This window comes from Passer montanus, unplaced genomic scaffold, assembly GCF_014805655.1.
Source record: "Passer montanus isolate IOZ18808 unplaced genomic scaffold, ASM1480565v1 scaffold51, whole genome shotgun sequence".
NCBI lineage: Eukaryota > Metazoa > Chordata > Aves > Passeriformes > Passeridae > Passer > Passer montanus.
The window spans coordinates 946894-1018982 of NW_024370041.1; the positions used below are offsets into that span (position 1 = coordinate 946894).

At 37.2% G+C, this 72089-nt stretch overlaps 2 long non-coding RNA genes across 4 annotated transcripts; both read left to right on the forward strand.

The window, feature by feature from the left end:
* Positions 1-21136: 21136 nt before the first annotated feature.
* Positions 21137-30760, forward strand: LOC120509364. Of its 3 annotated transcripts, none has more exons than XR_005629238.1 (4): positions 21137-21232; positions 21836-21987; positions 26746-26898; positions 30546-30760. It is a non-coding gene; the product is annotated as an uncharacterized LOC120509364 (long non-coding RNA). The 3 variants fall into 3 exon arrangements; XR_005629239.1 differs by lacking the exon at positions 21137-21232 and adding an exon at positions 24543-24691 and having other exon boundaries at positions 21575-21987; XR_005629237.1 differs by lacking the exon at positions 21137-21232 and having other exon boundaries at positions 21575-21987.
* Positions 30761-42503: 11743 nt separating this feature from the next.
* Positions 42504-47980, forward strand: LOC120509365. Its single transcript, XR_005629240.1, has 4 exons — positions 42504-42672; positions 45010-45087; positions 45221-45314; positions 47392-47980. It is a non-coding gene; the product is annotated as an uncharacterized LOC120509365 (long non-coding RNA).
* Positions 47981-72089: the final 24109 nt, after the last annotated feature.

Genomic DNA, 72089 nt, shown 5'->3' on the forward strand with positions numbered 1-72089 from the left:
TGGGGACAGGTCCCTTCTCCAGTGTCACCTCCTTACCAATATCACTGAGGTATGCATGGCTTTCCTTCTGAAACTGCCCACAAAAGCATCAGTAATACCCAATTCAAGTGAAATCAAGACATATCAGATATTGCTGAATCTCTGAAAATACATTTATTTGAGGAAAGGAAAGGAGGAGCGCTCTGAGGATGTTTCAAAACCCAACCATACTATGTTGGGGTATTACCAAAAAAAGCTATGTTTTTATTTTCATTAAATGGTTGGATTTGAGGGTTTTTTTTTTTAAGAATGTGAAGTCATTATTGATTTTTTAAGTGGTGTCAATATGCTTTCTCTGTGCTTTTGCTTTTAGAATCAGGACAAGGCCTCTGTGTTTTCATGGCTACTCTCATGTTACTCTTGTTAAAAACATGTTTACTTGGAAATTTATCCACCATCACCAGCTGAAAGTAAACATAATCTCTATTTTTAGGATTTTTACAGTAATGAAATAAAAAGGCATAAATTTTGTGGTATTATTTTATTCCATGTGTTCTTTTTCAGACTTTTTAAAAAATTTATTCCTTTTTCTAAGCTTTTAGTTAATTCTCCATTCAAATTATGAAGTTAATTCTATACTTATGACATTTTTATTGCCTGTGCTGTGGATGGAGGCCTTCAACTTGCTGACATCTGGAGCATGAGGTATGACTGAAAAATGCACTTTCAGGATTGATAGGCATTTCCACCTACATTATTTTTCATAAATGAAAATTTCTTCAGCAGACATTGAACAAAATTGTTCTTCCAAAGATAATTTCATACATGATTTTCTTTACAGATAAGATGAACCAGGGAAGAGATAAAACAAGAAGAGCAGAGTTAAGGCTAAAGATAATGAAATACAGTTATCTAAAGCTTATCTAAAGCTTATCTAAAGTTATCTAAAGTGATATCTAAAGCCTAACTCCTAATCATCTTTAAAAAATAGTGGATTATTGTGAATGACCCTGCAAGAAGCAGGAAACAAAAAGAAGCCTGTAGTGACCCCTAAATTCCATTACATGAGTCACAAATAAAATAAAAAAAAAGTAGGGAAGGTCAAATTTGAAAATGTTGAACATCTACAATTTAATAGAAATAAATTTGTATTAAAGTTTTAAAACAATCTTAACGCTTTCTCATAGTGATAGAATTCAGATGTGCATGTATTACTGTGAATTTATAGAAAATACCTCTCATCTTGACAACACAAATAAATGAATATTTATTTTCAGAATTAGCTTTTTTGCCACTGAATGGTGAGTCTGCATTGCTTTCTGTTTTCTTCCAGAAAGAGTAGGACTCTAAAATTTTCATAATTTAATGTTCCTTTTTGTTTTAAGAAAAAACAAATAAGAAGGTGTGCTTTCATTTTCTTTTTTCTTTTTTTTTTTTTTTTTTTTTTTTTTTTTTTTTTTTTATCTTATATGAAATTATTAAGCAGACAATACCTAATGAGAGAACTGTAGATCTGTCTCTGAGGAACTGGGTAAACACAGCGTGGGCCACAGATCAGAACTGATTTATCTGGAAAGCTGCATTCCCACACAATTAATAGCCTGGAAGAGTTGTGTGGTATCAGAGTTATTTTAAAGCCATCAAGGTGCTGATTTTATTTTTTAATACCGATATTTAGTATTTTGAGTCAAAAATGCAAAAACTGAGCACTGCTGGAAATAGATTTGATTGTAATGAAAATTCATTCAGAACATTCAGAATGATATACTGTTTTATTTGGCCTGACAACGTGTTTGTGTGTCCCAGGACAAGGGAAGAGATGGATCTGACTCTTTATTTCTTAGAAGCCTGATTTATTATATTATGATACTATATTATATTAAAAAGTGCTATACTCAAGCTATACAGAACTATAAAGAGAAAGAAGTACATCAGAAGGCTAGGAAAGGAATGAATAACAAAAATTCATGACTGCTCAGAGCCTCAACACAGCTGGACCATGATTGGTCATCAAGTAAAAACAATTCAAATGAGACCAATCAAAGGTGTACCTGTTGGTAAACCATCTCCAGATCACATTCCAAAGCAATCAGATTGTTATTGTTTACATTTCTTTTCTGAGGCTTCTCAGGAGAAAAATCCTGGCAAGAGGATTTCCATAGAATATCACAGTGACAATAGTGTGATCTCTAGATTACAGAGAAAGTCTAGAGAAAAAATGAAACCAATAAAAAGCAACTTTTAAAACCTACTTGAAGACAAACCTTTAAAAATGCCACATGATGGTGTTGGTTTTTTTTTTCTGGTTGCTGACTTCCAGCTCCCTTTGACATCAGTGAGTGCTGCAGAGGGGCTCAGCCCAGCTGCCCGGGCAGCCCAGAGCTCTGGAGGTGTGATGGAACAAAGGGATGTTTAAGGGAAAGCCTTGCTAAGAGCTTCACAGCCAATTAATTAATCATCAGCTGGAAAAGAGTCAAGTGGAAGATAAATGGGGCCTAAAACTCAGGAGATTTCCATCTAATCTCTGGCAAGCCCTGATGCAAAGATAACATCTTGTTCATATGCTTTGGGTGTGAAATGTTTTGTTTGAGCAAGAGAAAGACTCTTGCTCTGTAAAATAATGAAAGTAAAGACCTCCTAAAGTCTGCTAGACTATTCCTCTGCTCTTGTAGGCTTGCTCCTGGCACTCTAAATTCTCTGGATTTATCCTTTCATTAGAGAAGAGATGACTGTTTTTTCATGCAGACCGTCTGAGAATTGAAGCTAATCCAATTTAAATAGCCATGAAAATTCAAAGTAACCGTGAAACAAGCCAAGGTGGTGCTCCGTGATCTTTTTGTACCTTTGTGCTCTCTCCCATTCCCACTCCTGCATTCTGACTTCCATGGGTCAGAATAACTCCCATCTTAACAGCTCACTCTGCCTGTCCGTAACACACATGTTTTTGTACAGGCTTGATGTCTTCAGAACACAAGCCAAGGTGGTGCTCCGTGATCTTTTTGTACCTTTGTGCTCTCTCCCATTCCCACTCCTGCATTCTGACTTCCATGGTCAGAATAACTCCCATGTTAACAGCTCACTCTGCCTGTCCATAACACACATGTTTTTGTACAAGCCTGATGTCTTCAGAAAAGTGATTTTCTCCAGTGGGAATCCTAAATTAGGTTTCCAAACAAACTGGTGTGGGTTCTGGATTTGTCTGGCTTTTACTATTAACTGTAGACAATATTTCACCTTTAATTAGGAGCTTTGTTTTAGAAATCTAAGGTTTGGTGAGCTGGTCAACTCTTTCAAATTATAAGGTGTGTAATTTTTTTTTTTTTTAAGAGCATATCTATATGTGTAGATAAAAATATCCTCATTCCCAGTGTCTAGAAATTGTGGTCCTAATTTTGCAAATGAGTACAAGATTTGTAAGAAGTCTTGAGAGAAATCAGATAGGAGTTTGCAGTCATATCTGCTGTCCTGAAGGAGTGAGAGGCGCAGAAAACTTATTTATGATAATTAGCTCCAAATCTTTGTGGCAGGAGTCACCTTGCCTTGTTTCAGAGCCTGCATTGCAGAGGTCCCACTCTGAGTTCTCTGCCCACATCCCTGCTACACCAGTGCATCTGACCAAAGCCAATCAGCTAACACTGTGTGAGATGAAACCTTTACTTAACTTAGCTAGGTTTTAGTTTTTAATACTCCCCTGGAACTGTCTTTTCATATGGAAAAATAAGGGAGCTTCTGCCCTGCATAGCTGCTTGGGAGGAGAGCTGAAAGTCCTTCTCTCTTTGTGGCAACAGGAGCCACATCGTGGGACCATGGGAAGTCTCTTGCACCCTTCAAAACTTTTCAGAAAATAAAATAAATTTAATTTTCTCTTCCAGCATCTCTAGAATTGCTACAATAAAGGTTCTTCCTAATCCAATCTCCTGAGAGCACATTGCAGAACAGAGTTGAAATATAAGCATGAAATATAAACAATCAGGATATACAGAGTGACTGATTCAAACTGACGTGCCTCTGCCTTCCTTAGCAATAAACAGATTCACTCTATTTGTTTTTGTTTGGGACAGAAGTTTGAACTCTCAAAAATACCCACAGGACAGAAAGTTCAATTTTGTTTCTGATGTAATCCAGTCCTGAATTCTATTAGAGCCTCCTGAAGAGAATCCTTTTAATTGACTCCTTTTTGACAAGTCGTATAGTTTTAAATTAACATAATGCTCTCATGTTGCTCATTAAATAGGAGATATGATGGTAAAGTAGATGCAGCTAATTAGTAATGGATAAATTATTTATGGCTTCTTAAAAAGATGAGTGACCTGTAAGTTAACATTGTTGGAGAATTATTTTTTAATTGGATGTGATCTTACTGCTCTTCACATTTCACCTCAAAGTTTTAAGCAGCCATTTCTTAATTCAAAGATCTGGAAGTTCACCTGCCAGAGGCAGTGGAACAGGGTAAAATAAGGGCAAACTCTTGTGAACTGTCTGTGCTGGGATCACTGGAACCTCTTAGAGTTTGGCAATAAATAACTTGCACAATGAAATACAAACCCACCAAATCAGCAAATAAATTAATTGTATGTTCAACCTTAAGTCTGGGACACATTTACAAGCTTAATTAAGTGCTGAGGTACTTAAATCTTTTTTTCTCCCAATAACAAGGAAAGAATTGTCATATTGAGATAGGCTACAGCTTTTTCCTATTCCAGCATCCTGCTTGCCAACAGGATAGTTGTATTAAAAAAGAAATAGTCATTATGCAGGCAGATTTTTCTCTGGGGACAATGTCTTTGCAGTCAGCAGTTTATGGACTTTGTGGATATCAGTTTATGCTTCTGATTGTGTTTAACACTCAAAAGGATGGACCAATTTCACAGGAATTTGCAGAATCCTTTCTAATCAATTTAAACTTTTATGGCAACTTCTTGGCCATATCCTACTTGTTTCTATGTAACTTGTTCCTACAATTTGAACCGAAAATCTCCTGAATATTTGTTTAGCAATGCATACATCCTCCATAAAAAGATGGGGATATACTTTACTTTCCTGTGTAGTGATTAAAGATGTCTAAAGAACAACATTTATTTTTACTCCCTGCTGCAGCCCTACAGCATTTTATTTTTTCAATTTCAAAAGTTAGGTTGAAAATTTAGAATACATTTTTTAATACTTATTAATAAATTCTACATATTTTTTAACATAATTATATTATATTTGGAAGAATACTGAGTATGTTCAACATTCATCTCAAAATTTTTTCACAGAATGTTTGGGAAGGGATCTTAAAGACCACTGAGTTCTCACCCACTGCCATGGGCAGGGACACTTTCCATATGACCAGGTTGCTCAAAGACACTTCCAACCTGGCCTTGAACACTTGAACATTTCCAGGCATGGGATCTCCATGGAATAGACATATGTTTTTTTACTTACACACATACATACATATATATTTGTTTATTTATTTTTTTTGTGCTAGTGCTGCTTAACAAACTCAATAGTTTTATTATTTTACCTGGTTATTCCAACAAGATTATGACACCAAACATAAGGACGTAACTTCGTTCAAATATACTTGAGCTTTTGTAATGATTCATACTTTCTGTGGCAAGTGAATATTTTCATTATTTTAAATTTAGTTTCAAGTCAGTATATAGAATTCCTGTATAGCAAATACAATGTAAGGATCATGTTTTTCTCAATAACTGCAACATCTCAATCAAATCAGTTCAGAATCAGGAAAAAGAGCGTACTGTAAGTATGTTTATTTTTCATTTGAATTAAGTTATTTTCACTATTAATATTTTAGACCTCTCATAAATATTCCAGAAAGTTTTCTTTATGCTTATAGACTATGCAGCTGATGCATACATAATTCAAGGAGAAAAAAATATAGATACTCAGGTAATTATTAGGACCACATTGTCAGAAAATGTCCATGTGCAATTTCTGTGAAGAGTATTCTATATGAAATATATCTTTTGTCCTTTACTAATTTACCTTACTTGATTTAATAATTAAAGCTGATGGAAGAAAATCTTTTTCAAGTCTGAGCTTTGAAATATTTATTAGAATGGAAACAAAACATCACAAGAGATAAATTACTGAAATTGAGAGATGAGGTTACTTGCTGGAGTCATGTTTGCAGAGTTCCTAAAAGAAGGAATCTTTCCTCCTCCAATATACGTTGTTTTCAGTAAAACATGGGACATTATGGAATGTCTCATATATTGGACTTTTTTTTCCTTCTTGCCACAAGAAAATTACAATAGACCCAGGGTCAATCACAGGAGAACTTCTGGTTGCCAAATCTTCACCCTCTTTTCAAGCCATGGCTTTGGCAGCCAGCTGTTCAAACAACCTTTTTTGGGTTTTCCTCCAAAAAGCTTCAGAAATGAAAACATTTCCAGAATAATCAATGCTTTAGCCTTCATAAAAACAGAAAGTACAAAAGTTCCTGGTCTTTCAAAGTGACTTTTCCATTCTTTATCACTATGTGTGCTTTTCTCCCACTTTCTTTTGTTCTTGTTTTTTCAATCTAAATAAGATTATTGAAACATCTGGCTTCTGGTACTGCTGTGATCTTTCCAGATGTGCTGTATTCCTAGGGATTAACTGCATTGTAGGGATTGTATTCTTAGCCTGGTTATCCTTTCAAGAGGCATGAAAAGAGACCCATCAAGCCATCTCTTCTTGAAATTCTCTTTTTTCCTATGTGCATCTAAATATTTATGTAAATGAATACAATGATGGGGTTGAAAACAGATGTCAGCTGTCTGCCTGACATCCCTTTGTTAAATGCCACCACTTAAACCATCTCCACCTGTCCCTCCCATCTTTCCCTGTGTTCTTTACATCCATTACATGAAAAAAGAGTTTTAGGTGTTTATCACCCTATCACCCTGACCTCAGTCATATTGTCTCTGATCCTTTTAAGTAGGACATCACCATTTTTTCCCTAGCGACCTGACTTAGCATCAGGAAATGTTCTTTTCTCATTTAATATCTTTTCTATACCAAACAGGAGGTTATTTCTATCTAAACTCTAGTCAAGTGCACAAGTGCTGTACCTGGAAATACAGCAGGCTTCACAAGAGTGGTTGAGTGCATTTAAGTGTCTAAAAAATATTAAAGGGACTTCCCTAATGATAGTCTTTAAGAAAGGGAAACCTTCCAATTTCCAGTTTTTCAACTGGCAATTTGTTGCAGACTGACCATGGAGGAGCACACAAGGAGTGAACACAGTTATGAGCTTCCAAGACCATGAAAAATTTTTAGATTTATTTGAATGCAGTACTGCACACCAGCCTTGGTTTGAATGAAGAAATAGACATTTTAGAAAGAATTTTTGGCAGAATAATTTTGGATTGAAAGTAGGCAAAGAAGAAAGGCTTGGGTAAAGAAAAAATGAAGAAATCTCCCCAAATAAACCCACCCATAACTGCAGGAAAGATTATTCAGCCATGTCCATTCTCTTTCCTTAACATTACACCATATTTTCTTTGGAACATGGAATATTATACCTTTATATTGGTTTGAACCCATATTAAAGCAGTACCATTTTTAAACCCACGTGAAACTTTATCCTGAGCCAATTCAACTTAACTCTGAGTCAATTAAAAAGTGTGCCACGCTTCTCTTGTGACTGGGGAAACAAATTGTATTTCCCATAATATGCTGCACCTGTCCTCTACAGAAAATGTGATGAAACACATCTCCAGATCTAAGGTGTAAAATGCATTTTGATCCCCAAATCTGAGGTGAGAACAAATCTGAAAGCATTTGAACCTCAAACCTCATGTTGCCTTTCCTGCGACACCACAGTACCACACAATGTCAACACCCTTCCAAAATAAATTGTTACTTCAGTCTAACAAGTCAAGAAGTTTCACTCTCATTTATTATTTTTACTGCTTAATAACTAATTTTGCTCTATAAACAAGGCCAAAACACATCCTGGTTTCCATCAAAATGGTATTCAGAATTTTGTAATATATTGAAATATACAAACTCCCCGTAGACGGGGAATAAATAAAAGAATATTGTTCTTTTAACTCACTTCTAAATCCCAGTTTTTTTGTAAAATGTATGAAAATAGTACAGAAGGTATGCCAAGTACAAGTAAGAAAAAATGCATAACTGTGCTGTCTGTACTAAAGAAATTAGTGTTTTCCTCTGACTTTTCCATGGATTTTGCAATGACTTTTTTAATGGATTTTATGATGATTTCTCTTGGACACAAATCACCTCACCCAAGCTACATTTTGCATTGATATTTACAGTGATTTTCTTTCTGTATTTGCTTCACACTATACTAATATTTTACCATCACATGCATGGCTAGAATAGGAGCTTAGGATCTCATTACACTTTCTATTTCTCATTGCCTTTTAACGAAGTATCCCCCTCTGGCCACACAAAGTGAATCACACAAAGTGAATCTAGTAATTTTCTGAGCTGATTGCTCACTGTCTTATACCTCCAGGGACATTTACAGGAAAATAACATGAGACTAAACTTACTGGAGCTGCAGGGTGGTCTTACATCTTCTTTTGTTTTCTAGTTCACTGCCTGAATTTTGGAGTGCGAAAGAAAAAGAAAAAGAAAAAGAAAAAGATTATTATTTTTCCATTATGCGTTTTTTATCTCAGCTGTATATTCACTGCAAGTCCTAACATTGATTGTAGCATCTTTCTTCATTCCCTTACAATGGAAAGTTTAATCATCTGCTGAATGAGACATTTCTGTTTCTTACAAGTTCTGCTTTTTCTCAAAGCTACAAAGTTCTTCTATTAAAAGTTACATCTCTATGTTTCCAATAAGGAGTTAAATTCATGTGTCTTTTTACTTGTATCATCTCTTTCAGACAGAACATGTCAAAAACCTGTCAACTTCCTACGGAAAATTTATCTTTAACATCGGAAAGTTTAGGATTAACTTCTGGAAAGAGTTTTCTGGAAGGTGAAAGCAGAGTCTTTGCTCAACTGCTGAATTTCCAGCAAGACTTTCCCTGCAGCCAGGTAGGATCTGTTATTCAGTGGACTGTGTTTGTAAAGAATCCTCTGGGAAGGAAAAGCAAGAGACCACATTTCTCAGCCCAATGGATATTTGGACATCAGGCAGAGAGTGTCTCCAGCCTGTGATTGTGCATTGTCACCTGCACACCCAGGGTTCAATAGCATCTGAAATTAGTATCTGCAGAGAATATCATTAAAATACCTCAGTTAATTTACCAAAAGTATCAGCTTCTGTAAAAGAAGAAAAAGATATTACAGAGAAAAGTCAGCACACAACTTTGTAGGGCTGGACACATCCGGGGTGTGCCTGGTCACAGAGGGATGCGGGATTTCCATTTGTGAGGACATTTTAAATTGAAACAACCTTTGAAAATAACCTGAGAAGGGGACATTGCACTGGGACTGCCACTGACAACACCAAACTGCCTCTAGATGCAACTTGAAGCACTTTTGCTTCAGACTCAAAGTAAAATCTCCTGAGGTATGGAGATTACAGTAGGAGTGACCACAGCTGATGATCATCAGTAAGGGCAAAACCTGGGAGTTTGAACATGAAATGCAGACAAAAAATGTTCTCTGCATGACAAATGTCAAAGTGCTTTGCATTTATTTAGAAAGCTAATTGGAAACAAAGAAACATTTGGTGCTGCCTCATGAAATGTTCTCTGTAAATTAAACCTGATCTGAAGGCATCCCTCAACCTGCCGTTTTTCAAAGTTAGTTTCTGTTTACAAACATGTTTTAAAATCAGCTTTATTATTTAGGATTTTTGTTCTGGTGTTTTGAACTCATGGGAGATTCATAGATGGAAACACACATGGGGAAGGAAGTATTTATCAGGGCTTAATAAAGCTAGATTTTTTTTATTGTTGTTGCATTCTTATATTTTCAGAAGGAAGTTTTCTTCTTCTTTTTTTCCCCCAGAAATGATGCAATGACATTTTACCTTAAGGTTTAATTTAAACAAATATAAATCTGACACAAAACATTTCTTTTTTTCCCCCCAAATAGCCTATTTAATGATTTATTTTGACTTTCAGTTCACATGTAAAGGGCAGGGAGGAAACCAATCCCAGACCTCGGACTTTTGACTGGGAGAGAAACATGAGCATGATTGCAAGACAGAAAATAAATTTAATAAATTAATAAAACTATAATCTGGATCCAGATCATCCAAGAACTGAAATAAAACTCTTCTGGAACTTCTGGAAACAGCAGAAAGGTAAACTGCAGTTGTCATACTCTGTATACAGAGTTGTCCAGGGGAGGAGTGGTTACATTCCTGTTGCCAATACAAAAGTAGAGAAGACCTTCAAATATTATTTGCCTAATAAGAATTACCCTTCTGTGGAGAATAAAATAATGCAGCCATTATTTGCCTTTCTCTCTTCTACCTCTCATGCTTAGTGAACTGAATTATGTCTTTGGTTATATTTAAGTGGAAAATGTATCTTTTTTTAAGAGAATATACAAGCCACAAGTTTCTCACTCAGAACTAAGTTAATGTATCCATACACTTCTTTTTCCTCCCACTTTCCCTTCCAGATTTTTTTTCCTTTAAAATTCTGCTCACATCTCCATTTTTCTGGTACAGTAACCATCTCAGAGTATTTCCTGGAGACTCTAATGTGTCTCTTGGCTTAGATCAGATTAACTTTCAGAAGGGTGAATCAGGAATATAACAAGGAAGCTGAAATGAGGTTTGTTCAGAGATATTTATTCGCTAACATGGTGAGACATAGTTACAACAGAGAGAAGAGGCTGCCCAGCCTTTTCATCCTTTCAGACTTCTGCAAATCCAGGGGAGGTCAAATCGAGTTTGTGAGCTTTGGTTTCATCCTTTGTGGATGTTTGTCCTCATCACAAAATCCAAATGAAATTTACTTCAATTGAGTGGAAAAGCAGGAATAACAGACATCACAAGCCTCAGTTAAAATGTGTTGGCAGCAGTATCTGGGAGCCTTGTAACACATCTGCGCTGGCCCTTAGCAAGATTTTATTGTTGGGTTTTCAGTCTATTCCAGCCTAAAGCCTCATCAAATCAACAACTGAAACAAGTTTCAAAGCCAGGAAAAAGAAAAACTATATAATTCACTCCATGGGGGAAATCTAAATAAAACAAATCTAACAAGAAGCAAAATCTATTCTTAAAGTTTTGTGCTTAGAAGACAGACAGAGAAGAGGAAGAGGAAAGAGCACTAAAGAAATGCTGAATATACTCTCTCAAGAAAAGTACCCAGACCAGACTAGCTTGTGGGAATTTTTATTAGTTCTGAAATTAGAAACAGGGCACTGAGGTTGGGGAGAAGGGAGTGTCTCAAACCAGCTGCAACTCATTTTAATTAAGGGCTAATTAGCAAGTAGAGCCTGCTGGAAGTGGGAGAAGTCGATGTCCCTATATAACAGAGCAGCTCGTTCTTGAGCACTGGGGATACTGGCAGAGGGGAGAAGAAAAGAGATAAAATGCAGAAGTGTTTGCATATTTCTGTAGGTATTTGCTCTCCAAAAGTCTGTGTTTCCTTAGAAATTCTTGTTCTGGTAGTAGAAAAATATCTAAAAAAGTCAGGTATAGAAATCAAACTGCCTAAATCTCTGCTTGAAGTTTATGAGATTTTTTTTCCCCCCCCTTAGTTCCCATGGTAGTTATCCAGGAAGTTGCAATTTTCTGTGGTATGGAAATTTATATTTTTAGTTCAGTAACTGAGCATGGTAGTAGTATTCTCCTAATACTGAAATATATTTGTGTTGCCTGGGTGTTTATGACCTGTACCTCCTTACAAAATATAAAGTAGACCAATGTTTGCAAAATCTGCTTGAATCTTCTTTTATCTGAATCTAATCTCTTTCACATATGACTTAATAGGTGCCTATGTAGTATTTCCTGCTGCACTAAATTCATTTTATCAGGGCTAGGGATTAAAGATAATAAAAATTAACTAGGACAGGACAGTTTCACCAGCTTATTTAGTCTTTTGAATTATTCCAGAAAATAATTAGTTATTTTTGCAAGGAATAACAGCAGAGATATTCCCTGTCTAGAAAGGGCCGTGTGATCTCATATTTTGAGTTGTATGTGTATTGAGAAAGAGCAACTTATTGAGGTCCAGACATTCTTCATCATTCCACAGATTTTTATGAGGGTGGTGCAGGTCAGGAAAGGCTGCATTATTGACCAGCAGTGAATCCCTGGAAGTGTTCAGGGCCAGGTTGGAGGATGCCCTGAGCAACCTGGTCTGGTGCAAGGTGTCCCTGCCCATGGCAAGGGGTTGGAAGGAAATTATCTTTAAGGTCCCTTCCAACCCAAACCATTCTCTTATTCTACAAATAAGAATTTTTAACCTTGATGTTATCCAGTCTATCTGCAGACCAGCTGGGTGAAGGGCAGCAACTCTGAGAGATGTTAATGGGAAGGATACTCCTGTATAAAACTTAAATCTCTCAGGGCTATGAATGGTTTTGTCAGTTTTTAATAGAGTTTGGAACCAACAGATGGAATTAAGGAGGGTTTTAATGACTGAAAAATGGGAGTTGGTGTGCTCACCTTTGAGGTGTCAGAAAAGAACATGAAAAAGGATATAAATATTTTAAATTTCAATTCCTTGGAAAAGTATCTAAGAAGTGTACTTGAAAGTCAAAATCAAGTGCATGAGCAAAAGGAAGGTGACTTCCAATGGGAAGTGTGGATTTAAGTATAAGTTGTGAGTAAGTTTTTGAGGGTGTTTTTTGGATGTCATTTACCTTGACTTCATTAAATTTTCTGTATGTTCTTCCATAGCATCTTTTTTGGCTATAATCTAAAGAAAAAAACAAACCTCAAAAACCAACAGGACAGGAACAACAACAAAAGAAAATCCCACTAAATAAAAATCCACAACCAAGTTATGAAGAAAATTTCATATGCAGTTTGGGTAACAATATATTGTAGCTGAATGTGGAAATAGTGAGATATAATGAGAACAAGAATTCATATTAAACACTATGCTTTTGTAAATTCCACCATCAAAAAACCAAGCAGAAGCATATAGTAATAATTCATAGCATGATATATTTACTTCTAATTCCAGATGACTTCTACGTAATATCCAAATAAGAAGTAAAACTGCAGAATAAAGTGGCAACTACCATCTGGAATAACAAGATTCTTAATGTGGTGCCTACAAGTAAAATAAATTTGAAACCAAAACCTAAAGCAAGAGAAGTGAACTGGTAATTCAGATATAGTAGTTATAGGCAGGTCCTGGCAGCCCCTCAGAACTTTGAAAATTATTTTGTCGTTGTTTGTTTGCCTGGAAGGAAAAGGAGTTCCTATTTTCTAAAGCTGTGAAACTGTTTAGAAGATGTGCCTTCTCATTAACAAGAAATTTCTTCAGTGTTGTAATGAAGGGTTGGCTTCTGGCTATGTTAATCTTAATTATAATTATTTTCAACATAACGCCTTTGTATCTGATGATTCTTGTCTTATCAAGCTGGATAGCAGATGCATAATCAAAAGGAAAAGTGCATCTAATTCTAGATTCGTGGGAATTGGTTTGATTTTTTTTTCTGATCTGAGTAAAATAACCTGTATAATATAATGCATTAATTTTTTTTTCTCCTGGCTTACTGTATAAATTAGAAAACATCAAATAACTACAAAAACCTAATTTACTTGAAGCTTATAACTTCAAATAAACAACTTATTTGAATTGTTAGTTTGGGCAACCAAAATAAGAAATTTAGAATTGCATGTGGCACTGTTGAATATGTGGAATGTCATAATTTTCTCTGTAAAATGGTATTTGGAGATACCTCTCCTGGTTGTAATAGGGTGAAGCAAGTTCATAGTAATGTTATGCTCTGGAAGCATATTTGCCCACATCTATAAGTTAGTTAAGATATAGTGATTAATCTCATCTGACTTTTTTTTCCTAGACTAACTCTACAGTCAATGTCATAATCTCCTCTAAAGTTTTACATAAACAAAGTTTACACCACTCTTAGTAACATTTGCCTATTGTGGATCACTGGCTGATGGGTAGTGTGGTTAGAACATCCAGATCACTTCCAAAACTTGGTCTGGGTGGCTAAAGCTGATTTCAAACACCCTGGAAGGTGATGTTAATACTTACACAAAAACAAGAATTTTTAAATTTTTCAGTTACTAGCAATAATTTTGTTTGCTTTAGCCGCATTTTGGTCTAATCAAAACTACAAAAAAGAGAAAACCCAGTTATCCTGCGAGCTTGGTTGCCAATGTTTTAAGTGGAAGTTGGAACTTGAGCTCTGCATCTCCTCGCTGTTCTAGCACATGGCTACAACAAGAGGTAGGTAAACTATACCTGCTTTTTAGCTGCTTTTTGCTTTATTAAGTAGCTGACAATGGATATTTCAGTATTTTTATGTTCTCTTTTACATTGGTGAAGCATCTTCCTTATGAAGAAATTACTTCATGTTTTATGAGAAGTTTGTGTAAGTTTGCTGCTCCTGAGGAACAGCCCTTGGATATTCACGATACAGTTTCTTTATCTTGAGGTCAGTGAGCAGCCAAGTTGATGGTCCAAAAGCTGGCAGTATATGGTATGTAGAGCTTTGGTTGAATATGGGTTGGATGTTGCTCCATTTTTAGCATTAGAAGTCTTTGAGCTGTGTTGAGACCTTCAGCAGCGCTCTTTTGGTCATTGTGTCTACAGAAAAAGCCTGGAAGTATCTTTATGGCAGAAATATTGAATCACCAGCTCGTTCTCAAGCTTAAAAGGGAGACTGAGTTCTAAGTGCATAGAATTGGAGCTTAGAGTTACTGCCAAGCACCATTAGTGGTTCAAAAGAGAAGGAAACTCTATTCTGACAGTTCTGAGGAATAAAGAGAGTTTGGGTGTGTGGACAGAAGCTCTGTTAGGGCACTTTGATTCAAGGTCAAACAACCACTCCGGTCTGATTTATTTGGGATTTTGTTTCTTTGCAGAATGCCTGTTATTAAGTATAAACCCACAACAAGTCAGCAGCCAGACTCGCTTTTTGAAAAATATATTTTTGAAAGGCATTCTTAAGGGGCAACGGGAACCTTGTGGGAACAGCCATGAGTATTGCACTCATGAAAGTGTCACAAATCTCTTCTGAGGAGATGTTCAGATCTTTGCAGATAGGCAGATCAGGAGAGTTAAAAATTACCTGCATGAAAAAGAAACAACTTTCCTCTGTGAAGTCTGGCTATGGTCAGGAGACATTTTCTAGTTATTTCTAAGGATCCAACTTTGAATATTTGGAATATTAAGCTGCCAAAAAGTTTGGTAAAAGCACTGTGACTTTAAGCAGATTTTATGGTGCTCATTGGCTTGATTTAGCTTTATCCAGTTCTAGCTTTTAAGCTCTTTTTTTTTCCTCATCATCCTCAGTATGATTCAATGTTTTATTTCATACCCTTGCTGAAACCTTTATAGATAAAATACAGAGGATTACGTTCAGGTCAGGATTGAAGTTTAGGTAACCCTATCATCTGTAAGACTAAATCCAGGGAAGCAAGGGAAGTAGTGCATTTCTTCTGATTTATGGGACACTTGGTGCATTAAAATGTTCTACAAAATATATTGCAGTATTTATTTACTCCTACTTTTATGCCATAGGATTTCAGTTCTGCACAGCTTAGGAAATAACTTCTTAATTTGTATCTGCAAGCAATTATGTCAACATCTCACATAAACAATTTTATTACAAAGTATTAAAAACAGTATTGGGAAAAACACTGGATATATACAATGTGCTTGCCAACTTACACTAGTAGCAAATAGTAATGGAAAAAAACCAGTTTCAATGTTAACTCTATATTTAACAGTGTTTTTTTGTCATATTCTTTGATATCAAGGGTGGATATATTCTGTCTCCATTTGGACAGAGAAGTCAGAATCCACCTCAAAAATATCCCAGCCAGTAATACATTTAATTCATTTTTTATGCTAATCAGTCACTTCATAATAAGAAGACACTTTTGTGTTCAGTAAGTCACACTGAGTAGTGTCATGTCCTGCTATTGACCCAATGAGGATTTCTGACTCTTGTTAGTATCTTAAATGGAATTATTTCCTCTCATTTGGAATAATAAAAGTGAGACACTTGGTCTAAAGTATGGTCCCTGTTCTCAGAAATGAGGCTTCAAACCAACTTCCAGATTTATTTAGTTCAGAGGGAAAATTAGGATGGGAATTGCATTGACCATGTAAAGCCTTTCAGAAGCTTGGGAAAAAGTTGAGTACAGATGTAGTCCTAAATTCAGTGTTTGTGGTGTTGAAGGCAGAGTGGAGCTTGCAGTGACTTCAGATGAATCAGACTGGAACTGACCTCTCCAGATCTAAACAGCTGCTTTTAACCTCTGCATAGATTTTTTGAGCTTCTTTGGCATCTAAGTTGCTGCTGTGACCGTTTCTGACTGCATTTTACCCACCATATATTTGTGAACTCTTTCCTGCTTCAGAAGTTGTAGGAATAAGGCCCAAAGCAATGAGATAGGTGGCTGTGCCTCTGAATACATTGGGGGATACCTGGGTAAAATTGAACTTAATTGGTGGCACAGCTTAATGAATTGCCAATTAACGTTGGAATTAATTAGAATGTGCTCCTGGTGTGATGTTGTCCACTCAGAGCAGAAGTGTGCCATGGCTGATTTCTAACAGTAAAGCTCACTGAACTCAGTAGCATAAACAGAGCCCTGTTTTCTGGAACAATTTTAGAACATCTGATGAAATCAGGTAAAATGGATATGCACTTTTGATTTATGAAAACTGGACTCAGGTTATCCGATTTTGAGGAATAAAATTGCAGGACTTCCAAGCTAGTATGTGACTATCTAAGAAAAAAATGATTGCAGCTAAATTTTAGACTAAAGTTTAGGGCAGCTTGGGGATTTTTACAAGATATATGCAAAACAGCCTTGCCTCTAGGTTTAATCAGTTTGGAAGTCTTTGTCTTTTCAAAGAAAGGCCAGGCAGAGGGTTTTAATCACAGAAGATTAATGCATGCTATTGGGGGATTTTAATATTAGTTCATTCTTCTTTCCTGTTTTCTGCAGTGATGTCAGTTGCTCATGTCTTCAACCAGTAAAACACAAGCTAAAATTATAGGTTGCTAAATATAGATAACTTGGTACATCATTTAGCTTGACAACTTGTTTGTAATGAAGACCCCAAAGCAAAATCCAAAATGTTAATTGGGGCAGAAATGAAACCTTGAAAAAAGTTTTGCTCATTGCTTCTTAATTACAAATTTATAACGGATAGAAAATATGATTATAAAGCCCAAGAATAAATGTTATATGAATGCTGTTATGTCTGAGGAGATTTTTTTTTCTCTCTGGATTCTGTTTGAGAGGCAAGGGTGAAAATTTCAAGGTAAAACATTCTGCAGCAGAGGGATCGTCGTTAAGAAAAGTTAAATAAAATTGTACTCCCCCTTTATAAACAGATTAAATCACTTTTAGCAGTGATAGGGAAAATGAATAATGCATGTTTTGTAACCCTAGGTTGAATTTAACTGCTTTCAAATCAAGGTTATTTGTGAAGGGAGTTCTTTAAATCTCTAGGAATTGGAATTCTAAGTAGGAACTATTTTGTTTATTTATGCACTAACGTAAGTACAAAAAGGTGTGGATTTGTTATCCATTAACTGAAAATAAAAGATGTGGGATAAATAAACTAAATATGTTTTATTTATCTTGAGGATGCCTGTGCATGCAACCAGGGAATTTCAGAGTTTTTGGAAGAAATATTGCAAAAAGTATTCATTTGCATGTATTGAAGTTAAAAATCATATGACTTAGAAGTTAAGAAACCAGCTCAGTTTTGGTGGGTTTTTTTTTTTTTTTGTTTGTTTGGTTTTTTTTACTACAAAGGGTTCTTTTTTTCCCATAAATATCCATGTTCCATGAACTAAGGATCAGGTACATCACACAGCTGGTAGAGGGCTGGATTTCCCCTCCAGATGAGAAATTGTGAGATTATACAATCATGATTTTTGCCTAAATAACCCAAACCCACTTTTACTTCTGTAAATGGTAGAGGTGAAAATAGTGGTGATAGCAGCAGTAGGTTATTGTAGGGTCCCTGAAGGGATGTGCTCATCAGAGGGAATAATGGTGAAACACCAAGACATTCTACATTCAATTATTTTGATACATTGATACAAAAACTATTCAGCATAACCAAACTAAGACTTATTTAAGAATAAAACAATCTTACTCTGCTGGTGAGCACTTGGCACAATGTCTGAGACTGGCACAGGTGGCAGATGAGTTTCCCTTGACCCTTTTTTGTCTGAGGTGCCTTAGCCAGAACACTTCTTACTCATTTCTCTTCCTAGAAACATTTTCACTTCAATTGCAGCTTCATTCATGTCCAATAGAGTCTTTAGGACATTGGAGTACTAGATTCTTTACTATTAATCCTGCAGTAGACACTTCTACTGTAGCTTATTTTTATTTCAGAAATACTCTCACAATGTCCATTTTAAACTTTGGCTTACAGATTGGTTTAGACATTGATGTTTTGTTTCCTTCACACATGGATTTTAATGAGTGAGAGGAGCTGCATCACAATCGTGGTTCTCTGTGCAGGTACTCACCTGAAAAATGGAAATCCCACGGTTTTTTTAGCCACTGCCAAACCTGTGAGTGTGCCATTTTGGCTCTTTCTTTCAGCTTCTACAGATGACAGCATTGGTTAAAAGAATTATTTAAACCCCATACTCTGATAATTCTATGGATAAACTCCTATAACGAGTTATGTTTTAAGATCAGGATAGAAACTGCTTTGCTGGTGTGCTTTTTAGGACTTTTATTCTTTTTACTATGATGAGGCAAGCTAGCCCAGAGGAATATGTTTTTCTTTCTTACAAGGCAATACTATACTTAAAATTACTGTACAAAGAAAAATACTTTGTCCTGGAAAGACTTTCAACCCTTCAGGGTCAGGGAATGGTGGTTAATGTAGTGACATGAACATCCTTGTTATAATAGCAAAGATACACAGGATGTTATAGTAAAGCTATTTGTAGTAAATAGCTTTGCAATAAAAATGCAGCCTTTTGTAATAAAAGCAAGGAGTGGAGAGCAGGTGGAATTGTTCATTGTATTCAAAGTGTCAAATGGCTTTTTCTACCTATTTCTATAATAAAAGAACAAAAAAATTAATATTGTAGTTGCTAACTAAAAATTCTAAACTGCCTTTGGAGGTTGTACTTAAAAAGCTAAATGGACTTTTCCATTCCCCTATCTGGCATTTACACAGTGTTAAACCTAAATGCATAATTTTCACATTAGCTGATGTTGTAGATCATGACATAGTTATAAGTGTAAATGCATCCCATGCATATAAACATGAACTCTGTTGTCAGCCAATTCCAGAAGTATCTGCTCTGAATGCTAATGGAATTGTCACTTCAGCTGTAATGCAGGAATCTACCTGTCTGCTAACAAATAACACTGATCCATGCACAATGTATGAACATGAAAAGATCAAGTTTTTGTCCAGGGACACACTAAGTTGAAGGCTGTTATTTTGGGTTTTTGTCAGGGAGCACAGAACTGGTCATATGATTTTTTAAATTTATTTTTATGCAGAAATTTAAAGTTTGTATTCTGAAACCTTGTATTCTGACACACAACATGGTGTGTTACACGATATTTGGTAAATGAAATAAAATATAGGAGTGGGAGAAATCAGCAATGATCTTTTTCTGGAGTGTTTTCTCCCAGTTTGATGAAATTTCTGTTTAGAGTCCCTCTAAACAGCAGAAGTGCCTTTACATAATAACCCACAGTGAATTATTTATTTTATTATTATCTTCAACTTCATCAATTGCCTTTTCAATACTCCTAAAAGTTTGCATAACTGCCTGTGGCAAGGAGTACTCTTTTTAACTCTCCACTTTGAAAATGCATGCTTAGTTTCGATCTGCCTGCTTTATATTTCATTCCATTGAAAGAGACAACGAATGACTTATCTTTTTATCTTTTATGTGCCACTGATGGCATCTGTCATGTACTTCTTCACTCATCTTTTTTTTTTTTTTTTTTCCCAGGCTGAAAAGAGCTGGTCTATTATACACTCATCATGCTGATACCATCCTGTACCTTTGATCATCTTTGTATTTCTGCAAGGACTTGGAGAGCTACTGAGAAGCTAAATGACATTGCAGGGCAATTCTAAAGCTGGGTTTACAGGTCTCTCTGAAAGGTCTTGTGAAGGAGTGTAGGGGGATGCCCCCAATGAGAGAGGGACAAAATAGCCTTTGTCCTCCAAAAAAGGAAGAAAGCCCAGAAGTTTCTCCCAACGATCAGGTGAAAAGACACCTTATAGGACCCCAGAGACTTCAGTAAAACCTTGGGGTCACCTAATTGGATGAGAGCCAAAAGATCCCGCCTGGGCCATCAGGTAGAAAAAGAGAAGACAAAAGAACCCACGAGGCTTTTGTGAAGGTGTTTTACCAGGAGCAGACCGCTGTACCTGGATCGGATTTTCTGTTTATTGTTTTTCCTTTTATTAAACAGTTTTGTTTCCAACACTGCAGCAGAAGCCATCCTGCTCATTATTTGCCTACAAAGGTAATAGCTAAGCTATCCTTTGGGTATTAAGTTCTCTTCTAAAGGCTCAGAAAAACCCTGGCCCGAAAAAACAGAACTTAATAGTCTTGTCCTACAATACAGATTGCTTTTGAAGCCACACATTGTACCTCAAACTACCTCTGCATCAGCTGGAAGTGGTCTTAGCAGATTTTCTTTGAGATGATTATTAGTATTATATTCTCCTCCCAAAACACATAAATCCAATAAAGCACAGGAAGAGAGGAGAGGTATAAAGGAAAGTGGGAATATGTCCATGCTCATGTTGCTGAATAATATTAACATATTCAAAATTTGATTCAAGTTGTTTCAAGATCTGACACTGTTAGAAGAGTAAGGTAGCTGGATCTGATATCTGAGGCTTATCTAAGGCTTAGTACCTCTAACATTTAAAGGAGTGGTTGGAGATTTTACCATTTGAACAGACTAAAAGACACTTCAGATAAGAAAATGCTTTGAAATTGTTCATTTGCTTTTCTGAAAACCACTTTTCTCACTAAGAAGGAGGTGCTTTCTTGTTTTGTATTTCATCTGTTGATTCTCTCAAACAGGTGGTGTTTTTAAGGATTGTCTCTTTAAACTTTGCCTCACAGACTGTAATCCTTCAGAGCAAGGGTAATTAACTCTTCTTCTATGCAAGAAAGACATTCGAAAACAGGTATAGAACTTACTTTTCTTGCCTGAAGTGATGTTTTGGAAGCAGTGTTTGTGGTGTAGCTTGGTTCTGAGAAAACTTCATAGCCCTGTATGTCCAAGCCTGTCTCCACACACAGCTTAAACTGCTTGAGTTCCATCTGTCCACAAACCCTGTGTGCTTGTGTCAGGGTTACTTTTGTGGCCCATCAAGAAAGAACTCTCTGTCTGCAAAAGATAGGTTATGTTGAGATAATATGCACACAGTTCTGAGGACACTCTCAAATGCATTCCACTTGTAAAATTTTAATATTTTCCCCTGTCCGGGCAAAAGCCATGAGATCTGCTCTAGAAGAGACCACAAGGGCCAATACAGACAAGAAGTGAAGGAAGGTTTGTTTGCTCCTAAACTGACTCTCTCACATCCAGAAATACCATAGAGGTAAATATAGATCTTCCATCCATGCAGGAACGCTGAAGGTCAGCTGCCCATAGATCTCAGGACTTGCTGAAACACAAGAAAACCAAGTTCCCCTTCTTGATAGTCACTGGCAGGAGTTACAGTTCTGGGCTTTAGCTTATTTGCTGAAAAGTCAAAGGTGCCCTTGGAATTGTCATTTCATTTCAGCTGACACTTCTGGGAAGGAGAGTGAAAACTTCAGGGAAAGGAGCCAGGTCCTCAGCTGACACAAGAACTCAAGCTTCAGTCCTGCTTGTACTTCAGCAGCCTTAGTTTAATCCTGCAGAAATAATCCTTTGGAGAAGGTGCAACAATCCCAGGTAGGATGTTTCACAACTCATTTTCCTGTTGGATTATGCAGTTTCACACTAATCTCAAACTAAAGAATTGTGATAAAATCCTGCAGAGATGATTTTCTACTGGGAAACAATGTCCTGCTGTTTTAACAGTTTAAGTGGAGACTATTGGCTCTGGGAGAAAAGGTGCCTTTGGAAAAGGGATCTTAAAATATGAAGATTTGGATGTACATCATAATGAGTCAGTTAAAATGGGCAAAGCTTGTGTGAATTAGTATCAATCTGTGGCTTGGTATGAAGATCTCATAGGGGCTGTGAGGTTTCATCTTAAAATTTAAGGTGTAAGTATTCCCCAAATTTTATAGAATTAGAGCATCCTGGGATACAAAGCATGCTGGCAAATGAGGAGGTTTTCAGATCCTGCAGGCTTTCAGATATTTGTTATGAACCATGCAATTTGAATGGAAGAAGTTTTAAAATTATAATTCTGTAACTGTCTCGGTGACATGCACAAAGAAAATCCTGAGAGAAGATTTCAGCAGAGGTGTACAGGTGACAAGACTTATACTGTGTGCCTCAAAATTACAGTTGTAAAATATTTGTCATTCAGATGCTTTTTATCACACTTATTAAATATTTCCCATGCCTGTCTTACACTGAGCATACTGGATTCTCTCCAAGAACCTTAGCAGAACTCTGGGATCATGGAGATGGTTTTCTTGCTGGAGACAAATCAATACTGCAAGATCTTGATTAAAATACCTGGTAAAGAGGCTTTTATTCTTGGTTTACACTGCAACACATCTCAGATACAGGAAGTAATTAATTACAAGCAGGTGAACTCCTCTCAAATACTTTATCAGTACTGATATCCAGGAAACAATTATCCTGAGAAATGCAGTAAATGAGACTAAAAGAACAGAGCAAACTCTATATCTGATTGCAAAAGTGTCTCTTAAATTGAAAAAAAATCAGTGTAGGAAGTGGATGGTAAGTAAATGTATTGAGCTGGATGGGGTGTGTGTATAAACAGATTTTTACTCCATGAGAGGCTAGCACACAGAATCTGTACATTAGTACTTAACTCTCTGCTTTGTATTCACATTTTCTCTGAACATATTTACAAACCTGGGCCTGACAGGCTTGTTTGATATCAAAACCTACTTAATCGGAATGGCTGTGGGTGTTTGACCATGTTTATTCCAGCAGTGTTCTCCCTAACTGCACCTCCTACCATAAAAGAACAGGGAAAAAATTCATTTTTGTGGCAGGTTGTCCAAGTCAGTGTTGCCATAGGAACTTTAACTTTCAGAATTCTTTGTCTTCTCCAGCTCAGATTATTCATTTTCACTTTTGGCAATAATGTTATTTCTGGATTTAACAATAGGCTTTTGTTTGTGAGCCAGTAAGCAAGGGTGTATAGATTCAACTTGGAGTTTTTCTGACACCCTGAACTTCTAAATCGTCAGTATTGATCATGGCAGGGTGTAAATGAGCCAGCATCATATACTGAAATATTGTTAAACTCAGTTTCTGCAGATTTTCCCTTCAACATGTCAATGAAGTGGTAAAAGACAGACATTTATAAGATTTATAATAAAAACTCTACTTCTTCCTTGATTTATCTGCCTCCACATAGCCTTTCCCACAGTGGATCTGATAGAGAGAACCACAGTGATGCATCCTAAAATTTCTCAATGCATCTCATACTTGAACTGTGATTATATTTATATTATATATATATTATGATTAGTTTATAGTAAAAATAATTTGCTTCTATTGGGAAAGCGTGAATCTACCTTACCAAAAAATCTGGCATACTATTGCACTAAAATTTAACAGGATTTTTGTGTAGAAGATATGACCTGGTAGCAACAACTGCAGTTCTAATAATAACTCTGCATATCGATCACAATCTGCTGCAATTGCTTGGATCAAAGTTTATCAGAAATAAATACGCCCCCACCCAAAAAAAAACCACCTCAAACTAGCGAAACTCAAAAACCAAAAAACCAACAAAGACAACTGTCATGAAATACTTGTATTTTAAAAATAACTCAGACTGTTTGCTAAACCAGATTCCAGATTAGTTGCAACAGGACCTCCTGAGAGAAAAAAATTCCCGCAAGCTCCATATAAAACTTTCCAGATGTTGATGTTCTGCAGCCAAAAGTGGTACATGAAAAACCTGCTTCATCTTTTAGGATTTTGGTTTCTTGACCAGTTACCCTAAAAGAAATCCACCAATCAAAATGCAGTTTACCTGTTTCTAATGGCTGCATCTTGAAAGCTGATATTGTAGCTATTTTTCTCACTGTCATGATGAACAGAGACTCTAAAGTGAATGGGGATTTTTACTTTTCCTTACAGAGGCCATTTCCTCCAGTGGTTTTGAATGCATTGATAAGCAATAGCCAGAGAACTTGGGCCAGTTTTGTTCTGAGTGATGTCCATTAAAATAAATTGACACTGTCAATGTGGTTTTATAGTCCTTGAGAAAACTGAGAGGAAGAACATTAACAAATTTCTGAGAGCACAGGAAGAAATAAAGTGTATTACTCTGTGTTCTCTCATTGCAGTATCTTGCTTCGTCAAAGATATAAAGCCAGAGAATCTTTAAGGCTAAAAAGATCTTTTAAATCATTGAACCCATCCATTAAACCAGAACTGCGATGTTCACTAAAAAAAACCATGTCTCTAAATGCCACAAATGCTCATATTTTAGATGGTAAGTTGTTTGCTTTCCTTTAGGTACAGTTATCTTTTGGAAAAAGAAATTTCATTGAGATTGAAATTTTTTATTATAACATGCTTTTTAAAGAAATTAAGCATTACTGTAAATTATTTCAAATCCATGTTGGCTTCATTAAAAAAATACAAACAAACCAACCTATTCAAACTCATTCCCTTTGGTTTAACTTATTTATATTTAAATGGTCAATAACTTTGTTTGAGCTTTGTATTAAAATGTTTATATTAATTTTATGTAACAATAAACACAGGTGGAAAGTCACAGGTAAGTGCCAGCATTGACTGGAGCTCTCTGTGAGACACTGTGAAGTTTCCTGGGGAATTAAAACTTTCCCACTTTGCCATCCCACGATTGTGTGCTTCCCTCTTTATCCTGAGCACATGCATTTGGATGAAGGAAATAACTGACTCCCTTATCACAGCTTGAGTTGGTTGGACTGAGCCTAAAAAAGCTCCTGCCACAATCCTCTCCCAGTTCAAAGTATTTTTAAGCACCACAAGTGTGGGGTTTTGGGGCCACGCCAACGCTGTCTGGCAGTGCCTGAAGAACTCCCACCTCCTTCCAGTGAGTTGGATTTATGGCATGGAGCCCTCAGCACAAGAAGCTGCTTCATGTGGTGACTCTGCAGCTAGCAAAGAGTTTATTTTTGTTGTTGGGTTTTTTTTTTCTTCTTTTTATTCCTCCTCATACAGCCCATAGCCACTTAACACTACATTGCGGAAAAGGACCGACAAGTTCAGATGCATCCACTTGGCAAAACAACTGAACCTCTCTGCCTGAAATTATGGTTTGTTCCACCAAATACTAAATAGATGTTAAAAATGGACATGTTAACCAAGATATAAATTTCCACAGTCGCAGTCACATGAAAAATCTGAAAGGCATTAATCAAGAATTTCAGGATAATCACATTTAATTGTCTGTCTGTGCAAGGTGTTCTACTCCATTTCAGTACAAAGTAAAAGTTGCATAGATGAATAATGAAATCACTTTATATCTTGGAACATATGAGGAGGAAAGCTGTGTTAGCTTTTGATTATGCTTCTGTGGGAGTGTTTAAGAATGGCTTAGTGAGAGAAAGATCTTCCCTGTACAGTGTATTTTATAGCTGATTGCAGCCTGGGGTAGACACAGATTGATGGGTGTGCTTAGGGCACTCCTGAGATCACAGCTGACACAGATCCTTTGGGCTCTTCTTTGAGGTATGTATAAGGATTTTTTCCATAAAAGAATCCAAAACAACAAAAGCAAAAACCAACAAAAAAAAATTAAAAAAACCCAAAAAAAACAACAACAAATCACACAAAACCAAAATATAAACCAAGAAATCTGATTTATCAGTCTGGTGCATCTTGCAGTCTTTATAATTTAAGCAATACATTTAATATTTTTGTGTTTATGCTGTTGCAGGGGAAAAAAAATAGTTACCCTGTGAAAGACAGATGTCCTCAGTTTTCTCTTCTCTGGAAACACATCAGCATTCACTATCTCAGCCTCTTCTTTGCTACTGCATTGGTCAGAATATATCTCATTAGATATCTTCTAATGATAGAAGATATCTATATCTAATAGATATCTTCTAAGTATCCTTTTGAAAAAATGATGGTTATCCCCATCATAGTTTGAAGCCCTGAGGTAAAAAGGACATAAATGCAACTATTTGCTCTTAGGTCTGTCTGCTTCAAATTGCAGCAGAACTCTCAAAGACCAAATACCAAGTCCTATTTTATGTTCTAATCACTATAAACTATAATGGGATTCATATCTGCAAACATTTATTGCTCTGTATAACAAGGATATTTTTAGCTACTTTGAAGGCTGTTATTATTAAGAAAAATTCAACAAAGGGAAAATGATAGCTGCTCTTAAATTAGATATTAATCTGGAAGGAACACTTAAGCTAAACAACAAAGATAACTTTCCCAGGAATTTAAAATTAAAATTTCTAATGTGCCATTAAAGCAAAGAGTCAAGTACCCCAGTTTTTTTCTTGTTTTGTCTTTTACTTACTGAGTTGTATGTTTTAAAAGCCAACCATTATGAAAGTACAATGCCTGAGAAGTCCAAATGGATTATCCAGCATGAAGGCAAGAGCCACTTAGGGGAACAGGAATATGGCATGGAGAAGAGTAACAAACCCTGCTCGGATGAACACAGCATTAACTCATAAAAGGAGGAAAGAGGTAAATGGGTTGAACATTTAAAAAAAAAAAAAAAAAAAAAGTGTGGCTTGACTTACCTAAAAATGCAGCCTTTTCAATGGGTCTGATAATTGATGGGTTCCTGGATGAACTGAACAGGGTGATGTAAGGGACTCCTGCCCTTGTTCACCCTCTCAGCTGCTGCATAGCACTGGCCACAGAATTCCCTGTAGAGAATTAAAAAACAGTCTTTCAACAAGAATTTCTAGAATTTAATTTAGTAAAACACTTATGCGGCAATGATGGAGGACAATAGAGAAGCTATTCTGACCCTGAGCTAAGTTGTGCTCATTGTGGTTATTTTTCCCTCACTGTTTAAGAGTGCAAACAACTTATGGATTGAAAGTGTCTGGTTTTCATCTCCAGCTCACACCCAGGGAGCAGTTCTGATCTCTCCCTGAAAATTTAACACAGAATATAATCCCATTTAAAAAGAGGAAAAAGGGAAAAGGGGTGAAAATTAAAAAAAAAAAAAAAAAAAAAAGTGTGGCTTGAGTTACCTAAAAATGCAACCTTTTCAATGGGTCTGATAATTGATGGGTTCCTGGATGAACTGAACAGGGTGATGTAAGGGACTCCTGCCCTTGTTCACCCTCTCAGCTGCTGCATAGCACTGGCCACAGAATTCCCTGTAGAGAATTAAAAAACAGTCTTTCAACAAGAATTTCTAGAATTTAATTTAGTAAAACACTTATGTGGCAATGATGGACAATAGAGAAGCTATCCTGACCCTTAGCTAAGTTGTGCTCATTGTGGTTATTTTTCCTCACTGTTTAAGAGTGCAAACAACTTATGGATTGAAAGTGTCTGGTTTTCATCTCCAGCTCACACCCAGGGAGCAGTTCTGATCTCTCCCTGAAAATTTAACACAGAATATAATCCCATTTTAAAAGGTATATTGATGTCTGAAAGGCTATCTAGAGCAGTGGCTAGAGAGTGTTAAAGGAATAAAGGAGGCATTTATTAAAAAGGCCTTCAAAGGATGCATCTTGGGCAGTACAAGAGCCAGGCCAAGGCTACACTGAAGACGGACTCAGAGCCATGAGTTTTCACACTTTTCTATCTTTTGGTCCATTTAAATATTTGGGTTCATTATCCAAATACAGCTTCATGTTTTGAAGTCATACCCTCCCAGATTGCTCTCCCCAGTTCACCATTGTTTATACCTTTTGGGCCTGATGCAATAGTGTCCTTGGTTCTGGGGCTGGAAAAGAATTATTTTGTCTGACAAGACTGTGAGGAGAACTTACTAACACTTTATATGAAGTTAAGAGTTATGTACTAATGCAGTATGGAAAAATATGAAAGCTAAAAATTCAGGTGTCAGTATGAAAAACTGCCTCCCTCATGATCCAATCACAACGTAAGAGGGCAGTGAGACAGGGATGGATGGATGGAAGGATGGAGTTTACAACTACCTATTTTCCTGTGCCTTAATTTATGCCACATGGAATTAGCTGGATTAGCCCTGGGTGATGAGGGTTTGGAAGCTGGCAAGAAGTGCAGCTTAGGTCTCATTTCTCATTCCCTGTGTTGGACTGAGCATTGTTATAAAAAGGATATTTCCTGTGCTTTTAGTTCTTTGCCAGTTGAATACTGGTGGGCAGGGTTCCTTAAACACAAACTTGTAATACAAGTATATTTTTGTATAAAATGGGTAAAACCACCCAGGACCAAACAATTCTGATGGCAGAAAGACAGTCAAGGCATTGCTCTTCTGCATGGTCAAGATTTAGTTCAGCTAAATCACTGCAGCCAAACAATTGAAAATAATTGACCTATATGGCAAGTAATTTTCACACAGTGGAAAGGACTAAATTTATCTGGTGAAGAGAATTTTTTACTGCATTTCTTTAAAATTTTCTAAATTATGCAGTTAGGAAAAGAGACAGACTGAACACAGCCATTTTCACAGCCAGTTTCCCTGGACATTGCAGAAGAGATGTTGCACAACAGATCCATTCTGTTACATACAACTTTAATTTTTTTTTTCTATTTTTTCTCTATCACTTTTCCTTTTTGACTATTCCCTGCCCCCCCACCCAAAAAATTTCTATCTAACCTGATAAAACTAAGTAATCAAATGAAACAAGAAGAGAATGAAAACAGAAAAAAATAAAAATAAAAAAAAACACCACTTCCTGTGACATTTTAAAGTGAGTTCAAATATTTAACATCAGAAAATACTCAGGACAGGAAAACCGAAAGTAAGGAAACATAGAGAAAAATGAGTGGGAGAAAATAGATATTCCCAATACAGCATACTTCCACAGAATAAAAATATAGGAGGGGGAGAAAATAGTTGAAACTGAAAGATGATGGGTTTTACATTTTCTGAAAGCTATCTAAAATTTAATTATTCTTTTCTTTTTTTACTCTGTCATTACCAATGTGCCTTGAAAGGTGCCAAATCTCCTTTCAAAACTTGTCTTCAGATTTATTATCAGATTTATTTATTTATTTATTATTTATTTATTAAACCAGATTTATTATCCTGATGACCTGATCTTCCTTGACTTCCTTGATTTGCTTTGCTTTTAGTTTTCATTTATTTTTACCTGTGTGCCAATAACTACAATTTCATGATAAACCAAAGTATCTGTGAATGATTCATGAATATTTGCTGAATAAGCAGCTATTAAGCTTTATTTTCCTCTGTTTTCTTCCCTGTCTCTTGCAACATTTTACCACAATAAAACTGAAAGGAAGTTCTTGTTTCTTCTAATTTCTCTACAATGTTTTGGAAGATAATTAAATGTAAATTCTAACAAAAAAAAAAAAAGTGATGTTTGTAAAAGGAAAAAGTTGGCAGGATTTCTTTTTGGGTAAAGTGAAAATTGAAAGGTTTTTTCTAGAACAATATAGAACAAATTTTCTTCTTTTAGTCACAAAATCTTATGCTATCTTGATGGTTACCAAAATTTTTATGAGCTTTGCCAACAATCTTTAGCAGGCAAAGTATAATTTGAACTATACATTACATTGATCTAATTTAATACATTCTTGGAGAATTCACAGAGCCAAATTTTACAGGTTTTTACATTTCTATAATTTTCAACAGAACTGGGTCCTTTAGAGACCATATGCATGTGTGTGTGTGTGTATATATATATATGTTTTTCACTTGACACTGTTCCATTGGTATTTCTACAGACATTTTAATCATCAGCTAAACTTTCTCACAGTGGCTGGGTAGCTTCCTGAGTAGTAAAATATAGTATATTACTGAAAATTAAATAGCTCCATTGAAAGATTTAGCTGTATTTCATGTCTTGTTAGCCATCCAAAATACAGTAGAGCTGCTTTTCTGCTTGATATAGCTCAGTGGAATGACATTCTCCTACCCAGCAGCATGAGAAAGAACCTAAGCCACCAGAAATAATGTCATGAAAATTTATGTTTCCAGGACCAGATGCAGTCTGACTGTGTCACTCTGAGGTCAGCTCAAGCCCATATGCCAAACCCTAAACCAGCAACCTTGAACATAAAAATGTCTTGTCTGTTAACCATGAATGAGTTATCCCAGATCTGCTGAAAGATTTTCAGATCTGGGAAATGAACACACATGATACAGCAATAAGTGTAAATTTGTGTGCTCCCTGCCCTAACAATTCTCTATATTTTTGCAGGGAATCTGTTGTTGATTGAGAGGAGCATAAACGAGACTAATAATCACCTTTGTTTCAATGTCACTGCTTTTGTTTTGAGACTTGTGCAGCCTCATCCGTCTACAGCATCAATATTTCATAAAGATTGCCAGTTTGGAACTATTGCTGTCATTCATGTGCATGTTATATCCTTCCACTCCTGTCGATCTATCTGCAGGATCAGGACCTTAATTTACATATTTGAACAGTATAATTATGAAGGATGTTATCTGGGTGAAAATGTGAGGCTGCCAAATGTCGGATAATTTGCAAACAACACAAATTCAGAGCGGCTGCCTCTTGAGTATTTTTGGAAAGGTATGGGGAACAACCAATTGATGATTAAGAGGCCTCCCAATAGACAAACTAAACAAAAGGTAACAATTTATCCCAATGTTTTGGTTCACTGCTGATGAATTTTCTTAGCATCTGCTTAAATGTTTGATTATTCTACAAGCCCATCTGTTTCTGGCTGATACGAAACTCTGCGTGATGGGGGAATTTTTAACAGCTTGCACACCTCATTTAGCAGAGAAGACATAAAATTAGTGCCCTGATCTGTTGAATTTTCTAAGGGTAAGCCTACTCTGATAACAGCATTAATCAATTCATTAGCTTCATGTTTTGCCAGCTAAGACTTCATGACAATACTGTGGGGTTTGAATGTCCAAGTACCCCTTCCAAGATTTGCTACATTCCTCAGACAAGAAATTTGACTAAATGAGAGTTAAGATTCAAATTAAATTTTCCTAGTCTGGCAGTACAACATGATACTGGATAAAAAATGGAGAGGACACACGTAGGATGTCACTTAAATATTTTGTTGTTCCCATGGGGAACTCCTAACTCCAGATGTCTGCTGGAAATGCAACCCAGCAGAGACGAAATAGTCTGGGAGGTTCCTGGAATGTGTGGAACTTGCTGTTTTCAACCGGAGAAGGACTTGTGGGTGATATGATGGTCAGAGGCCCTCTTGGGGCGCAGCAATCACAAAATTATAAGAGTTTGGGATTTCTGGAGACATAAGGAGATCTGCCAGCAGAACTTTTGCCTCAGATTTCCACAGGGCAGTGCTTGACCTGGTTAGAAGATTGGTTGAGAGAATCCCTTGGGACGGAGAATCCCTGCTGAGACATTCCTGGAGGGCAAAGGAGTCCAGATTGGCTGGACATTCTTCAAGAGGGAAATCTTAAAGGCTGCTCCCAGGGGAGGCCATGGATCAGATCACCTTGAGTACAGGACAGATCAGATCACATTGTAGGTACAGGACAAACCCAGCATGGGCTTGGGAAAGACAGGTCCTGCTGGTCACCCCAGTCTTCTATGACAAGGTGCCTCACATGGTGAAGTGAGGGAAAAGTTGTGGATCTGGTCTGCTTAGACTTTAGAAAAGCCTTTCCCACCATGTTCTCCTGGAAAAACTGGCTGCTCATGCTTGGATGGGTTCACAGTTTGCTGGGTGAAAAATGGGCTGGATAGCCAGGCCCTGCATTGGGGAATGGAGCCACATCCAGCTGGTGGAGTGTCACAACTGGTGTTCTCCAGGGGAACACTTCTGGGGCCAGTTCTGTTTAACCTCTTTGTTGATAATCTGGTTGAGGGGAGGGAGGTACCCTCAGTCAGTCTGGAGATGACACCAAGCTGGGTGGGAGTGTTGATCTGCTGGAGGGCAGGAAGGTTCTGCAGGAAATCTGGACGGGATGGATGGATGGATGCATGGATGAAGGCCAAAGGTCTGAGGTTCAACAAAGGCAGGTGCTGGGTCTGCATTTTGGCCACAACAACCTCCTGCAGAACTCCAGACCATGGGCTGAGTGGCTGGAGAGCTGCATGACAGAAAAGGACACAAAGGTGCTGGTGACAGTGGCTGAACATCATCCAAAATGTGCCCAGATGGCCAACAAGGCCAATGCTCCCATGCCTTCATCAGCAACAGCATGGCCAGCAGGACCAGGGCAGTGATTGTCTCCCTGTGCTGGGCACTGGTGAGCTGCACCTCAAATCCTGGGCTTCAGTTTTGGGCCATGTTCTATGGGAGAAGAGAGTTCAGCCACCATTAAACTTTTCTGTGCTTTCTACCATGGGGCCGGAGAATGCACTTAGTGCTATTTTATTTACTGTTGTAAAATAGCTCCAAGAATTATGGTGCTGTGCCATGCACTCATTGTACAGGCATTCTACAAATTAATAAATCTCTGTGTTCCAATTTCCTGTCTGTAAAGTTAATGTCATGGTCCTGCTATTTTTATAAAATCTGTTATAGGGTCTTGGGGAAGCGATTTTTCCTTTGCAAGAGTGAATTTTCAGGGTGTATAGAAGGTGACAGCTAAGCCTGAGATTATCATGACCCCAGGCCAATGTGGGTTTCATTACATGCAGAAGTCGTGTTCCTGTGCTGCCGTCTCTATCAGCAGGAGAGCTTTGTTCATCTGTTCTATTTGTGCAGTTTCTACACAGGGGTTCCCATCTCAGGTGAAGCCCTTAGATAAGGCTTTAATGTGAAGAAAAAGGAGAAGGTATAACATTATTGGCAGGAGGTTCCTGTTGGGGCAAATTTCCTCCCACCTTATGGCAGCAGAAGGAAACTACTTAAGATTTGCTCATTCCTTTCTACAAAACTGCACTAAAATTGATCCTTTGCTTCAGGAACTCCTGCCCTATGGAGCACAGGTGTGCTAAGGGGTCCACATTGTTAGGATAAACTTTTCTGCCTGCTCTGAGAGTGTATAAAGAGTTTAGAAGAAATCAAGGGCTTGTTTTTTATATCAGGAAACTGGGCATATGTTGAGCTCACAAACTGTCACTGGCAGAGTTTGAATTAAGGATGAGCTCAAAGCATTAAATCCTGATGCTGGACAGAAGCCTGTGAGCACAGAAAGGACTGAGACATGGGATTTTTCTTCTGGGGTCCTCTGTAAATTAGAAATGGAGGAATCAGCCCTATTTACTTACAAACTCAGCTCTTAATCTTTACACTACTGTGAAGTTACTTTACAATATCAGCCACATTTTCGTCATGAGTGGAAAGGACAATAATAATACATGGGAAGCTACAATTTTTCCTCCCTCCAATGTTTCTCATTGTAGAGTATATACAATTTGATGTCTCTGTCTAGAACACAAAGTGATATTTCCTGTAGTAATACAAAATTCTGTGCATCTCCTTCTCATGGTGTGAACTCCATGATTTCTGTTGTGCAGTTATCTGAAAGGAGCCTTAATTTCCCTTCATTAACAGGTGTTTGTTAGATTTCAGATGTTCTCTCTCTATATTTCCCCATCTCTGCCAAAGAATAGCCTAAGATTAAAAAGAAAGAAGTTGGCTTTAATTCTAGCATATTGATATTAAATTTCTACTTATGAAAAGAAAGGTCAGTTTGCCTTTGTGGGTACTTTTAAATGATTGAGCAGACAAAGCAAGATAGCCTCTATGCTGAGATGATGTAGTTATTAAACCCAGCCTAGAAGCTTATCTGAAGTTTAGTTTTTCCTTGTGTATAAGAAAACACTCTAGCTAATATGATCAGCCTGAATAAAACTAATTGCTGTCCTATGTCAGGGGTGAATATTTGCCTTTTCCCATAATTTTGAGACATAAAAAAGCATAAAGGTTGGATTAGTAATTAAGCTACTGGAAGCCAATGTCCATTTTCTTATGTAAATGCAAATAAGTATGGATTTATCACCCTCAATCATTAGAAGCACTGAATGGCAAAAGGGCATTTCAAGACTTCTGTGCCTTTCAGACTGTAATTGTGATCATCTCATACAGGTAATTTTTTAAAATCCAATTGCTTTCTCTAACTTGCTTAGAAACTTAGGGAACCTTTCCTTCCCCTGCAACAAAATCCTGAAAGCAATGATGGCAGACATTTTTTCTTCCTGTCAGTTGCTGCTTGTTGTTTCAATGTTCAGCTGCACAAGTGAATTCTCAAAGCAGCAAAAACATTCACTTCCTCTAAAACTGAAGAAATTTTCTTCTCTACAAAAATTACAGAAAGCTGAGAAATGCAATAACAAAACTAGTGTGGGTTTAGGCCCTTATACTTGTGAGTTGATCAGAATAACCTCAGAATTTGCAGATATTCCCTAAGTTTTGAAGGTTCTTGGATTTTAAGGCATTGCAATTTCTCCCTTAATATCTGATGTTTTGTAATAGGGAGGGGGCAAAAACAGGATTAGACAACTTAACTTTGTGAATCACTTATAGGAGCATATCCCAAATATGACATGCATTTAAAAACCTTGTTCTCTTCTTGCTTATGACATAAACATTTGTAGGTATGTTTGTCTCAATGTGGTGTGACTGTAAGTTATCAGTGTTATGCATGAAGCTGGAACATTTTCAACAGCACAGAGACTTTCTGAGTCAGTAAAGACCAGATAGATCCAATAAAAGTGCTGATTACTATTTGCAAGATCACCAGGACTGCTGTGACCAGCTGCTATTTTTTTCTGTGATGGAAGGTTGAGAGAATACAGTGGTCTTTTTCAAGAGAAAGAACAGACTGAAGGAATGCAATCTTCAAGTGCTTGAATTGTTTTTTATAAAGATAATAGAAATGCCTACTCACTACATTGAAAGAAGTACCAGTGAGCTTCAGCTTCTGCCTTAATATTAGCAGAGATTAAGCACCAGCCAAGCCTGTGCAAAAATATTGCAGCACTCTTAACTGGAGTTTCAAAAAACAAAACAAAACAAAACAAAAAAATCTCAAAAAAACAAAACCAAAACCAAACAAAAAACAAACACCAAAACAAACAAACAACAACAACAAAACAAACAAACAAACAAAAAAAAAAAACGAACAAAAAACCAAACCAAACAAACAAACCACATTTATAAAAACATTTTTCAGTGAAGATTTAGGTCTAGTTGGTGCTGTTTGGGAGCTGACTTCTAATGGTGCCCTCATGTCCATCCACAGTTCTTTTTTGCAGATCATGTGTTTTTCTCCACTACATTAACTCAGTTAATTTATGGTTCAACTAATGTAGAGGTTTTAGCATACTTAGGGTAAATGTGGCATAACAACAGATGAACACTCAACTGTGGAGACAAAGGTAACAAACAATAATAAGGTAGTAAACATACACTTGAACCTACTTAGAGTGCACCTCAAATCATTATAGAAAAAGTCTTTGTAGTCTTTACAGGTAATTCTTTGTGTAGCTAAAACTGAAAAAAACCAAAACATTAAGACATTTGGAGAAGGTGTAGAAAACAAATTTGGAACTATAATAATATCATCACATGGTTTCCTGGTTTAGCCTTTCGTAGCACTGTTCTTTCTCCATTATCTTATCTCAAAAATGGGTAGCACAAATGGAAGGGATCCAAAGAAGACTGATGGAGTTCTTGAAGGCATAGGAAGAATGCTCAGTTTTCCTGATTAATACAGGATGTTACAGAAACATGCAGGGTAATGAATGCCACAGAGAAGGTAAATTCAGAATCCTTGTTTACTCTTTCATAGCTCAAGCATATATGTTTAAATAGAAAAGAAATCAATATGAAACCAATAACATGAACGTGAGTTCTTGCATGTGACACAATCACACTGCTGAGCTCATTGATATGGTATCTAATGGAGAATCAAGCCCCAGAATTGTTGATTTACAAAAAAAGTAATGTTTTTGCTAAAGGCAATGCCTACAGTATCAAAAGATAGGTAGTGAAACTATTGGGATTTGCCAACATTCAGGCAAAAGACAAAAAAGCACTTAGTAGTTAGGTGTCTGATTGTTCACAACAATGTACTTTTGAGTCCAAGGCAAAGTGATTTTGTCATTGATAATTTCTGTATCTAGTGCATGATGGATCTCACCTAGTTTCATTTTTCTAAAAGTAGAAGTTTCTACTCAAAGCCAAACATCTGAATTCCCCTCTGTGGTTACTGGCAGGAGGCCACTCCAGAGTTAGGCTGTCAAATCTCTTCCCTCAAGAGTGGCTGAAACTTAGATGAATTAAATTGTATTTGAGTTATATTCAGGCTTGAATCACATGATAAGGAATATCACAACTAACCAGTTTGCTCAGTTCTAGACAGCTTGACCTTCTATGGATGATTCCAAAGCAGCAGCAAAGTTGTCTGCAGCCAGAATTTCTCTAAAAGAAAGCCTATTATTTAACAGAAAGCTTATTCTGCTACCCAGCAGTAAAATATCTGCTCTTCAGATGATGTGATCAGCAACTGGAAGCATTACTCAGCAAACAGGATCTTACAGAACATTAAAAAATAAAAACTGCAGAGCCAGCTGCTGAAACTGTCCACTTTGGAAACACAAAGTGGAAGAAAAGCATTGGTCATTTCCCAAATTAGGTTGTTCTGCTTGTAAAACTACATTTTTCAGCTTAAAGGCATTCTTTTGTAACTTTACTACTGCAGATGATTGAAAATGAAATATTCAGCAGGTTTCCACTACAATCTTGTAATGCATATTTCAGAAATATTACAACCCACTTTTTGAAGGATGAAGAAAAAGCACCTGAACACATACTGAAGTCTGCAGTTTGTAAATTCTTAGCTCCTGAAGTTTTGTTCTCTTTTCTATGTCATTGACAATTATATCACCACCATCTGTTGATCAAATAGCAAACACAGAATTCCAGGATGACAGCATTATCTGTTGTGAAGTTTCCCTGGTGTGCCACATTACAAGAGAGTATTTTTATTAGTTCTAACATCAAACAGTAATAAATTGGACTGGAGAGGCTTTTGTGCTCATTTTTCCAACACCATGTGTCTGCCTCATGTTTCATTGCATAGGTTTTCTTTGCTGAAAGGGAGTTTTAAACATACATGTGCTTCAGCTGAGAAAGGGGGGAAATGTTTTACTGTTTTACACTTTAAATTTAATTTCTCATCTCAAGTGTAGGCATCCCTAAAAGGTAAGTTATCTGACATCAAATATTTTAGGAAGGGAGGAATTACCCTGTAGGGAGGTCTGTGTCATCTTTGAACACAAAGACAACATATATGGCTAAAGATTTACTCCCTTTATTGTCTGTATGTCTAGTGAAGGGAATTCAACCTCAACAAGAATGCACTTGAAGTCACTGAGATTTTTGTTGGTATTCCTGATGACATTGACTCCCACTGGGGAATGAGTTTGGTCTTAGAGAATGACAATTTTTACACTTCCAAGGAGGCCAGACAATCTCAAGTGGTCAATTCTGTGCCACATGGAAAATATTCTCTGTATTTACAGGATGCTGACAGGTCTGTCCTGCTGCATCAGAACAGTTGGGATCAGGATGTGTATGTCCTTCTCTCTGCAGCACCACAATTTTAGGCTGTTTTTTGCTTTATATTGCCAAGAGTTGCAATTGTAGTAGCAATGTGAACAGTCTGATAGAAAGAAATGCAGTATTTAGCTAGCTAGAGGAAGGAGTTCAAACTATTTCTTCCTATTTATTGGAGTATTATAACAAGTCCCATGGACTGACATCTTGGCTTTTGAAATGCAACGGGTTTCATAAGCCATCTTTGTAAAGAGCTCTCTGGAAGAAGTTATGGCACCAAAAAAAAAAAAGGATTCCAATCTACTTCTCCCACTCTTTCTTTTGGTTGTCTTTAAGTGACCTCCTACTGAGTGACCTCTGAATTGATAAATTGAGTTAACTGATCTCAAAAAGCAATAAACTTATTGATTCTATGCTGTTAGTGGCTTTTTCAGTGAACTGAAAAAAGCCCCACATTGGAATTGATTCAAACTTATCAATAAAAATTCTACACATGCAGAAGCTTCTTTAGTACAACATTTCTCAAAAAAAAACCAAAACTCATGTTCTAATGATAGCCTTACATATAGCTCTAGAAATGAACAATTCTGTTTGGAAAACAGGCTTTGAACAGCAACCAGTAAATAAAGCAGTGATACATCTGTTATCAAGTTTAAAAAATAATTTAAAAACTTAGTAGGCTATTGTAAGACTGCAGCAAGTAATTTTCATTGCAGGTGTCGAGAATTGGTCCCTGAAGAAACTCAACAAGTTCCACTGGCAAGGTCAGGGCCAGAGTGAGGGGACAGTCCCCAGCATCACTGAGTGGGATTCCCCTGATGAGGGGATTGAGAGCAGCCCTGCCAAGAAGGACCTGGGGGTAGAGGTGGATGAAAACTGGACATAAACTGCTCTTGTGGGAGTCCACCTGCATTACTGTGTCCAGCTCTGGAGCCTCCAAGAGCAGAAAGACATCTCCTTGTTTGAGCAGATCCACAGAGATGGTCTGAGGGCTGGGGCACCTGTCTTGTGAAGTTTGAGAGACTGAGTTTTTGAGTTTGGTCTTAAAGAGTGACAACAGAAGGCTCTGGGTACACCTCAGAGCAGTGTTTTTATGCTTAATAAGGATTGAAAAGGTGGAGAGGGACTTTTTACAAGGGCCTCTAGTAATAGGACAAGTGATATCTATTTTAAACTTAGAAGAGGAAAATTTGGATTTGACCGAAGGAAGCAATTCTTTATTCTGAGGGTGGTGAGACACTGGAATAGACTTTACAGAAAATTGTTCATGCCCCATCCCAGGATGTCTCACATTGGAGAGGACTTGGAGCAAACTGTTCTACTGAAAGAGATCCCTGCCTGTAGCAGAGGGGTGGGACTAGATAACTTTTAAAGGTCCCTTCAGTCTCAAACCATTCTGTGATATTCAGTCCTGAATTAGTCAGAACCATAGAACCATGTTATGAAAAAAATACCATTCAATTTTATGATAAAATTCTACCTTCTAATGCAAAAAATGTGAAGGTGCCAATCTCTGGTTGCTGAACAAAACCAGTCTTCTCCATTCCATAGTGTCTGGGTGGATTATTTTCCAACCCAGAGTCCTTTTAATCTGCTTTTCTGTGGGTATGTTAAATATCTGTGTGAATAATATATCTGTACTGATGAGGTTTCATAAATATAAATGTATTTTGTACTGCAGTGTAAAATATTTTGGCAAGAGGCTTAGCACTTCATATTCTACAGAAAACATATGGGTTGAAGGTGGGGGGGGGGAAATGAAAAAGAGAGGAAGGCTAAGTTTTCATGATACAAGAGTGGTTAACAGAAAATAAAAGGTTTTTTTCTTAAGTTTTCTTCTAACAGAGTTATCCAGGACATTTTGTCATTCATAGGAAGTGCTTGTATGTCTTTTCACTTCCTATTACCACTTCCTGTTTATTCTGGTTCCTAATATCAATAGTGTGCTGTGACAGCCATTTTTTTTTTTTTTTGGTCCATGTTTTGGGATTCTTCTGATCTTTGGCAATTTCATCTCAATGCTTTGCAGTTGTCTTAGAATAAGAGTATAGCCATTGTCAGCGCAAAGGTTTTGTAGGCTTTGTTTTGTTTTTATGTTGCTTCCTTTCTTGCATCCCCAGCAACAAATTGTGTTGCTCTTTTCTCTGACTCTTCTCTTGGCACTGTATTGGCTTTCAAGTAATGTGGATTTCTGGGATATCTGACACCCTTATGAATAACATTTACCAGGATGTACAGAATGGAACTCATCCTGTGCACAAATAAGGCCATACAACTCCCTGTAGCTGTTTCTAGGATCTCATTAACCCATCCACCAGCTTGAATCATGTGCTCAGTGGAGACATCAAGATGAACAGCAAAAAATGCATAACCAAAACAGACTAGAAATGCAAATCACATGGCCGTTATCTCACTCAGCACTGTGTACCACACCAGTGCACTCATCACAGTGCTGGAGGTTCAGGCCCAGAAACCCACTTTATGCAGTTCTGGGTCAGCAATTTATCATCTCTTTCAACTCAGGCAGTGCTGGAACCTGAGCTTCATTCATCCAGGTCTGAGTGCCCTAAGTACATAGACATGAAAGCAGTCTCTTAGCAACCCTCACAGAGAAAATTCCTTTGCTGTTTCATCCAGAAACTCCATGAACATGTGGTTGGTTTCATAACTGGTGTATTTTCTCTGCTGCATTTGCAATGACATTCATATTAGAGAGACAGATGTGTTTAAGAAAGAGGCCAGCATTTTGTCCCAGAGTTAGTGTGTTGTCACCATGTCATTTTCTTAAAAATCCCTTTTCCAGGATTTTTTTTCCTGAGAAGCTGAAAAACCTCAGAGGAAAAGAAAAACAATAATTATCCGCTTCTGTGCAATGCAACAGGTGCATCTTTGATTGGTCCACGTTGGTTGTTTCTAATTAATGGCCACTCACAGTCAGCTGTCTCAGACTCTCTGGGAGTCACCAGCTTTTTTTATAATTCCATTCCTTTACTTCCCTTTCCAGGTTTCTGATGGATCCTTTCTCTTTATTCTTTTTAGTATAGGTTTAGTACAGCATTTTAATAGAATATAATATCTTAATATAATAAATCAGCCTTCTGAAACATGGAGTCAAGGTTCTCATCTCTTCCCTCATCCTGGGATCTTTGAACACAACCACAGTGTCTTTGTGACAGGAGCACATCACTGAGGACTCTCAACACCATTGGGCAGTGGGACTGCTTTCCTAACCCTCCACAGGGATTTTTATGGGCCTGGAAAAATTTGGTTGACTCAAGGATATTCCTACATCAAAAAATCTTTTGATCTCTCAGCCATGGGGTCCCTGCCTGTGAATCTCCTAATTCTTCACTGTGTCAAGAAACCTGGGTTCTCACACTGTGAAAAGGTAGTTGCTTCAGAGGCCCCCTCTGGAGTGATCAGCTCCAGGTGACAATGTGTTCTCTATTTTATCAGTAAAGCAATGGGAGGAAATAAATTTTTAATGTATCTTTTTTTGGTTTTTTTTCTTTTTTTTTTTTTTTTTTTCATTTACGGTAAAAAGATCTACAAAATATGAGCTCTGACTGGTCTTTGAACCCTTAAATGGCTCATGAATCCCCTCCACTTGCCTCCCACCTCAGATCTTTGATTATTTTATATAAACATCATCTCTAAATTGTTTGCAACAAGGCAAATCCCACAAGAACAGAGAAAAAATTAGGAATATAATGTCTGGTGTGTATTTATCACAGCTTATCATCAGAGCAATAACTTGATTCAAGCTTTACATAGTGCCAGGGTAATTTTGGGGCTTGGTGATGTTGACTCCTCAGTACTCCATATGAAACAGCTGTTTGGGATGCATTTCTTTCACTACATCTTTCCACTGAGATATTTAAATTTATGATGATTTACATTTAATCAGGTTTGCTGATATTTGAGTATATGAGTTTCTTGCTCTGCCATACTGTCTGAATAACATTAAGCTTACTACAGATTTAGAGAATCTGGATAATTAAATCATTCATGTTGCCAAAGAAAAACAACAACAAAACAGCATACCATAAAAATATAATGCTACAACACCAACCAAACACAAAACACCTTCAAGGTTTCCAAAACCCTGTGTTCAGACAAAAATGATTTTCAGATATTAGTCGTAGAGAGATATAGTTGTAAACAGACGTATAAACACATCAAAATTTTTAAAAAGAAAATGGAAGTTACTCTTAAAGTCCCAATGCATTCTTTTCAAAGAAAATAGTGTTTAAATTTTATTGAGAAATCACTTACAAATGAATGCAATACTTTTCACATTTTTTGCATAATCAGAGCTCTTAAAAATTTAATCAAACCACCACCTGCCTCAAAAATTCATCATAAGAGTATTTAAATTTTAAAACACAATTATCCGTCAAAAGCACTTGAGCACTTCCAAGTCCATAATAAGAAATTGTTCAAAAAGTTCTGAGGATGCTCCAAGTAACACAATTATTCCACAAGTGAATGAATGAGCAATACCCCTTTTAGGAAACTAAAAGCAGTATCAGTACACTATTCCAGAAAATATATATATATATATTTTGATCTCTGCCATATTTTGATGCTGTGTGTCCATCCCCAAGTGTTTTAAGGTCTTTCATTGCAGCCAAGCTACATATATTAAAGGATTTAAATTTTCTTCTTCAGGTCTAAATCCTGCAGCCATATATCAGTCCTGACTCTGCAGACTCAGTGCTTTTCAACTAAAGACAAATTTTTCACTGGGAACTTGTCAATAAAAATATAAGCAATGGTGAATCCTGCTCAAAAGGCTCAAATATGTCAACCAGCATCTTCTGGGGATGACAGCCAATTTCATCCCAATTTTGACCATTCCAGGTAATCCCTAAGGCACAATGGAGCTATCTAGAGCTGTGATCCCACCCGTGCAGGGATTGGCAAAGGGAAAATGACTGATGGTCACTGCTGGGGAAAACATTCATCTCTCTCCACTCCCTGGGTATAACCAGGTTATACCTCTGAGGGTTTGATGGTCCTCCACTGCTTCACCTCACTGTGAAATCCTCTTCAACAACACAGTCAGCTTCACAGAGGAGCAGATTTTTGTCACTGTTTTCAGGGTTTCATTCAACAAAGACAGATACTGAAAGAGCGTTTCACTATGGGACAAACTGTGCATTCTAAATTTTGCCTTTTATTTTTTTTTTCTGTGTCCAACAAAATCTGTGTTCTCTTTATCATTAAAGAGCAATAGAAGGGTGAGGGGCCACTGCTTTGCCTGAAGCTTTATCTAAATATTGGTTTGTGGAGCTTTTTTTTCCGCTTTTCATATGGCATGCAATACTTAACATTTGCTTTTTTCTGACAGACTTTAAGTGAACTTGGATGTGTTACATGCAAACTAGAATTAATTGATCAAAACTGTCAAATCCACATAAAATCCAGTAAGAAATAAACTCAGTTACAGGGGTATAATGAAAACTTACATGCTATGACCTACATAATATATATTAGTGCCAAGTGAATTACAACTAACATGAAGACACTCCTTGGGAAACTGGAAATCTGACGTTAAGGGTAAAACCAAAAGTACAAACATATAATGAGCAAGTAAAATATGAAATATCCCCAAATATTAAATGTAAATATTTATTTAATCTTATTTTCTCTTTCCTTGAGAATGAGAGGCAAATCTCCTGCTGCATGGGTAAGTGAAGGAAATGAACTGTAGAGAAATACTAAATAACCTGGAGGTACCTTATGGAAAAATCTGAATACTGAGTACAGGGATTTTGCCTCTGTCAACAGCAGGGAGCCACTTTAGTTTCTAACATAGTATAAAAAGGTTCTAATTTCCACAGTACATGTCTGCTGTGTTAACCTAGCAGTGTTATCAGAGCACGAGAGAAAACAACTTTGGTGTGTCATGAGGCATTTGAATGAGCTGAAATTTTTTATATACGTACATAAAAGTGTGGCTGTTTAAAAAAAAATTAAAATACTTTTTTTTTTCATAAGCCTGTGTTTTTAAGCTTCAAACCAATACAGAGGCATTTTATCTGATGATAATGTTCATTGAAATACTATTTTAGTAACAGCCACTGTATTAATGTGGCAGCACATTGCAAGAGTTGCAGAATATTATGGGCATATATTGCCTCCTTGTCAGCAGGTTTGAGGGTAGGATGTGATGTTAGTTACTCTGCTCTGGACCTGGCTGCAAGCTTTGCCCTGATTTAAACTCTCCTGAACTGCTGCCCAGACTCGAGCCAGAATTTTGCACATTAAAATCTGCATAAATCTTACTAACACCGACAGCACAGCAATACTTTTATTGTACTTTTCACAAGTGGAATCATTCACCCAGGCCCTGTGAGGCTTGAACACACAGAGAAGTCCATTAAAAATTAGCATGTTTAGTCTACTTCTGTGTCCTTGATAGTCCTGCTGTGGTGGCACATAAAGGATTTGCTGTTAATTATCCAACTGCCTGCTAAAGGCTGCCTAATTCTGCTAAGACAAAGTTTAATGGCTGCATTAGGAACAAGTGGAGTGAGCACAGGGTTATTTTTGGGCAAAGGCACAGCAACTCATATTAACAGGGCAGCTTTGCTGCAGCAGAACCCTCAGAGGGAGCTGCTCAAGAGGTGGGAATGGCCCAGGTCTGGCTGTTCCCAGCTGGGAGCTCATCCTCTCTGTCCTACACAAAATTATTATTTCAGTGACTTCTGAGTCAAACCCAGGCTCTATGCTTCTGCAGCTGTAGTGTCAGCAGCTGATTTTGTCTAGGAAAATGGAATTCCAGGTCTTTCTGACTGTCACATTCGTTCCAGATTTAATGTTAGAAATCCTGGCTGTCACAATTATCTCATCTTCCCTTTTTTACATTATTAAAATTTAGCAGTATAAGTCTCTGAATTCATCAGATCTATTCAGAACACGACAAAGGCTCACCAGATTCTTCGCAAATGTATCCTCCCATGCCTAAAAGTGACATACCTGCTCTACATGTATCTAAACCACTAGAACTTAAAACCTTACTTTCCCTCAGTTCACCTTGAATATGAAGTAAGCCTACAGACCTTTAAAAAAGAGAGAGGAAACTCTGGATTTATCAGAATCTTCTAAAACTGAGAACTAATCCAATTATGTATTATGTTCTCTCCATGTCGTTTATTTAAATTAATTTAATCTTTTTTTTTTGCCTAATTTAAGGACTGAAAACACAGATGAAAGTCAATAAGAATTAATCTCTTCCTAGAAATGGTTTTGCATGCCTATACAAGCAGCAATGTGAGTATTCTTTCTTACTATGAATATTCATAAGAACTGACTGTAAAACAAATGTAAAAGGGGTTTAGAAAACAGAGACTAAGATAAAGAATTTTAACATTTCATGCCTAAACTATTTCCTTATTCCTGACAGCTGCTCTGTCCACAAAGAGAATGAATGGAAGAAGAATTGGATTTTAACACACAGGGCAAACACAGTCCTAGGAGGAAGATCTGACTTCAGTGAGGTACAAATGGAACCACCCTTGTCATTTGGTGTTTCCTTCCACAAAATAAACATTGTCAGCTCCAATTAGAGCCAGATTGTCACAAGTGTTCAGTTTGCTCCCTGCTGAACATCATTTTGGCTGCCCAGGTTTCTACAGAACTTCTAGGCTTGAATGAGCCCCTGAGGGTCCCCTTGGGGAGTACAGTCAGTCACCCCAGCTAAAGAACCCTTGGATGATAACAATAATATTAACATTATTAATAATAATATTTAGTTAAACAATGAAATCTATGAGCTAGCCACGAGGAAAACAAAAGCAGGGAGGCGAGCTTGGCCACCTCAGCAGCTAAGAAAATGTCTTCCTCTTATTTATCATTCTCAGATTTTTTTATTCTCAAGGAAGGTTCCTAGAGATTTTTGAGTTTCCTTCTGCCTGTTAAAGAACCCACAGAAGTCAGAGTACATGTTACATGCCTTTGAGATGGGAAAGTCATCAGTCCAGCCACCCAGGTTTTGCAGAAAGAACTCTGCTGCCTGCATACCAAAGAATGGTTTAATCAAGCTAGATATTTAGCAAGAGATAAATTAAAATTTTTCCACTGGAAAAAAAAAAGATGGTTTAAATATTTCCCTGGGGAAAAAGACAAATCCTGATGAATTCTTTAAGAGGCCAGGTACTTCACCTGAGCGTCAAATAAGATGGCCTGAGGAAGAAAGGGTCTCCTATGCACAAAGACAAGTTTCTGACTACTATAATCTCTGCAAGTTACTGCTTTTTAAACACAGCTTGATTAGTGGGAAAAGGGGCTGTTTCCTTGACAACAGCATTTATTAGCATAAAGTAAATATAGTAGTTGTAGAAAATATTCCAGTGTGTAGAGACAGAGAGTAACTGGATTTCTTTTGGCAACAGTGGACATTTATTTAGAGCCAAACTATGCCTCCTGTGATATCAATGTAGTATATTAGGTTCCATTGTAACTTTAATTTTTCCTAAAGTATTCTCAGCTACACAGTGTCATGCTCTCACACAGTCACTACTCTGCCAACGTCAGAACTGTTAAAACCACAAAAAATGGAAAAAAATAAATATCCCAGTGAGCAATTGTTCAGCAAGGAAGTTAGGGAATCAGACACACCATTTACAAAAGAAGAAAATATCAAATTTGAAATGGCAAAACTGACTGAAATCTTATTTTCACATCAATGGCTCTGGTCTTGAATCTGATTTTTTGTGCTGCAAAAGTGGCACAGGGAAAGGAAACATTCACAATAAACCAAGGTTGAGCAACAAGTTTTCCACGCCTTTCACAAAACAAATGGAGATTTCTGTTAAAGCAAGTGGGGAAGGAAGAATTCATATCTCTGATTTGTATAGAGAGTAGAAATCTGTATAGGACATGTAAAGGCTACACACACCTAGAGAAATTATAATGACTGCAGAAGGCTGAAGGACACGTGTAGAATGTGAGAGGAAGAATTAGGATAAATTAGGCTAATTGAGCAGGTGGACAAAAACAAACAAAAAAATTGTGGCTTTTGCCATGCAGAGTGTGGATCTCTGTGCAGCAGCTCTGCTTTTTGCTGCTCTGCAATGCCCTGGGCACTCTGCTGCAGCCTCCTTGCACTGTGCAGGGCACACAGATGTTATGCTCTGATGAGGAGCTGTTTGGGAACCATGGAAGGTGGTCACTGACTGTGCTGGGAATGGCACTTTGTCTTCCCATGCACTGGGGACCAAGGACAGCTCTGCTTATAAATTAGAAAACAAAAGGTTCTCTTTAAGATACACTGAAGAGAAATTACTGATGTGCAAAAAGGCATCTGGAGGATGGTTCTGAAACTTCAGAAGAAGCTGTTGGTTGAAGAGATGAGAGTCTTGACCCATCCTGTAATGATATATGTGGTATAGTAATGCCAGGTGAGCCTGACACAGCTTCCAGCAAGAATTTCCAAACCCCTAATCAATCCTTACGTTATACAGCACTTGATCCCAAGAGACCTGCTTTCCAAAGGGAGACAGGGGCGAACACAGAGGTGTAGCTCATACTAAATAATCCCTTTTTTTTGTTTTGTTTTTTGGGTTTTTTCCCTAGGAACTCACATTTGTGGGGATGGGAGAACATTCCCTGCAGTGAGGGGGATCTCACAGCCTTGGATAACTTTGGAATTCAGCAGTGCAGGGCTGTGGACCTCAGTGTAACACAGAGACTTCAGCCAAAGCCGAGTGTGATCCTCTTTGACTCTGGACATTAACTGGCGATAAATACAGGCAGAATTTAGGCAAATCAAAACTGGCTGTAGGCAGGGGCAAAGCTGGCAGCTGCAGAGGGCAAAAAGATTGTTTGGGGTAGGGAAGGATGAAAGAGCCACATCCCTGTTGCCCATTTTATCCACAGCAGAGCTGAGGAGAGCCAAGCTGGGACCAGCTGCTGCTGCTGCTGCTGCAGTAGAGGGGCTGCACTGGGGGAGCTGCATGGATGCACCTCTGGGAGCAGCTGCCCTCTCTGCCAAACGCTGCCTGCCTGCAGAGGGGTCAGAACTGATTTTTGCACACACCTCTGAGAAATCCTGAGCCAGCTTTAAGTCAACAGGGGCTCAGAAAATGCAAAAAACCAAGGAGAATAAAATTCACAAAAATGCTGCTTTTCTTCATGTTTAAAGTACTCTGGGGAAGAGGATGAATGTAGTCTTAAATAAGCTGGTATTCTGGGATGTAGGGAGAAGGATGGACTGCAAAGATCTTTTTCTGATTAAAAAGGTGATGTACGACCAGGTGAGCTACCACATTGATTTTATAAGTCACTATTTTGTTTTGCAGTTTTTCAGCTTTTCTTTATTTCATGCAGAAAGCTGAAGGGAACAGATACACATATGAGAATTATTTGTCTTGCCATTTCATCTCTGCTTCCAGCTATGACATATTAAAATGGATTTCTCCTTCCATTTGAATAAAACTATTCGAAGGATATAAAGGAACATTTTAATTTCTAAGATAACTTTACTGAATTAAAACAGTGATACAGAGAAGCTTTGTTGAAACGCCTTTTCCTTTTAACATAAATTTTGAATCTGAGACAGACAGGAGTTCTATATTTTTCTATAAAATTACTCAAAAATTAACCTAGTAATTAAAGCTACTTTGCCAAAATGAGTATTTGGGTATAAGCATTTAACTCTGAATAAATGTACAGAATTAGTTCTGCTTTAAAGGAATTAATTTCTATTTTTTAGTGATTTTTTAAATTCTTTCCTTGGTGCTGGGGTTTTTTTTCTCCTTCTTTATAATGCAGTCAATATGTTTGAAAGGTTACTCCAAAGTATCATTACCCAGAAAAGGTTGCAAGATGCCTTCATAAGAAGTCTGTATTTTGGTAGCATATAATTAAGCTGATTGGAAGTATTGTTCTCAAACTCCAGATCTCTGAGATGCAGCTTTGTGGCTGTTAAATTTATTCCTGAAAAAATTTTGCTTTTAGATGAAGTGAATTCTTGTCTCAGAAATTTCATACTGTCTATGATCCATACTCTCCCCTTGGGAGGAGGTAAAAGGACCAGGTAAAAAGGGATTTTTTTATAAATGAAGAAGAAAACTAAGTTTTGCTTTAACTTAGTTTCTATAAATAATAAACATTAGAATAAAGCAGCAGTCTAAAAATAAACAAGTGTTTTGAGCAGCCACATCATCCCAGCCCAAAGCACAGAGAGTGCCTGTCTGAGTTAATTAAACAACTCAGCTTCTGCCTAGCACAGGCAGGAGGAGACATTATTCATCTCATCCCATACTGAAAGGCTGCTCGATTTTGGGCAGATGTTTGAAGCAAATCATGGCAGTCAGTGCTGTCTGAAGAACGCTCAGTCCCTCTCAGACAAGATTAAGCAGAGTTGTTTTGTGTCATTTACATATGTTACCGCTTCTTTCTCATTTAAAATGGATCTTCAAAGGAACTCAAGGTAAAAATATTCACTTGTCTGTGTCCCATGGTCACATGAAACAGCTGAGATCCACAAAAAGACAGCTCTTGGTGTTTCTGAGAGCTCCTTTGTGGTCACTGATACCTTTATTGTGATTTCAGCAGGGAATTTTGTTCCCAGGTGACAGAGTGGCTCACTGCGCCTGTGTGATGCCTCAGGTTTTAGCTTTTATATTTTTCAGATTCTGTGCTGCTATAGTGTGTAATTCTGAGCTCCACATGAGGGGATGGTGAGCTCTCTGCACAGAGCGGAGAGACAAAACAATTCCTTCTCTAGCTGGGCACCAAGGACAAATGATCCAAATCTCAGGCCCAAGAGCACAAACAACGGGGGCTGGAGAGAGACAAACAAGAATGGGACTCCATGGGCTAAAGCTGGAATTGGACAATGAACTACAATCTGCAAATGGAGCAGAATTTCTAAAAATGAGAGACCCCGTGAGTGCTCGATAATTTGGGACCATTTTGGTTCATCTTGGGTGCAGCCCTGGCTGGGCTCTCGTGCTGCTCAAGGTGCATCCATTGAGGCCTTTTAATAAATCTCTGATTTATTCTTTAACTCTGTCCAGCCTCTGTTCTTGGTCAGCCTTCTCAAGGCATCCTGTAGACTTAGAAATAGTCACAACATCCTCTCTTAAACCTGACTTGTTTTCACCACAGACATGGTGAAGTTCAATCCTGGTTTTGTGATTGCTATTCACAGAGTCAATTATTTACATATATCATATTTAATGTCTTCATCTGTGAGTTGATTGCACAGTGTACCTTTCAATTTTACATCAGTAGTATTTCTGCTTAAATAAATATTTTCTGTAAAGGAACTAGATACAACTCTACTATGTAGAGTTGTAAACACTTCAGCCTGATCTGCTTAATACAAAAGGCCATGAGAGGGATTTGTTAAATTGAAAAGCAAAACTGTTTCTTATAGATCGCACCTGATAACTCCAAACCAAGGAACCACAGAATGGTTTGGGTTGGAAGGCACCTTAAGATTATCTAATTCCCCCCCCCTGCCATGGGCAGGGACACCTTCCACTACCCCAGGTTTCTGGAAGCCCCATCCAGCCTGGCCTTGGACACCTCAGGGATGGGGCATTTTCTCTGTGTCTACAATAATGTGTTAATTCCAGTTCTTTTAATGGTATTCTAAATGTGAAGGTGTCATGGACAGGATTGATGTGATGAATCCATACCCTTGGTGATCCAGGACCAAAGTGACCTGCTGAAATGTCCATGTTTTTGGAGCAGGACTATGTATGGGAGCAGAAAGAACTGGAAAAGCAAAATCTGCCTCTTCCACTGAATTTTCCCTGATGATTGTACTCCACTCCAGCACATTTTCACTACCACTGGCAAAAGTATGAAGCTGAGTATTATTGAATACTATTCATTTCCCCTGTGTAACCTAATGGCTGATGACTCTGTTATAAATAATTTCATCAATACCTGGAATTCAAGGTTCATATTCACTGACTGTATTAGTAATCTCTGGAGGGATTGTTTGTCACCATCTGTAGGAAAAATGTGGGGTAGGGGAATTGATTTCTGATTGATCACTGCTTTCCTGTGGAATTAATCCCTTGTGAACATTTTATAACACTTATTCAAAACATGCTCATCAACAGCCCTTTTGAATTAACACGGTGTAGGCTTTGAAATGATGATCAGCTCTTCAAAGGATAGATTGAGTAAAAGTGGTTCAGTTGTTTAGCATTAATCCAATGTCAAACATAGTCCCTGAAAATCATGTGGCAGCATTTGTTCTTTGATTAGATATTTTAACCACAAACCTCTTTTTTTACCTCTAGATAGCACATGGACATAAGAAGAGTTAAAAGTCATTAACAAACACATTTTGTACTGGTGTGAACATGTTTTTTCTTCTGACACAAGCTGTCACTGAAACTTCTGCACATGAAAACATCAATCAATAATTTTATGTGAAAGAGCATATGTGTCTTCACTTTGGCTTTGCCTCCTCTCTACTGAAATTTAGGTACTTGGTTCTTGTTACAAGTGATTCATATCACAACACGATTAATATATTCAGGAAAACATAGAATCAGACATTAGAAGGTAGCATAAAAATTTCTAAGATTGCTGTAAATGTTATGAAAATAAACTGCTAGGAGGACAGGTTCCAATTTTTCTATGTACAGTTTCCATAAATATCATAGCAATTGGAGGCACATAACCTAAAACATATTTGTCTGTTTTAGTTACCACAAAAAGTATTCAAAGTGCAACTGAGGCATTAGAAATAGTCCCAAATTTTTATGACACTGTAATGTCTTGAATATTAGCAGGATAAAATCACAAACATTCTTTTTAGAGTGTCAGGAGAGTGATTCACTAAAATGCAGAAACTGATGGAGTGCTGGCCTTTGTGGATTTTCCTCCTGTAATTTTTCCTGTGATCCATTAACACAGATTTTTGTATCAGGTCTTTTTGTACTGTTCTTGAGAGGTGCAATGTGCTTACCAGGCCATGGGAATCCAAGGATGATGCTTTTCCTAGAAGTCAACTAAATCCTGGGCACCACCAGGAATAAGAGACGGGCTCTCTTGCAGGAGTTTTCCTGTCCTAGTTCCTTCCCATTTTACCTCCTGTCCAAATGCAGTTTAGCTGGCAAGGGCAATTTACTTTAACAATATTTTTGTGAACCACTTGAGTAATAAGCATGACAAGCCTCTGAGTAAGAGGGTAGAAAAAAATTCAGCAACTTGTGCTTTCACAGAAGAGAGAAAAGAAAAGGAAAAGAAAAGAGGAAAGGAAAGAGGAAAGGAAAGGAAAAGAAAAGGAAAGAAAGGGAAGGGAAGGGAAGGGAAGGGAAGGGAAGGGAAGGGAAGGGAAGGGAGTAATGATTCCCTCACTTTTTGTTCTCTCATAACATAGCTGAAAATATTTTGAGAAGCTTTTTCATTGGATTTTTTCCAATATGACAGGTTTGGTTTTGTAAGTAAAAACTTTGCTAAAAATGGAAAAGGAGTTTTTTTTCAAGAGCACAATATTAACAATTAAGAAATAATGCAAATCTTTTCCAGTGAGAAAATAAAGGAAGATTTGAAGAGCGAAAACATGAAATTAAAATCCTGCAGCAACATAAACACCTACATTTTCTGTTCCACTATACATATATATATGCATACACAGAAGAATACACTGTTATTACTTCTATTACATTACTGATGAGAGACTGCTTCAAGAAAAACAAGACTTAGGAAAGATTAAACTCTCCAAGTCAAGATATTTTTCCTGCTTTCCTGACTCTTTTCTGACATTGCTGGCATGAAACATCTTGATTTTCCTTGGTGATAGGTGCTACACAGTGCAATATCTACCAGTCCTGTGTAGGAAATCCAACTCATTCACAAGATATTAAAGGATTTTTCTGGAATAAGATCTGCTACAAAACAGTCTTTTATCACATGAGAGAAAGCCCTCAGCTCCATAGATGATAGAAACTAAAAAACTTCTCATAACTTATTTTCCAGTGATACTGGAAATCCAGAACTATGACTGATAACTTTCTTCAGTGTTTGGCAAACCGCAGTGATTTACATCAAATTTAGCATTTATCTAAAATCCCTTGGCAAAAAAGCAAAAATTCCAGCAAAGCATGCTCATGATTGAAATACAAACAGTAGCCGGTTTGGAAAGCAAAAGCTCAGGAAATGGTAATTGCTTCCATGCTCTGATTTTGCATTCACATAAATGACCATGAGCTGGGAGCTGCTCTGCATAACCCACCCAGAGCCAGCGCTACCAGTCCTCGCTGGCACAGCAACATGGCAAATAAAACATTTAACGATAAACATCCACTCCTCTTTCAGGCAGCAGGCAGTTGTCTGTAGTGTGCTTGGAAACTTTTAATCTCCCTCTTTAAGGTAAAGATGCCCTTTCCTTTGTTTAAAATGAGCTGGCCTCTAATTTGTTGTTCCGCTTGTTAAGCCAGGAGGCAGTCAATTCCTGTCATCTCAAATACATCTGAAACCAGTGAAGCTCAAATGGGATTTTTGTAGTTTGCTGGTGGCAGTTCTGCATTGCCCACTTACACTGGAGTTTAATTCTGAAATGCTGATGCCGCCCAAATGATCTTCCATTAATTGCCACATATTTTTATGTACATTTTTATGTTGCATATTTATGTTATGTTTTTGTGTTTATGTATTTCTTATATTCAATCTATTGCCAAACTATAATAGTTATATTAATTAAAAGTTAGTGACTGGTTTATTTATGTACACTCTGGTTTTTGCTTTCCCTTTTTCATCATATTACAGAATAAATCACAGTATATGCTTTTGTCAGAGCAGCACTTATTCTTATAATCAACACAAAATAGTTATTTACTAAATGCTTAAAACAACAGATGTGCCATTTGGCTCCACACTGTGAAATTATAGATAACACTTAAAAATACAGAAATGATGGATCAGTGGAAGGCAGAGGAAGGTAGAAGAAGATGTTCGGACTGAGAAAGGCATAAGTAAAAAGTTAACTCAAAGATTTCCTAAAAACATATTGTTAGAGGACATGGAAACCTTGGGCAGTTGAGAAGAGAATATCAATGTAGGGAGACCAGACAAAATGTTGTGGTAATCACATCTGCAGTGGGATTAAACAAGATGATCTCTAATTAATTTCCTTTTGGGAAAAAAAACTAATGTTGCTTGGGTTTGTTTTTTTTTTCTTTTTCTGTAATTCCACACAGTTTCATATTTTCACCCTTAAAAAATCATTCTGTTGGGAAGATTACACAGTTTTTCACATACCAATCTACAAATGTGGGAGACCGTAGAGTTTTGTGAAAAGAAAAACTCACAGACTAGTTTGTGACATAAACTGTGCTATTAAGTCAAACCAAAGTACTTTGATCAATTTGGCAGAAAGCATTCACCCACCACAGACATAACTCAAAGAAATAGTTGGGGACTATTTTATAATGTGATTACAGTGACATTTTCTCAAATGTTTTAGCTGTTGTCAACTATTTAAATGGAAAATTTCCTTCTTCAATGCACATCATTCTAAGATAATTTCTGTCCAGTTCCAGAGGTAACCTTTTCTTTAAAAGAACTGTGGTATATATAACCATGGTGAAAAAGAAATTACCTTCACAGTGATGCACACAACAATTTCAAGAAGGCTGCATATTTCAGGATGTCAGTAAGAAGTCCTGAAGCATCACAAAATAACCATTTGTGATGTAGTTTGGATCAGCAGTGATGAAAAGTTATTGCCATTGGATCGTTGTTTGATTGCCTGTGTGAGCTCATTTGAGGGGATTGATCTAACACATAGTGGCCAGCGGTAAAATAAACTCCAAGGACCAAGGATTGCTTCTTAAAACAAGAGAGAAAAAATCCCAGGGGACAGAGGGGGAGGCCCTGGGGAACAAGAATGTATAGACCTTGTAAAATGTGGAAAAGTGACATGCACTTGGAATAACTACAGGGATAATGATGATTAATTTGGGTCTTGGATCTCTGACTGAAAGTCAAATACACCTGTCTTAGGTAGGAAATGCAAGATGTGGCTGAGGGTGTGTGATCTATTTCCATCTGTCTGAGGTGGGGCAGTTCTCTTCTGTTCATTGGGCAGCTTTTTCTTTATCTCTTCCACAACCAATCCTCCCTCCAGGAGATCTCTTCTTTCATGGGCCATTAATTATTAATTATCTTCTGTTCATGGCCAGGAAGTGTCGCTGCATGGCTGATCAAATTCCATCATCCCACTGGGAGATGCTCTGCCCAGGGCAGGAGCCAAGCATTCCTACCTGGATACAATCTGAGCCTGGAACAGCACAGCAGCCTTTGCCTCCTGCATTCCCAGAGGAGCAGCTTTCTTCTGCCCTGCATTCCCAGAGGAAGAGCAGGCCCATCTCCAGCAGCCCTGGAGCTCCAGATGAAAACTCCCCACTTGTGCAGTATCCCTGCTCCAGCAGAAGCACAGCTGGCACTGCAGGAGGGCTGAGCCACCATGGGATGGGACTGTGCCACCACCCTGACACACAGGGGCAGCTCCTGCTCTCACTCTGACAGTGTTTGGTTGGTTTTTTTTGTTTGTTTGTTTGTACTATTGCATTTGTATTTTTTAGTTTTTCCCTAATAAAGAGCTGTTATTCCTATTCTCACATCATTGCCTGAGACATCCTTAATTTCAAAATGATAATAATTAAGAGGGAGAGAGTTTACATTTTCCATTTCAGGCGAGGCTCCTGCCTTCCTTAGCAGACACCTGTTTTTTCAAACCAAGACAATACCATACATATTTACCATGAACTAAGTGCCACAAACAGGTATGTGGTTGAGAGAAACTCAACAAGAAGAGGAACTCAACAAGAAATTAAGACAGTCCACATTGGTGCTTGATCTAGGAAGTACCCATCCCAATTGATGATTTTGGATTTAAAGGCCTGCTGTAATACTTCTGTGTGAAGCCAAATGCATACAAAGTACAGTGACATCGAGATATAAAAAATTACATCACAGCAGCATTTATCAGCAGATGTCTAACAGGAAGGGAAGGTCCCCTTCATCCAGCTAAAAAAGGGAAGCAATATGTCTGTCTGCATAATAAATAGTCTGACTGCAAATGTGACACATCTTCTCAATTAAGGGAGGGTAGCCTCAAAGGCTGTTATTGATGGCATTCTGCAGATTATTATATCACACTCGGGCCCTTTCCAGTGTGAACTGTTCTTTGCGTATGTACAGTTCAGAAAAAACATCCTTGAATCAATAATAATTTCAGAGCTCTGAAATACATTCAGTGATCTCATTCCTAAGCTTTCCTCAGAATATAGATTTATTATATTATATCATGGACAATTAAACATAGGATGATTGGCTTGTCCCCTCATCTATTCATGTTATCTGACTGCAAATGTTTTCTTACAAATTGCATAAGAAGGTGGTTACTCTTACAAATTTTATGTCCTTTTTGTTTTCATACATGAATAGTTGTTCTCTGAGTTTCATTGTTTAAGCAACAGATTTCCTCCTTTCTGTCTCTAATCTATAGTCAACAGCTTGCAAACATCAAATGCAGAGCTTTCAATTTGTATTCACTTCAGTGAAAAATAAATCCAAAGTGCTTCTACAGCAGAATATTACACTTTGCCTAAAAGTACATAATTGCCCAGAGAATCAAAGCTTTGAATCATAATCTTTAAAACTTGCACGGATAGGTCAAATATCAGAAAATAATTTAAAAAAAAAAACAAGAAACAACACATCCAAAGATTTACCTCCAACTCCAGAAGAAGTTCAGCTGATAGTCACAAGACCATGAAGTGTTTTTATCTCTGGCTGTCACTGGATTCAGCTGTGGTTGAGGATGTGAGATACCTGGAGAGGCAGCAGCTTCATATGACTGTCCATTGAATACCAGACACAATTCCAATGCAATCCTACCTGGATTGCTGGTAGAAAATCCTGTGTCTGTGATTTCAGGTTTTGAGACAGACCCATGAGCTGACTGATCTGGGAAAAGAACTCACTCAGTTGAAACTACATTAAATAAATTAAAAAAAAAAAAAGGAAAAAGAATCCTAATAAGTATCATGAACTCTCATTACCTAACACTAAACAAATATTTCACAAATTATGAGGGGCGTGAGTAGTGTAAACCATAATCTCTTTCCTTCAGAGAAGTGTTGCTTGCTGTCCACAGCTCCCTCATTAGCCCTACACACTGCTCAAAATGCCTATAATTGGACTCCTGGTGATTCCAGCTCTTCCCTCTTTCCTGAGAAACAGCCTGAGGATTGCAGGTACTGAAATAGGAATGTGATTGTTCCTATCCTCTCCATCCAAAAGTCCTGATGTCCTGATCATTCCTCATCCTCCAGGCACTAACCACACAGCCAAATATTGAATTGTCTTTTATAAATTTGATGGAGACTCTCAATTTGCAATTGCAGGATGGAAGTTCCAGCTTGGATAACAAGCTAGTGCAGGCTCTCCTGTATTTCATGACATGTAGCATGAAATGGGTTCAAATGGGGAGAGGAGGATATAGGTATTAACTTGGCTTGACAGTAGAGGGATTTATATTCTGCAAGTGTGAGACTAACTTTGTTTGAAAAAAATTATTTCATGCTATCATCTAGAGATCCTCTACCTGCCATTGATCAACTTTACTTTTATGACACAAATCACTCTGTAACCTGCCAACAGCACTTTCTGCAGTCTGTTCAAAAGCATTTTTTACTACAATTTTGATGTACTTCCAGCTTTGCAATATTGTTTCTTACACTCTTTGTATTATATATTTTTTATATGTTGCTTTTTTTTTTTTTAGAAAAACTTTTGTGTTTATAAACCTATGAAATGCTCGTCCTGTCAGATCTGTAGAGAAAAATAGTGCTATACCTTTTCTCCTTTCACAAGAAGTCACGCTAGATATATATACAGCAGTGATTTTCAGCACACACAAACACGAAAAAGTGAAACCTGTCCTCTTCTCTTGACAGCAGGAATTTAGAAAGCAGAATGCAGGAGAGAAATTCTGCCTGAGTGTAACAAACATGTAGATCTGACCTTTGTGTTTTAAAATGAAAAGGTAGCATTGCACTGTCAGCAAGAGGCAACCTATGATTTTTATTCTTGTGTAGTTAGATGGGAAGAACTTTCAAAGGAAAAAAAGGATCTGGCAAATTCCTAGGTTGCTGTTACTCTTGAAAGCAAGCATTACATTATTAAAATATTATGCACTGTTGCTCACAGATTAATACATATTTTCTCTAAGGAAAAAAGACTATTCCCCTTAGTCTACCCTTTAAATAAGACTTCAGAAACATGGAGAAATTGTAATCTCCAGGAGCAACTGATAAGTTGGAAAACTCTTCCCATATGATTGCAGCAATCAGCAATGGCCATGCTCCACTTACAGGGTTGAGAAAGGTATGTTTTGGTGCTATGGCCAGTCTGTTATTTAATGTGACATCTGCTCCTTTTCCCAGCAGTTAATTTCCTATAAATGGGAGGTAAATCAAGGTAAAAAGTACATTTGACAAATTTAATAGTTCTGGGGGGAAAAAGATCAACTTTACAACATCAAGGCTGTGTGTTTCCATACAAATAAGGATTCAGAAATGTACATGTGACAATGCCTAAAGAAATATAGTTGTAATTTGTTATTTCAGTCAGCCAGTGCTCAGTTACCCACCAGAGACAAAAAGGGAAGAGCAAAACTAACTCCAGTATTTCTTGAATCCCTATAACCCCTTTGTTTTCCTGACATGAAGCAGTGTGAAGGTTGCCTTCATCTCTACTCCTAAAGATTTCTTGGGGTTATTCTGATAATCACCATGAACGAGATGCAAAAGCATTTATGTTGACAGATAAGTATTTTGGATAATAACCTTAATTTATACTGGGCAATAACCTAACGTGCTAAATCCCAGAAATGACCAGCTCTAGTAATTCTCGTAATTGTTCATATTGCAAGACCGGGTAAAAAGTTTCTGAACTGAACTTCAGGCCAGGTAAATGTTGAAACTCTTTAATATTTTAGGACTGTGAGAGTAATTACTTGGAATTGCTTTGCCACACTCAAGAATTAAAAACTTAGTCATGCCAGTGGTTTTCTACTAGCAATCCACTCATGAAAATCTCCTTTATTGATGTGTCATACTGCCCTCTGCTTACAGTTTTATAAAGTATCATGTTACATCTCCTGCAGCAATCCAAACAAACAGTACAGACTCAGAATTCTCCTCATATCTAAGATGACATCCGGTGGTGAAATGTTATTCTGTGCATATGGCTCTGAGCCATCCATATGCAAAGGCTAAATTGCTCAAAGAGGAAACGTCCTTGCAAAGTTCAGAGGTCTTTTATGATTTTGCTTTGCCAGCACTGATAGTTTTAAATGGGTTATTAAGTCCTGAAAAGATCATCTGGATGACAGCTCATACACATTTATGTTTGCTGGTGATTTCTGAAAGGAACATGAGAGAATAACTTTGTTTCATTACCATCTGACCTCTTAAAGAGAGAGCTCTCGATGTCTTTATAGCAGTAACTGTGATTAATTACAGCTATTGAGAAGATCAATCTGACAGTTAAAATAACATTTGTTTTTCATCCTTTAATATTTCCCTGTGAAGAATTCATCCCAGATATCACAGCAACATTATGTGTATTCTACTCTCCCCTGGGCAAATAGATGTGAAGGTTTACTTCACAAAACTTTGATGAATTTTATTGCCTTAATCCTTAAGAAAACCCACAGCAACATGAAAGGTCATGTTTCAGTTTTCCTTGAAATTCACATATTTGTCCTAGGTAGATTTAGAATTAAACCTGGCAAATCGTGACTGTTTTTTTGGGTTTTTTTTTTTGTTTTGTTTTTTAAAGTATTACTCATTCCTTTGAACACAAATGAGAACAGGGTAAAACCAAAGAAAAGCAAACAATAATTTAAGAAGGTTAATTAGATAAATTCAGCTGCAGGATGAAAACACTGAGCCTTCTGAGGAAATTTTGCAAAATGTGAGCACCCACAGGTCTGCAGGTTTGCTACTCCTGGAAGTCCCTGGCACTGCAGTAGTTCGAGCTGCATCTAAAATGTCAGTTCACCACGAAGAATTTCTATCTTTGCACTGAGAAAAAGCCATATAACTATTTTACAAAGGGAAAAATGTCAGAAAAGAAAACAATTCTGTGACAAACTCTTCTGGAATAGAAAAATGTTGATGTATTCCATGGGGAATGTCCTTGTTTGGTTCATTCAGTTAGGCAGCAAGTCTTTCCTGTCCTCTGCATTTTCCTCCTGGCTCATTTCTGCAGCTTTTCACTCAACATGTTTTGAAGACTCTCAGTGCATCTAGATTTTGTCCTGTGCTTTGGATGAGAATTTTAAACACACAACTGACACCCCCATGTCACCAAAGGGGAGGAGAGGCTCCCGGTGTCCTCTTAGGATAAAGAAATGGGATTTCCTTTTCCACATTCTCCTGCTCCAGTGTAGCTTGGAGCAAGGGAAAAATTGGCACAGTGTCAGTGCCCTGGCTAAATGCGTATGAATTTTGTACATCTGTACACCCAATAATCCTCCTCTAGTGGAAAATCTTCCTGGAAGGTAAAGGATTTGCTAGACCTGAAAGTTGCCTTCTGCAAAGCTCAGAGGTGTTATCAAATTCCAGGTTAAACACACTGTAATTGCAGATCATTTGGCATCAATCTGAGCAGCAAGCAGAGTGTGACACGTTCAGGTGACAGACAGCTGGCATGAAATGGATTTAGAATGGAATTCCACAGCCCCAAATTGTGGGGGGTTTGTCATTTTCTCATCTGGCATTTCAAAGTTCTGAAGTCTGGTAGTCTTGAGGTTTGGGTGAAAAGCATGAAATTCCTCTAGTAAATGACATTAAAAAGAAATATATTTCCTTTTTTTCTTCCCTCTTTTCCCAAGTGGAGTATAAATATGGGGGGTTTCTTTTCACTTAATCCTTTAAAATCTTAATAAATAAGCACACAGATGCCACTGCTTTGGTCTCAAAAGCAGATTTCTAAATAAGTGGTGTTCTAAAGAGAATCTTTAGCCAAAGTGAAGTAATTCCTTTTTTCCAGTTGGAAAATACCGCACATCCCTGCTCTAGCTAGATCTTCAGGCTGTGGGACATGGTTCAGGAAAGCTCTGGAAAGCTCTGAGAGTTGGTCTAAGCTTTAATGAGGCTTTAAATGAGTCTTAAGTTATTTGTGAATGGAGTTCACAAGACTACAATCAAAGCATGATTTTCTGTTTCAGGATTTGTCTTTTCCTGCTAGTTCTTGTTATTTGATCCTTTTATGCCCAAAGTGTCCTACATACTTTGGCTCATATGCGCTAAATCTTTTAATTCAGAGTTCAAGGATTTAATGGAAATTTAAGTGGAATTTAGCCAGACTGTTCAGCAATTTGAAGGATTAAGTCTTTTTTTATATAGCCTACTTCTCTGTATTAGAGCACTACGACTTATTTCCTTTTTTTTTTTTTTTTTTTTTTTTTTTTTTTTTTTTTTAATACTAATGTTCTGGAAGGATGATGTGAAAAATTGAATGTTTGGTAGCCAAATTTCTGTTCCAGCTGATGCCTGCATCTAAAAAAATTCACTAATACTTTACAAAAAGCAGAATGTTGCATTTCAATGCTTTTTATTCTTCTGAATTTCCCAAACCCTTTACCTGTATTTTGACATTCAACAATTCAAGCTTTTCTTCCTTCTGAGAACTACAACCACAAATGCTTTTAGAGCAGAAACTTGTTTTCCAGCTAATCATTCTTCCACTTCACAACCCTGGAACCCTTAGCTAACATTTATACATTCCTTATTTGCCAAATATCATACCATAAACCTCAAGAAGATTTAGCAGGGCATTGAGGATGACAATAAAAATTCTAAAAAACAAATTGATAAGGGGTTGGCAAATCCATGCTTTCATTCAGGCAAATAAGTATGAAGAACTGTACTTAAAAAAAATCTGGTAGGCACAACTGTGAGGGACAGGAGAACCACATGGTTAAGTAACTTAATGTCCATGTGAGGCACAAATCCTTGTACAGCCCTTCTCCTCACTTGCTTTGATAAGATATCTGTGCCCATGGGCTGTGCAGTGCAGGGTGCTGCATAAAACAGAGCTGAATTCAGATTATTTTGCCCAAGGAATTCAAGACAGACTCCCCATCTTTGGTTTTGAGTAGTCATTGCTGTGAGTGCAGGGTACCACCATCAGCATGAAGTTTTTTTGGCTGAAGACCAGTGAGAATTCTGGTTATGATGGACTTGACCTCAGCAGTGTCAAAATTATAGACTGAGTCATTCAAAGACATTTGTGAGTACTCAGTATCTTCACAGATTTGGATACTTAGTGAAAACTCATAAATGAACAAGTGACTGGAAATTACAAGCTTCAAGACAGTTTCAAGCTTCCCTGATATTTTTAATATTTCCCCTCACATGGAAATCCATTAACGTTGCTCTTTTTGTGTCTTCTCTGCAGCTCAGCAGTGAGAACAGGGACACAACTTATCTCAGGAGAGGTGTTCTGGGAGAACAGCTCTTTTAACACAGGAACCCACAGGCAAATATGTTCTCACATAAGAAGAGCAGTCAAGAAAACCTGTTACCAATGGCATTGATAATCCAAATAACCTGTGGATGGAAGTTCTGAAAAAAAAAAAATTAAAATAAATAGTTGGGAGAAAATAAAAGTGGATTTAAAATACTTTAATGAAAGTTTCTAAGGGTAAATTGTAGCAAAAAGGTACTGTTTTTGTTTTGTTTTTTGTTTGGTTTTTTTTTGCTATTAAACACAAACAGCACTATGATTCTTTTTAATAGGTTTTAGAAACATCTGTTATGATAACAAACAAAAAGGTACTTAATCTTAAATGACACAGTCTTTTCCATTTAGAATGCAGTTTGCAAAATGAATACTAATCTCTTAGAGAATAATATGCCACCTTTACCTTATTTATTACAGACATATTGTCATTATCAGCTATGCTGAATCAAGGTGACATCATATGGGACATAATGATTGCTTGCTGTGTGAAGTAATCAAAGTATATTCCTTTGGATTATTATAAACTGAAGTAAACTCAGAGAAAAGCTCTCTCTCTTTCCTCCCTTCTCCTTTTCACTTTTATTAGGTCATGAAGGCTGATGACCATCATGTGAGATGGTAGCTGAACATGACACATTTCTTCCTAGTGTTTGTTATCTTTACTCCTAAAAACCAGTTGGATCACAGGACCAAATAAAAGCTTTCAGCTAACTCTGGTTTGTCCATGGAAAATGTCTATAAGATGTGGTATCCAGCTACTAAAAGTGATCAGGACACTTTATCTTCTGAGGTCTGGAGATTCTTTTCACTCAACCCAAGACATTTGCAGCAGCACTTTTAAGTTATTGATCCCTCACTGCTGTTTAGTGGCTCCTCCAGTGGTGTGAAACTCACTCCCCTCTCTCCATTTTCTTTCCCCAAGCAATAATATCTAAAGTTGAAAACAAGCCCAAGCCAGCAATATCTTTCCCTACATCAAACCCTTTTGATTTAATTTCTGTCCACTCAGTAGCACCAGGATCTGCATTAAAATATCATTTTTAGTTAAAATGTTATTCTAAGTGATGCAAGACACATTTTATGATTTAAATTCCTTCCAAACTTCCCTAGTCTGTGCTCTGGACAAGCCATAAAAATTTATTTTTATCCCCAAACCCCATTTTTATGGATTCATGGACATAGATGTGCACATGAAATAAATACATAAACTGGCTTTTGGCTTTCAGGGGTGATTGGTTTACAGGCATATTATTTATTTGTTCAGTGACTCTCAATTGAGTAAGTTAAAGCCATGGCATAGAAAAACTTATAAGTAGTTATTGAGATTTTTACAATGCTGTCCTTAATCTCCTTTTATTGTAGTATCTTCTGAAATATCTGATATATCAACACTCCTGAAAGTATCTCCCTCTCAGAAAGAAACGAACATGGTGTTTGAAAGTAGTTCTAAAGATCAGCGAAAGAAAAGAAATGGCAAGAAGACCTTTCATATATAAGTACATATTTTTTTGAATATATGTGTCTATGTGTATATATATTTCTCACGCCCTTTTTGCTTTGTGCAAGGTACTGTTATTGGTTTATAAACATATATATGTCAGTACATATATATGAATGCATTTAGAAAGAGCAGAAGGCCTGCACTGTGCTGCATGTGTCTTTGTTATTACAAAGTGACTGGTATATTATATTTATTAAAAATCAATACGTCTTTTACAGATACATCCCCAAGCCATTGCTGTCTTAATGTTCTGCCTCTAAAGAACAAGACTCTCCCATTCAGCCAAAATACAATTTTCTAGCTTGAACTCTTGGATTCAATTTGTTTTTAATGAGAAGTCATCCATAAGAGTAATAGATATGATGGCAGTTTCTTTAAAATGAAAGAAAAAAAAGTCTGTTCTTCAGATTTAAGGTAAAAGATTAGAGAAGTTCAGTTGTGCACAGTGCACACAAGCTCATTCTGCCTGTTTAATTTCTAAATAGGTGTAGACGTGATGGTTTAATATAGCTTAACTAACTGAAGTATGTCACTGTAGAACATGAAATAAAATGACTGGACACTGGAACTCCAAGGTAACAAGAAGGGGAGTTTATTTCCTGACTCCAATATTTCTAGACTTTCAAAAGTTACAGTGGATTGGAGGATGAAATTGCCACCTCTGCAATGACGCTGGATATCGAATTTCTCCTCCTCCAAAGATGAATGTAAAACAATAATTATTTACATAAAAGTGCATGAGAAACTTCATTCCAAAAATGTAAACATCAGAAGGCTAAGAAGAACTTAGAAGAACAGGGTGATAGAAGTGCCCAGAACTGATATAATCCTGAACCTTGCATAGATTTCAGCATCATTTATAAGAAATAGGTGGATGGACATCATGCAAGGACCTCCACTTTCCCCTTGTTTGATCAAATATTAGTGCTGCATAAAGGGAGCAATGCTGCTTTCAGACCTTGGAGATCTGTGCAGTGGGTCCAGTTCAGAACTTATTTTTGGATGAGCTATGACACCTTCTATATTCTTCTATCAGGGGGTGCTCCTGTTGGACATCAGGAAGAGTTTCTTCATGGAGAGGGTTACTGACACCTTCTATATTCTTCTATCAGGGGGTGCTCCTGTTGGACATCAGGAAGAATTTCTTCATAAAGAGGGTTGCTAAGCATTGGAATAGGCTGCCCAGGGAGGTGGTGGGGTCACAGACCCCCTGAGGTGTTTAAGGAATGACTGAACGTGGCATTCAGTGCCATGGCTTAGCTGACAGGTATTCGGTCAGAATTTGAACTTGATGATCTTGGAGTACTTTCCCAACCAAAATGATTATGTGATTCTGTGATACGGCATCGGTCCATTTTATACAATTCCATAAAATGGCCACTAATAGACACCTGAAGACAAGTGTAAGAACAAAGTCATTGTCCAGAGATACTTTCCCCAAACACTCAAACACTCCAATTTCCAGCAGTCCATGTTGTAAAGACATCCTCTGATAGATTTTTCTTCCATTAATATTTTTTTTTAAATTTTAGGCAAGCGCTCAGCATCCAAATACTTCAGGGCAGAGTTTCTCAGTTTACATGTCTTTAGACATCTGTATATTAAATTAATATGTCATTAAGCTAAACCTGTCAGGTTTTGAATGGTATTTGCATTATCAACTTGAAGCTCAGGCAGGCAAATTCTTAGGGCTCAGTCACAAAGATACCTCCTTAAAGCAGGAATTGTAGCCTCTTAAAATATGCAGACTTGGTAGATGGAATATCTCCTGTTAATTCTGGGAGCAGCAATTCCACATGCAATTGGGTTAGTGGTTCAGTCCTCCCAGTTTACCCATCAGCTTCAGTTTGTTTTTCATAGGAAAATTCTTCTCAGCACAGCAGGAGTCTGCCAGGCAAATGGGGCTCTTCCAGGCTGTCACAAATTGAGTAATAAAAAGCTGACTGAGTAATTGGTCCCCAGCCCCTGTGCTAAAACCCCCAGTATGCCCTTTGTCAGATTGGAAATTGGATTGCAGACCTTGCAATTAAAGAAGTAGTTTGAAGAAGATAAATTTTAAGTATTATTTCCAATTCTCCAAGCTTTCCTTACTGCTCTGTACCAACACAGCACTCCAACTTCTAAACTTTTGGTTAAACTTCTAGTGGATCTCTGTAATCAGGTCACAGAGTCACATAAGTAGTCTAGAAAGGCAGGAATTTTACAGAACTTGTGCAAAATTATTGGATGTTGACATAAATGAACTCAAACAAGAGACACATTGAAGGAAAACAGTTGAGGAAAGATTGCACCAGTCTACACAACCCTTTGAAAATATATATACAAACTCATTAGGAGTGATTTTATTTGTATTTCTATTATAAAAATGGGGAAAATTCTGTCTAAGGACATTCTAGTGCCAAAATATCGAGACTTGCTTAGTTCTTTGTCCGGATGTTTGTTTTTTTTTTTTTAGTCCTGACTGGAAGTTTTCATTGAAATAGAAATACAAAGGCAGCAAAAAACCCCCTGTGACCCAATAAAGAAATACACCTTTGGGTCCATGATAGCTGACAAAGAAAAACACTAAAAAAATATTGTCCTCCAACCTACAGACTGCTAATAAAATGTACAGCAAAAGAAACTTTTGAGCCAGAGGGTTCCTTCCAGTAGTTGAAGCATCTAGTAAATTCCCTACATGCTGTTCAGTTAAGTTCAAATGATATGAATTATTGAATATGACAGGGAAAACCATCCTCATATTGAAAAGAGCTGCACACTCCTAGGGGCTGTTGAATTCAGGGAACAAAAGTAGTGCCAGGCCCTTCTGGTGCCATCCCACTGATGTCAACAAGCTTCCATCAGCATATCTGACAGCAGAATTTAACTCCTCATTTTTATGTAAAAGAAGCTTTTATGGTGGGGTTAAGAAGCCAGGCCTCTGCATGCTGAATTTAAATATGTCAGTCCCCTAAGAACTGACAGGAGAGAAAAGAATAGTATGTGTACATAAATGAAAACCCATGTTTAAACCTTAAAATTGTTTCTATATATTTATTTTAAAAAATATTATGTAGTCATCTAAAAATATACTTGCATTTAAGTAAAAATTTTGCAATTGTCTTAAGGAAAAAAAATAATTCAAATAAAAAAGATGTGTCTGGATGTAACTATCACACAAATGGAAAATATACTGAATATTCACAGAGTTCAGTGTATTATGAAACCTGCACTGTACTGTGTTTCATGTGTAGCTTGATGTGAATTACACTGTATTCAGGCACAGACAATGAGAGTCAGTTGAGACCAGAGACCAAGAACAACCACTGAAAAAACGTTTACAGAATACATTAATAGATGTTTCAGGCAGCCCACCTCAGAGAGTTTTCAGCCTTGACAGAAAAGGCAGATGGGACCACCCAGGAGATCTGTCTCAGACCAGCTTTAGTCAGCTCTGCTGACTGTGATTCCAAATCCATTGTGCTAAACTCAAATACACCTGGGGACACCTCCCTGACGTTGTCAGGATATCCCCTGGGATTTAGTCAATCTTTTTAAAATGAAAATTTTCAGGAATCATTACCATTGGAGTTTGGCATGCAGGAAGTTCCTGGGTTCACTCTGAGTAGCCTGGTTGAGCGTGGCCACCTTGTTTTGAAGGGGAGAGCAGCTGGATGCAGAGGCAGTGAGCACTCTTTAAAACTGGTTCCTGATGCCAAGGAATGTTTCTGATGAAGCCTAATTGTTTAAATGCTTTCATGGCTGCCTAGCTTCCATTTAATCCATCCCTACATTAAGAATCTGTGAGACAGCAATAAAATTCAGCGTGAAGACCAGCACAGTTCCTGTTTGGGATCGTATCTGAAGATTGATCTTTGCAACCCTTTAACAAGCATGATGCATCTCCACATTGCATGCAAAATGCACAGTTTTGTGGCATCAAGGACTCTGCAACAAACAGATACAAAGGTGACTTATTTTTTTGTTTAAAAAGTATTTAAATGGGGCTCCTGAGACTGAAAATGCTCATAAATTTAGTAATATGGTAATACTGATCGACCAATCACCACTGTAGAGAACAGAGAAGAACTGGTCAGGTCAAACAGTTTTTAACATTGTTGTCACCAGAGATTCATGGAAAGTCAGAGTTTTGGTTTTTAAACCCCAAGAAAAGTGTTTATATTGACATATTTACCCTTGAGTATCCCTAAGGAAGGTGCCTAGAACTGTGTTTCTCACATAGATATTTAATGGAATGTGTGTACTAAGCTTTCTGGCCCAAAGTTAATAAAGGTGAGGAACAGATTTCCATGCTATAAATATAACTAATTCTTTTTGCTAATTTCTAAACTTGATTTTTAATGTTTTTTCTTTATTATAGTACTGCTAAATACGCATACAATTTTTTGCATGCATGAGCCTCATTGATACATAAAATCAAGATATTGGTCATTTACCATTATTAATAGTTCAATGCCAATCTCAAAGAGTAATTTCTGTCTTTTTTCCCCCCCATCAAAAAATCCAGCATAATTAATTACACCCTAAGCACCCTGTTAGCTATGTCCACTATTTCTGCTTGCTGCCTCTTCCCAACAGTTGTTCAGTCTTGCTCTGCATTTGTAGAAAGCAGCTGAATCCTAGTCCAGAGTGTCCTCCAAGAAAAACAGACAAACCAACAAAAAGAGTGAACTTTGCTCCTATGCATTTTGCCTAACCAATGCTTCCTTGATTAATGAATTAATTTTTGCAAAATCCCATCAGATATCTGACTCTTCATCAATTTAGTGTGAGAATTAAAGAGCAATACTGCATTCAGAATCTTAAACCAATTCAGAATGTCTATAAACCAAAACACAAGCGCCTGACCCAAAGCTACCAAGAACATAAGAAACTGTATTACAGTGATTAGAAGCAGAAAAAAACCTGCTAAACCTGAAAGTGAGCTTGATTTGTAATGTTCAAATTTATGCCATAGCCTCCGTTCCTAAAAAATAAGAACTGCACTGAAAAACTGCTTTAGGATGTACTGTTACCACACTATGGAAGTTCTAGGTTTTCCAAGATAAATATCTAAGTGTAGTCAATCCTCTCAATACAATCAGGATAAGAGGGACACTGGTATCTTTTTTCACTTGAGGCCACCTAATTTTAATTTTTCCAGGAGAGGAGATGGCAAGGACTCTTTTGGAATGTATTCTTCTGGTTTTTATTAGCAGATATACTCAATTTTTCTTTCCCCAGAGGTAATTATTTTTTTTCCATGAAGAATCATTCCCTGTTAGTTATTGTGAAATACCAGCTGTATTTGAGATAGTTGTGGGATTTTTCATTTTTCTCTTTCAAGGTAGGATTGTCTTTTGTTCTTCACTTAGCACAGAAGCTGCTAAGCCCCACTATAAAAGCAGAAGGTGTTTGAATAATTTTATTGAAGTGACATATTTTCATCAATTTTGAATGAATTTGGATATTGAATTGAAGACACCTATATTGAGATATCTTCCAGAGCCATAGATATCCAGAACTAGTCCTGATAAAATAAATAAATTAAAAACCTAAAATGTTTTCAATAAAGTAGATTCAGGAAAATGTAAACTGAGCAGGAGGAAATGCCATAAATTTTCCCAAGGATGTACAATATCATTAAACTTTATTTTAAAAAATATATTTAAGCAGATGTTAGAATTCAATGATTTCTTATTAAACATAAAAGTTTTTATGCTTTTAGACTGAAAATAGATTACTGACTTTTACTTAAGTATAAGAACACTTTCTTGTGTGGTGCATTCAATTTTACCAGAGATTTAAAATTTGTTTTGTAAATTACAACAAGTATTTGTTAATGGGGTATAAAAAAACCCCAAAGTACTCAAAAGCTGGATGTATACTAGGTGGAAACAATTATGGCCACTATCTTATAAAGAAGGATCTGAAAATATACTGGATCTAAGGATTTCTTTAACAAAACAACATTTTCTTCAACATTTCATTGGTAGTTCTATTTTTAATCACAATGTCAGTGCAAGTTCTGTGTCAATTCTTCAAAAATTTGATATATAGGGTGATGAATCCTTTTGGAAAAGAAGCAATTAGTAATAAGTAGCTTGCATCCCATAGTATGATGCATCAATTTAAGGCAGACATGGTTTCTGAACACATCCTTCAACTGAGAAAAATTTCTCTCTCCCACATGTACTTCTTAGATGTGTTTGAAATGCTAAATCATCTATTTCCAGAAAATATCAGGAAATGTTTACAACATATTCCCAAAATTTATTGCAAAAATGAAAAAAAGTAGTAATATTATCTAGGGTATCACTTAGGAAATTTGCAGATTGATCCTTTTTTATACTTTTCACTCTTTGTGTTGTATGTACACATGACTTAAAAATCTATTACTGTGCAACAATGAAAAAATCAATGGTGTCACATTATATTTATTTTTTAATCACTAAAGAACACTATTATCTTGTTAGGTTTGGTATGAAGGTTTTGATCATTCCAAAATGTCTCCTCTTGGTTCCATGCTCTTTCTCGGTAATGCCTCACACTCTGTTTGCTTTTTATTCTTAGATTGGCTTCACCATCCATTTTTCAAATCTTGTAGCAAGTTCTGGAAATCTGGTAAGTAATCTACCTGAAGGAGGGACACCACCAAAAACATAAATTTTGTTTTGACAAAGAATTGTAGACCCATGGAATAATTTATCATGGAGAGGACCTCAAGAGCTGTCTAATCCAACACTCTGCTCAAAGTCAGCTTAACTCTGAGGTCAGTTATTAGGTCCTCTTTTAGTCAGGATTGAGGGTTTATTGCATTTGTGGGGTACTCTGATGAGGGAAGGAATGATGAATCTTACTCCATGTTCTCAGAAGACTAATTTTTTTATCTCATTATACTATACTACATTAAAGAATACTATATTATACTATACTAAAGAATACAGAAAGGATACTTACAGAATACTGAAAAGATAACAATGAAAACTCATGACTCTCTCCAGAGTCCTGCCACTGCTTGGCTCTTATTGGCCATTGAGTCAAGATAATTCACACCAAAAACCAATGAGGGTTTATTGCATTTGTGGGGTACTCTGATGAGGGAAGGAATGATGAATCTTACTCCATGTTCTCAGAAGACTAATTTTTTTATCTCATTATACTATACTACATTAAAGAATACTATATTATACTATACTAAAGAATACAGAAAGGATACTTACAGAATACTGAAAAGATAACAATGAAAACTCATGACTCTCTCCAGAGTCCTTTCACTGCATGGCTCTTATTGGCAATTGAGTCAAGATAATTCACACCAAAAACCAATGAAACAATCTCCAAACACTTTCCAAAGGAGCAAAACACAGGAGAAACAAATGAGATAATTATTGTTTTCTTTTTCTCTGAGGTTTCTCAGCTTCCCAGGAGAAAAATCCTGGGCAAAGGGATTTTTCAGAAAATATCAATGTGACAAGGGTGGATTTTGCAAAAGCTCCTTGGACAACCTGGACCTCTACATGACTGTTCACACAACCAAAGAAAACTTGTATCTAGTCTATATCTCTCATCTTAGTTTATGCTGTTGTCACTTATCCACCCAGCACATTGCTGATGGGTCTGATGTGTATCTTCTCACTGGCTCAGCCTGTGTCAGGTCTCCCCACATATTTCCCTTCTTCAGGCTTATCAAATCCAGTTTCCTCAGTTTCACCTCCTGGATGACATGCTTCAGCCTGCCCACCATAATATTATTAAAATATTTTTGAAATGAACACTTCAGAGACATCTCTTCAGAGTGCATGCTCATTGTGATCTTTTTTTAAATAGAAAGATGCATTGTTCTACCCACAAGTGATGCTACTGTGAATAATTCAGAGATGGTTGCCATCTCCCCTTGTACATGTTTGAGTGCATCTCATCTGTGCACTCTAAGATCAAGTCTTACTCTACATCCCTTATTTGAGATTGCAAATTCAGTGCACAGATAGTAAATTCACAAGTATTGCTTTTATGGGTAATAGTGTTCTTGTGTTCACAGCAATTATAGTAATTACTCTCACTTTACCCTCTTTTGGATTAAATAACCATCACTTACAGTTCATGGCCTGTTCTAAACTGACTTGTCCTTCTCTCATCACACTGAAGATGTCTCCACCTTCCACCTGAAGGGAGCCATGCTCATGATAAAGGTTCCCTTTACTGAGCTGAACATTCTACTACTCATGAAAACTTAATGTTTGGGGCAGCTCTGATTGCTCATCTGCCCAGTCTGGTA